The sequence below is a fragment of the Papilio xuthus genome, unplaced genomic scaffold, assembly GCF_000836235.2.
Source record: "Papilio xuthus unplaced genomic scaffold, Pxut_1.1 DF826961.1, whole genome shotgun sequence".
NCBI classification, from domain to species: domain Eukaryota; kingdom Metazoa; phylum Arthropoda; class Insecta; order Lepidoptera; family Papilionidae; genus Papilio; species Papilio xuthus.
This window is the reverse complement of record NW_013531688.1, coordinates 3,175,236-3,227,650: the sequence shown is the minus strand read 5'-3', so window position 1 is coordinate 3,227,650 and position 52,415 is coordinate 3,175,236. Positions and strand designations below refer to the sequence as shown.

The window sequence follows — 52,415 nt, the reverse complement described above, 5'->3', positions numbered from 1 at the left end:
GCTGGCCATATTTTCTATAACAAACCACTTATTCCTCCAAGTTTTTGGTTTTACCGTTCATTATGCGTACGAAATTTTTTCACAAAGATGTAAAGTTTTTCGTTCAGTCTTAAGACCTTTGAAAGTCGACCGCAAGATTCTTCAAATTTTAATGAACATTAAGAATCTCATTAACAACCCTTTAGATCACAATCTCAATATTTTTCTTACATAGAAGTTTTTGTAAATATTAAATTCCGTAATAAATCCCTTTATTAATAACAGTAATATTTTTTCAAGTACGGTTTTTAAAAATTATGATAGTATGAGTTGAATCACTAATACAAATAAAGTTCGAATGTTGACCAAAGACTCTGTAGAGACATGGGACTAATTAGACAGAGTTGAAACTAATCTTCTCTACATCCACAACACACGGAAAACTATTCTCTCTACTTGACAACTTGAGTATACTCGTATATTTATTCTAGCAACTTTTGAAATAATGGTACAATCTACTTAAAACAATGATATTATTCCAATCTTTTCATTCTAGGTATGCGAGGTGCACACATATGCATTTGTAAAAGAATGTTTAATGCACAAGACAACAAACTGACAAGGTATTTATCGTTAAGTAATTTCAGTCTTAATAAGTTGAACTAAACAGCCGAATACTTTAATAATCTCACTAATATTATAAATGCGAAAGTTTAAATGGATGGATGGATGTTTGTTGGAAGGTATCTCAGGAGCAGCTTTACGAATCTTGATGAAATTTGGCGCAAATGTAGAACATAGTCTGGAAGAAGACATACTTGTTAAGATTTTTTTTAATTCTGCGCGAACGGAGTCACGGGCGAAAGTTTGTTGAAAGTAAAATTGTATTTTATAAAATTTGTTAGCATCAAGTTTTGCTTAGTAAAAATCTTTCTACATTTATGTTTGCACAATATTTCACAATGTAATGCCACAGTACATAATTTTTAAATACTCACTTAAACTTTTCTTATTTACAGCTCAAGTTCTACCATTAAAGTCACCCAAGTTGTTGGCGCAACTCAAAATATGAGTAAGTACCCGGACTCGGTGGTTAATACTGAAAAATTCCTACTGAAATAAATATTAATTTTGCTACAGCGAAATGAGTCTAGTTACTTATGTGTAAGAGTTAAATTTGGATGCACAAATAAAGGAGTTGTTTTACAATGTTAGGTTTGCAGGAATTACTGGAAGCAGGTGGCATAAAGTAGAGTTCCAGTCAATAATATTTTTACATTACTAGCGTCAGGGCTTTTACTTACTTTCTTAATGTCCCCGTAGTATTGCAGGGGTCGCCACTAGCGTACTGAGACTTGGCCTCTGTGTTAACATGAAGTATACGGCAAGATCACTTATGACCACATGCTTTAAAGTTACAGTTATGTTCGTAAAACACTAATGTAATCCGTAAGTTTAAACATCGCGTTAAATGACTACTTAAACTTTAAAACATACATTTAGTAGGTATTCATAAGAGAAAGAAAAATTACAAAGTAATATATTTGAAGTATTGCGTTGTTTATTTTAAAACACTTTTTTTGTGTTGATAAAAATGTTGAACAACATTTTAAATAGCTAACGATTACGAACAAAATGGAACACGTGTAACAAACACCGAAATCTCATTATTTTTTTCGCACGCGGAATAACGAAAAATGTAAAGAAGTAATATGTTTGGGTAGAATAAATAACCATTGTTATTTGTACGTAAGGGGAAAATAACAGTGTAGCATTTATCTCTGTGGAAAAATACGACAAATTACCAGCCTAATTCGTTCCATTAGGCGGTAATGTGGGCTAATAAAACATTCTGTTTGTCCGGCATCAAATACAATGGTGGGCGTCGAAGGTTGGGAGGCAACAATTTAGCGTCACTTAGTCTCCATTGCCCGCTCCCCTGGTTATGGAGAAAATGCCAGATGAAAACCGAGACGTTTGCACGTTTTCTATTGTTCAACTCGCTGATAAATCGCGGTTGCTTTAGTTGGGAAGGCAGTTTATAGAACGACATGATGATTTATGTAAAAACATCTTACTAATATTATAAATACGAATGTTTAGATGGATGAATGGATGGTTGTTTGAAGGTATCTCTAGAATAGCCGAACGGATCTCGATGAAATTTGGCATACTTATAGAACATAGGCTGGAAGAACACATAGGCTATTAATTATGTTTTATTTTAATTCCGTGCAAACGGAGTCGCGGGCGATAGCTAATATTTACTAAATGGCGATGGAACAGACAAATACAAGTATTTAGATATCCAGCATGTATAAGTTAAAAGCCAGGCTAGTTGCTAATATTATAAAAATAAATTCCAGTTTGATACCTTCACGCGTTTTTAAGAAAAAGGGTCTTGACAGACGGACGGACTGACAACAATGTGATCCTATAAGGGTTCCGGTTTTTTCCTATGAGGTACGGAGCCCTAAAAATGTGTTGGTTTTACTAAACACATTTTTGTATCTTATGAAGTCTCAAGAATAGAACTTTCTTCTCCTTTAACCAGTTTAAGTATTACTGATGTATTTGTTATTTAGACAGTATTATTTTGCGTGCGCGAAACAATTTTGTTATTATTATCACATCCGTATTTCGCAAAAGAACAAACCTTTCATTTCCATCCCGTTTATGAGTTTCTCCAGCTGTCAAAGGCGAACATATTGCTCTCTCGAGCCCGTATTTGAGGCACAAGAGTGTAATTCCCGTAGGTTTTGTCTTGCGGCAACACTAGCAGAATGGAAAGACGACCGCATTCAAAGAGTTCTGTCTGCATTTTTAAAATATTCACGTACACACTGTACCGAATTGTAAAGGCTAAAGTTATGCTGTTTGACCGACGGAAGTGAATTTTATTAAAAATTTCGTTGCATTCCATTGTTTTAAATTTTAAAAAAATCGTCTATACTGTTTTACCGATAGAACAGAGTTATAGTTTTTTATCTTTTTAAGTTGATAAAAATCCGGATAGTAAGAGAATGTAAAGAGGTGCCAAGTATTCAGATCACGTGGTCCTTACACTGATTCCGCTGCGAGCGTGTGTTAAAGCTAACGTTTTCACAACGATTAAGTTTAATTTTACCTCAGAGACTATATCAATGTGGAAGAAATTTGAACTCGCTATTGTTAGGAAGAAAATCCGACACTGTGCTGGTGTACTGTCGCAACACTAGTCTTACTAAAATGTCGACGTTTATATCCCCTCACTAATCCTTTTGACATGTGATTTTATAACGAAAACGCGCCATTCGCGCCAAAGGTTTGTAACTAATGTCTAAAACTATTTAGTCTATTTTTTTTAACTTTTTCCATCACTTTTTTATGTTGAATAATAATAATGTTACAGTTGCATTATACTTTGTTAACCTGCCATGCTTCATAAAGCTCGCTTTTTAAACATCATATCAACCTTGTCTTGAACAAGCGTACGTTCCTAGTCTCTCCAGTTGTGTTGTCGAGAACAGAGAGAGCACAAAGTCGCATTGCTCGGCATTGCAATGCTTTGAGGGGACGAGACATTGCGATTCATTCTCGCATTTAAAAGGAAGACTGTAATTTTACAGCGCTTTGTCTACACCCCGCGCGGGACGACGGCTCGCAGCGAAATATGCGCATTCAGAAAAATCCTTTTTTATTTTTTTTAAATGCTACGATTAAACTGCGACTGCGGAACGTATGCGTGAATAGACGATAAAACCACAATATGAAGTTGAAGTGGATACGAAGTGATATATTATAAAAGTGAGCGTTCCAAAATAGTACGTGAAATTCTAGAAACTTCGAAATACTTTCGTATGCATTGATGATGATTAAGTTAGAAAGTTAATGTTAGGATCCTCCAGTAACTTAACGTACAAGCGGGGTTAAACAAAGTGCATTCACCATGAAGCGATTCCATATCGAACTTCAAAAATGTATAGTCCTGACAATAACTATCGATAAGTGACGTGATTGTCGCGCGTCAGTTCTATACAATTTTGAAGTTCGATATGGAATCGCTTCATGGTGAATGCACTTTGTCTAACCCTTTTATAAACAATGGCAAAAAGTGGATAGAAACAATTTCATTTATTGTAATAATTTTACTTACAAAACCGTATTTTTATAAAATTGTAGTTCATGGATATAATATTCTGTTCCAAATCATCGGTTTTTATTGTCGGCAGTATTGTAACAAACGGGCGGTTTTTATTTCGCAGCGCGAATTGTTTAAATATCGTATGGCCTTATTCGTACAGTGCGGGAGTGGGTCAGTGCACTGCTGGAAAGTTCACAGTATTGATTTTATTGCGCACGCCCAAAAATATAAATGCTATCTATCCAGCGCCAAAATGATGCTTCGTTTGAGGCACGCGTCAAAAATTTACGCTACTAAATTAAATTGCGCAACGCAAATGCGTTTATTACATTCTATAGTTTTTATCTGTAGGCTTAATATTTTTAAAGTAACTACAAGTACAATTTATACATGGAAAAGTGACAGTAACTGTCAGTAAAGTTAGAAGCGTCGAGCGTGGAGCGACGTGCGTAGAGCGTCCGTGGCTCAGGGGTTAAAGCACATGACTTGTAATCTGCAGGCCCTGGGTTCGAATCCTGCCATGTACATATGTACATTTATCCGACAATTTTACGGTGAAGAAGAACATCGTGATGCAACCTACACATATCTGCGAATAAATTCAAAGATATGTGTGAAATCAACCATCACTGTGCCAGCGCGGTTGAATATAGCTTATTCGCCCCTAGCTTAGGGTAGGCTCCGAGGCCCTCAGTGGGGATACATTAGATTAGCTGATTATAATGAAAGTTGGGAAACGAATGCTTTAAAGGCTCCGAGACGTTGTAAGAATGAAGTTAAGATGGAAAATGAAACAAAATTATTTCACTAAAGTGAGTGGCTCTACTAGGTTGCCATAAACGATGTCTTAGACCTTATTGTAAGAAATGCAGCATTATGAATACATATGTATAAAAAACTTGAAGTAACTTCTCAGCTCAGACTTGGTAACATATTTTCTAAAGTACTTCTTTCTTTTTAGGTCTTATCACACAGAAGTCCAAGCGAAAAGGAATCGCTTTGAAAAACATTCCAATAGAAAAGTCGTTCCAGTTAAACGGAGGGTAAGTTAAGCATTACTCACAGTTTCCTGTTCCTAGAGTTAAATAAAGTTTTACTAAGTTCAAGTAAACGTATTTTTAACTGTCACAAAAATTTTCTTTTCGTTTAGCTATCTTAATATTACTATATATGTTTAGATTCGAATGTTTAGATGGGTGGATGTTTGATTCAAGGTATCTCCAAAACGGCTGAACGGATATCGATGAAATACGGCATACATGTAGAACATAGTCTGGAAAAATACATAGGCTACTAATTTTGTTTTTTTTTTTGTAATTCCGCGCAGACGGAGTCGCGACCGACAGCTAGTAGAATATAAATATGAGTATAAAGTTTCTTTGAATTTAATATTTAAGCTTAAGCATCGTATCTATAAACTCTTAGACTGTATATAAACTCTATCAGACGGATTTCAAGTGCTTTATTTCGTTAATAATGATTAATTATCTTAACATGAGGATCTTATTAGCTATTTATCCTCATCAAAATACTGTTAGTCTTTAGATTGGTATTGAGTAAACTTTTGACAGTTCCGAATGAGTTGGATATAGTTTGTATGATATCGTAGGTCACAATATGCGGTTTATGAGGGGCGCAGACGACCCCGTTACGTAATTACTTTAGACTCGACGCCGGCGGGGCGACGACCCCGGCTCGACTTTGACCCACTTCTTAGTTTAATTTCGCCTCTCACCCTGTAGATGTTACGTATAGCTACTGCCTGAAAGGCACCTGTTGTATACTGACATTTCATTTTAACAACACGATTATGAATGAAGTTTAGATTTGATGACGTCAATAGTTTTGTGATATAAATTAGTTTTTGTAGTTACTCTACCACACTCAGAAATTTCAAGTGGTTACACTGGTCATAATAATCTGCACTTAACGACTATGAGGAAGATAGTTGAAAAGTAAAAATCATATGATTTTATTTCATCATGTAATGTAAAATAGTCCAACCTTGTGATTCAATGTTCAGTCAGCGTCATATAGATCGTCACAGACAAGATATGCAAATATATAGGTACATCAAAAGTAATCAATTATATCGGTACAACAAAAGTCCTCAAAATAATAGATACATTCACCCTGCTCAAAAACATCGGTACATACACAGCGTCAAATATATGAGTACATGCAAGATGCTCATAAATATCGTAGCAGCCACAGCGTCATAAGTAACGAAGCAGTCAAGGTGCGCAAAAATATCGGTACATTTGACAAAATTGAACTCTATCTCTGTATACTTGTGATACAATTTGGAATAAACTACTTCTGTTACATTCATTTGACACTTTGTATTAACATTATAGGTTGTCCGGAAAGTTCGTTCCGATTTTCGATAGGAAGCTTAAAATAGACTGTAGCTGAAGTGGATTCATTTTCGGATTTCCACCATTATCAAACGTAACAAAAATTTCTATGTTGTGAATAATTTCATTTCATTGGTTGAGATAAAAACTAATTTTTAAAATTTTAGCCAAAAATTTATTTATTTATTTATTTATTTATTTATTTATTAAAAATGTATACACATTAACAATTAAACAAACAGGTTGAGCGTTGGAGTCTGTCATAGTATGAACTGTGTGACAGACACCGGCGCCTTTCCTTTACAAATTACATAGTTAACAAATTAGTGCTTGTGCGTGTGTATGTGTGCGTGTGTGTACGTGTGTGTGTGTGTGTGTGTGTGTGTTACCGCGTGTCTTTGGCAATTAAATTTGTGTTCGTTTCGTGTTTTTTCTAATTGTAGGGCCAAAGTAACTTTTCAGTTTCATCGTAATTTAAGTTTAGTAAAAATGTTATTACAGCTCTTTTACATTTCTTAAAGGAAAGGGGGTAAATGCTGATAGCCTTATTAATAGTGTTGTAAAGACGAGGTCCTATGACTGCATAGTGGTGATCAGCAACGGTAGTTCGGTATTTAATGCATTTAAATACGACATCCTTTCTTCGTTTGTCAGTCACAGTATTTAAATACGGAACTGCTCTGTGATGACGTAACACAGTTTGTAACACAAATAATTTCCTTACAGTTAGTAAATTCCAGGTTTTATATAAGGTTGAGCTTGAATAAGTAAAGGGTTTGCCCAGCATAATTTTGAGTATAGCCCTCTGTGCCCTCTCTAACGGAAGCAGGTTAGTTCTGTGTGCACCACCCCATACTGAGACACAATAGTTCATCAGAGACTGGGCTAAGGCAAAGTAAACGGTTTTTAGTAGTTTTGGTTCAACAGAAGATCTCAGCCTTTTAAAAGGGTACATGAGCTTTCTGATACGAGCAGCAGTCAGGGAGATGTGTTTTCGCCAGTTTAATGTACTATCGACTACAAGACCTAAATATGTCGTGTCCGAGCATCTTTGAATAGGTTGGCATTGACAATTTAGACTCGGAGACGTTCGACAGGTATGCACAACAAGTTTGTAACTATCACTATGTGGTTGAGATGATAAACGGGAACTGAAGGTAATGTACTTTGTCTTAGCCAAGTTCAATGTCAGAAGATTAGAAGAAAGCCATTTCATAACGGTAGAAAGAGCATTTTCGGCATACAGATGTACAGATTCCCATGAATTACCGTGAACAATTATAGCCGTATCATCTGCATAAGAAAATATTTTCGAATTCGGTAGATTTAGTAAGCACAGACTATTTACATAGATCAGGAATAGTGTAGGACCTAGTACACTTCCTTGAGGTACCCCAAAAGTGAGGTTCGCTTCATTACTGATCAGATCGTCTAATTTGACACATTGTGATCTGTTTGTTAAATAGTCCTTAAATATGTCCAAAGCTAGGCCCCTTATCCCAATGCTTTCCATCTTTGACAAGAGAATCGGGATTGAGACTGAATCAAAGGCCTTAGACAGGTCTAAGAATATACCCACAGTTTTGTTTCTATTATCAATATTTTTAACTATTGTGTTAATTAGTTCAAGTGCAGCATCCTCTGTTGATTTATTATTCCGAAAACCAAATTGATTATGAGCTAATATATTAAATTTATTTAAAAAATGGACTAATCTCTTATTAAGGATTTTTTCTAATATTTTAGACAAAATTGTAAGAACAGAAATCGGCCTGTAGTTGTTAACCGAGCTTACTTCTCCACTCTTATAAATAGGACGGACTATTGCTTTTTTGAAAGCGGTCGGAAAGACCCCTTTAGAGATGCTGAGATTACATACATGTGTAATTGGAGATATGAGAACATGTCTAGCAGATTTAATCACTGATGAAGGGATATTATCCCAACCAACAGCACAGTTATCACGAAGACCCATAATTATGTCATTAACCTCAAGTTCATCAGCCTCAGTCAAATATAAGGAATTTAGTTGTGTATCAGGATTGGTGATTAAAGAACTTTCATAAGATACTTCATTATTTATGGACATCGCTAGATTTTTTCCAATATTTGCAAAAAACTCATTGACGGAGTTTACTGTATTCATGGTACCTGGGAGGTTTAGTAATTCACATGAATTGTTAGTATGTTTGTTCATTCCCATAATGGACTTAATTATATCCCAAGTTGCTTTAGGGTTGCTTTTAGCTTGTAGAAGTTTATTTGTTTCATACTCGCATTTTAGTTTTTTTAATAGGTTGTTGCAGAAGTTGCGATATCTAGTATAAGTAATTTTTTTGATCATATTGTCAGGATCTTTTTTGAACTTGGAACGCAATTTGTCTCGATTTCTTATACATCGGAGAAGGCCCGGTGTAATCCAAGGTTTAAGTATTCTTTTCCTTTGTGGTACTTTAATATTCTTAGAATGCGAATTTAGAATTTTTGAAATAATTGAGATCAGAATGTCAGCTGCTTTGTTGGGATCATTGGGAATTAAGACTGGGGTAAAGTTTGTGTTGAGTAGATCACTTATTACATTCGGAAAGTCAATACGCCGGATGAAACGACTAGACTGTTTTAACTTTGTTTTCAAATCAACACAAAGTATAATAGGGGCGTGATCAGTTATGAAGGAATCCAGAACCAGGGACGTCGCATTATTAGTAGTTTTCAGAAATATGTGGTCGAGGCAGCTACTATCTCTGGTTGGAAATAGATGGGCTGGTAATAAACCGTGAAATGAAGTCATATTAAGGTAGGTATCAGAATTATGATCTGGGATATTTGATAAAATATTGATATTCATGTCCCCAATCATAGCAACAGTATTAATATGTGCAAGAGATGTTAGAACAAAATTTAGACTGTCTAAGAATTTATCGAGATTCCTAAACGAGGGAGACCTATATATGGCAACAATGGCAATTTCAGTCTCGAGTTGTAGAATAAGACAGTTAGCATCACTAAAGGTCGGCTCTGAGACAGTTAATTTTAAATAACTGCGATAGTATATAACAATGCCATCGTTTTGATTAAGGGATTTCGAAGTAACAGAATTATATCCTTCAATTGTGGGAATGTAAGTAGTCCTTCTTAACCAGCACTCTGTTAATATAAGTATTTCACAGGAAATATCAAGCCTAGTTAGTAAAGTAGTTAGACCATCAAAGTTGCAATTAATACTTCTAATATTTACGTGAAAAACACCTAAAGTACTACAGGTTTTACTAATATGACGTAAACAAGTTTCCGGTGTACAAGTGAAAGACTTAGATACCTCATGGGATTCAATTATGTTAAGAACTTCGTTAAAATCACCCATAATCCGATTTTAGATGAGTTTGTGAGTCAAATAAGTGGTTGTGAAGAGCTAAATATTCGATAATTAACTGAAAATGTTTGTTGGACACACGTTGGAGATTGACTTTGGCACGTGTATAATTGTGTATTATAATTCTAATATTGAAATAAAATGAAGTGTGACTTGAAAAAATTATGTTGTAAAGAATTAATGAGTAAAGTGCGGTTAATGCTAGTCACTTATTTGTAGGTAAGTTACGGATATCAAACTCTTTTTCTATACGTATTGCAGGAGATCCTTCCTTTTTTCTTAAATAGATTCTTCCATTCGTAGTCCAACAGAAGGCATAGTTGTTGGTCTTCGCGAAATCGCGGGCAAGATAGAAGAGACGTTTTGATTTAAACGTTAAATGTTCCGAAATATATATTAGTTTCTTTGGACCTTCCATTTGTAGATGAGTCGTGGAAAGTTTATTATTTCCATTTGAAATATTAAATTTTTTAGCATATCTAATTATGTTTTCCTTTTGTATAACAGACACCAGGTCCACAATTAAGGTTTTATTCTGTCCTGATTTTGCTTTACTGCGGTAAAGATCCCGAATATCCGAACATTTTATTTCCATATTTATAGCTCTTCCCGTGTTTATCACCGTATTTATTAAGTCTTCTTTAGTTTCCGAGGGTTTCTCTGGTAAATTTCGGATTTCTAAAATCGAGCATTTCTTCTCTCTTTCCAATCTGTCCACTCTTTCTTCTAGAATTTGTATGTAAGCAAGATTATTATTTTGTTCACTTATTATTTTGTCTAACTTGTTCTTCTGTTCCTCATATTGTTTTGAAACAAAGTCTGCACTTGCCCTTATATCACCCAGATCCTTCTTAATTTCATTAATACTATTCAGTAAAAGTGATTCTTTACTTTCATACTGATTTTTGAATTCTTTAAATAATTGCTTCATTTCACTCATAAATGAGTTCAGTTCATCTACTTGTTCAAATTTTCGTTTTTGTCTTCTGGTTGTACCTTCCCGAGCTGGAGGTTGCGTACAAAGGTCTGGTTCAGAGTCGCAACGAGGAGATGACATCGTTGATGACGGAGGTGTTCGTTTGAGGGGCATGTTGGACAATTGTTATGCTGTTTTTTGTAATAAAACTGGGAAGTCAGAGGAACTTCACTCGAATAAAACGTAAAAGAGAAGAGAGAAAAAAGATGAAAAAAAAAAAAAAAAATGTGAATCGCTGGTGAGACGCGAACTATCGACTTTTTCGTGCAGATCTGTAAGTGTACTACGCTATAATATTACACTACGCTCGGTGCGTTGGAACGTTTGAAATATTCAGTCTTGTTCGTAGCACATAGTTTGTAGCGAGATGCGTTAATTTTAGCGTAGCTTTGTCCGATTATGCGTTTCAGTCTCGCTCACCGTTGATCAATGTCCGCAGGTAGTTTCTTTCTTTATTGCGCGTATGCCACTGCAGTGTTTGAAACCGGTTATCACATTTGTTAATAGCAATTTTGCGAGTGAATACAATTTACACAACACAAAACACGTCAACTCTCGAGCGTCGCTCGAATGGAAGGGCAAAAAATAAAAGACGTTTTAGGTATAGAGTCGTACCAATATAATTTAAAAACATTTCCAAAAATTTAAGAGAACAGGGTTTCAATTTTCCTTATAAAGCGGTACGAATTTACTGGGCAACCCAATATTTTTCTTCTCCTGTCATAACGCTTAAATATATTATAAAAGTTTGTCACGCCGAATATGACAGATACGTAATAACTAATATCAAATTTTGCCTTGTCACAATATATACTAGTTTGGCGCAGTATTCTAGTATGTTTGCCGTAATATGTTTAATAAGTTTACCGGTTCGAATCTCAGGCTTCTTTTTTTATCATTTTATCAATCACGGGGTTATTTTTTCATAACTAGAATAATTATATATTTCATAATGAAAAATTTGGTAATGTAAAATTTTGCTCGACAATTTTTTTTTATAATTTTCGCTGTCGGGTAGAAAGAAATTTAAATAAAGTTAACAACAATTAGGTTAGACCATCGCGGGTGAAGTGAGTGGGCGGAGCGTGGATTGTTTTTGCGGGTTTTAAGAATGGTATGCGCGGAAACTATACGTACAAGTGTTATCTACATATGTGTGCGCGCCCACGCACACTGGAATGTTTATTGCAATCGACCAAAAATTTGATGTAGTTTGGATATTGACATTCAGTTTTTTTTCTTTGTTTCTTAAATATAATCAGTATCAGTAAAGGGTAAAAGTAAAAGTGTTATTTTTACCGGTACAAGTTTAACAAACATGAGTAATAAACAAATTACATGCCAATAGCATCGCTTTATCTCCTTCATTTTTGTTTGAAATAGAAAAGTACATTAACGGTCAAACTCATTAGTCCAAGGCAATATCAAAAAGTACCTAATAACTACGGCGATAGAGTTTAATTACATGTGCTTCGATATTAAAATTAAAAAGTTTAAATATCAAAAAAAAATAGTGGCTTGGGATTTGAACCGCTGACCTTACGTACCAACGGCGGCGAACGGTAAGGCCACGAGACCAAACTAGCATATATGATGACAAACTTAAATTTGATGTTGGTTTTATCTACCTAATATCTGTCATACGCGTCGAACACTTTTAGTAAATTTTGAAAAATGGTTTGATGCAAAGTGTCAAATGAATGTAACAGAAGTAGTTTATTCCAAATTGTATCACAAGTATATAGAGATAGAGTTCAATTTTGTCAAATGTACCGATATTTTTGCGCACCTTGACTGCTTCGTTACTTATGACGCTGTGGCTGCTACGATATTTATGAGCATCTTGCATGTACTCATATATTTGACGCTGTGTATGTACCGATGTATTTGAGCAGGGTGAATGTATCTATTATTTTGAGGACTTTTGTTGTACCGATATAATTGATTACTTTTGATGTACCTATATATTTGCATATCTTGTCTGTTACGATCTATATGACGCTGACTGTTCATATTAGTTTTTAGGGTATTTCAATAATCTTGCTAACATTATAAACATGAATGTTAAATATTCTAGAAAACACAAAGTTTACTTGCTAAGCTTTTTTTTATTTAATTCCGTGAGGAAGGAGTCGCGGGCAAAAGCTAGTTTCCAAATATATTTTAATTTAAACAACGATCCCCAATTTCTAGTATTAAAACATCACTTAAGAGCGTACAGACTTGCCATTAAAAATACCGAGTCTTTCCTTTGCCCGCTTCTGTTGATTTATTCAACCCTTTGCGCACGTTTCGAATCATACAGTAATGGAAGAAAAACATTAAAAGTAGCAAATGTGTGCATACTTTTAGTGCAGATCAAAGAAAGGTAAATATAAATATTTCAACGAACCGCCTTTTAATATAATGATTTATTTATAATGTTTGGACAAAATAAAAGATAAGCGATTTCATACAAACTTTGGGTCTATCACTAATATTTGTGGCAATCGCATTTGTATCATCATCGACAATTATGTCAAAAATAGTATACATTTTTTATTGCTCTTTACGTGTGATAGGGGCACAAACTAATACAAACAACAAACTCACGCCCTAACCCAGAATAGTAGGCAGAGACCACGGACCTCGATTTGGACCTAACACACCTCTTTCGTTTTTATTACATACAGATACAAATTACTTTAATACGAATTTTGTCGATTACGACTATATCATGAATATTACACTAATATTCATGATAGCCCCATTGAGCAATATGTATTTATTATAGACAACGATTTATTTATGCAAAAAAAAGCTTACAGCTTACATCACTAAAGCTAATAGGTGAGAAAACTAAAGATTCAAATCAATCAATGGATTTAACGCTATTCTAATTGAATTGGTAAATATCAAAGAAATTATAAAAACAATCAAGAATTTATATCTATGTTAGCTAAAAAGTGTTTTTATGACGTCATTAGTAAAATATCGTCACCTCAAATTTATAAGACGTTAAAAGTTCAACCTCGCTTCCGTCGCCTGTATCTACATCTCAAAAGTTCGCGATGTTTAAGTGTACCGACGCCGAACTTTTCACATTAACAAACAGCTTACGTCTGTTATTTCACTTAATCTGAGACTTTGTTTTATTTACTAGACATTTTCGCTCATACGACTAATTTATTGCTATTCAACTTGTTTTCGGAAGAGATAACACTGGTAATTAAGATTTTTACTTACGTTTTTCTAAGATGTTGCATATTCTATTTTATTTATCTTTATATTTGAAGATAACATATTATATCTTGTATCCTTAGAGTAAAAAAAGAGATTGGCCAATTTTGTACGGGCATCCAAAGTGTAAGACATTTAAGTTACGTTTCTTGCTTAATTTATAAATGATTACCCCTAGCATCAATAACTTAACGTAAAAATTTACTCGTCTTTTTTTTAAATACAAGCCCGAATGGATGTAAATTGCATTGAAAATGTTATTATACATTTTCCATCCAGGAATAACTCTGCAATTTGTTCTATTTTTAAATCAAAACATTTTATTATTCATCGCGAAGGTATACTTTACAAGTGGACCCCGATGTAAAAGAAGTTTGAAGAATGCGCGATTATAAAAAAAACTGAAGCGTGACTTGCGCTAGTAGAGCGCCCCCTATTGAAAATTCTGAAACTATATGAAATATTTTTATTCAAACTTTCCTGGATAGCGAAGCTTATAAAAGCTGACCTTTTATTAAGTCGAGTAACGTAACGTTGGTAGATAGTTGGTAAAGTATGTAGCTATCGAGTCCGAGACTGCATAATATGTTAAATGAACATTACTTGCAGCTGACTGTACATTGCTTTAACAGTGAGCACTTTACCATACAACAGACCACATGAAAGCAAGCATCAGCCAATTTTTTTTAAATAACGATCCATTATTATTTATGTAGACATCGTTTTCAATTATGAAGATCTAGATCTAGACTTTTATTAGTTTTAGTTTTTAGTTCCAAATAAGCATTTTACGATATACTTACTAACAAAAATGCCTGAACAAATAAATATGTTATTTTCGGTTTTGTCTAAGAGAATGAAAAGAAAACCCACGCTTATTTTTAACTGAGAATACCTAACTAACTAACGTCTAATTTGATTTTTTTCCATAAATTATTTTAACAATTAAGGTTAAATTCATCAGTAAATGTATTAAACATGAAAATACGTTCGAGATAAATGAAACAACTTTGTTATTACACCCCTGAGGGGTGTAATTGTTAGGCCTTTTTCCCGAGTTACAGCTATTAAATTTGTAGAACATCAAAATAAATGCTTTTAAATTACATCTCTTTATTTTTAACCTAAAATATTTTTACCTCGCTTAAGGTGTGTTTCCATTAACTTAAAGATACAATAAATTTATTAAAAATGTGTTAATAATAAAATTATTCCTTCTTTCTTAAAAGATAAATATGTCTTTGATATAAGGAATAAAATTTCACATTTTATTAATTAATAAAACTAATTAATTAAACTACCAAAATAATACTATAAACTATATGCTAAAACTAAACCAAACTAAAAATAAAACTAAATAATATAAAAAATCGACCCCAAATCGCTGCCGTCGCACGGTAGGGTTCCCAAGAGGCTGGCGGCATTTCCCCGTTGGATGGCCAGGCTCAACCTTTGGCCGAAATGCGCGCCAGCCCTTGGATCCCCTGAGGCGTCGAATTTCTTTTTATTAATTAATTAAAATTGGTGAGTATGTGTAGGTAAAATACCAGTTTGAGGTGTAGTTGTATTGAAACATGATTTCAAATCTTGTCAACTTCTTCTGTCACAATTCATCAGTGGAAGCGCACCTTTAGATATACCTATCAAGTATTACTGTCGCTTCGAATAAAACGTAATTTTGTTCGACAGGTCGTACGACTGCTTTCTGTTCCGAGCCGATGATTCCGATTGTTCCGCTCAAAGTGACAAAGGTATGTATACATCCAATACTCTACTTCAGTCTCTATACAATATCGCTTTGAAGTAACTCCGAGACATCATTATATTTAATGTTACCATTATTAAAAAAAATCGTACATATACAATTTTATAAAAATTAATTAAAAGAAGTTTCATAAATTGTAATAAAATGCATACATTTATAAAGCTTCAGTATTTTGTATACTCATTCGGTATAAAAAAAGCGTATTAAGCCGACCGTGAACAGATATAATTGACAGATACGTGCGTACATATTTAAGTAACCGAAGTTGTATACAAATGTCTGGAGCTTTGTAAATGTATACATATTAATGCAGTTGACTGTACTAAAACCTAGTCGTCCTATACTTACGCTTTGAAAAAAAACAGAGAAATCAAGATGTTTTATGGTAACTAACTTCTTGAGTTCAGATTATTTTTATTACTTACTACGGATTTTAATTAAAACGAAATAAAAACCGTTAATAAATATCCTGCAGCGCAAACCCTCAACATAAAGAGTAATAAACGTTCCGTGTAAAAAGGTTCTCGCGTAAAACCGTTAAAAATATGAATCGTTAAAAACTGCAAACAGCCCAACGAGTCTGCACTCTGAAAAATATCTTGAAGTTCATAACGGGAAGGATAATAAATATAATGGTTAGTTATTCCGTACAGGAAAGCCGCGCTTAAGAAACGGCAACTATATTTCATAACTCTCAATTTGCCTTCATAATTTTCTAGCAGAACTTAATCTGTCTGGTGGATTTCGAGTACTCATATTTTATCCATCCTATTGCTAATACAATTCGTAGCTTTCCATAAAAAAGACTTTTTTTATCTACATTATTCTAGAAACATTGAAGTAAACGAAAGATTAAAAAAAATCACAAAGAGCATTGACTTAAGGGTATACAGGTGTACATGATATGTTCCATCTAACAAATTTTATCAACCCTAATCGTATAACATAGTTTACGTAAAAACAATGAAAGACATCACAATATATACCAATATAAAGTAATAAAAGACAATATACACGGAAAAATTCAATTCGAGGTTATTACGATCATCTGGAGCGGAATAATACAAAGACGGGCACCATTACGACCGCCAGATAAGCGAACACATGTCCGTACAACACGTAACCTTCCCACCTTCCAATATTAATATTACACTTATTTCTACATACAATATTAGTATATCGCACAAATGGCCAAAATGTTCTTGCCCACGAAGGAACAAATATATTGCGATTTGCTCCTTCATTTTCTCACAAGGTATTTTATTGCTTTGGGTTCGCTCATAAATTCCGTACTCACTCAGAGAGAAAAATAAAGCCTTCGTTCTGCTAGCGAATTGTAGCGAGAAATTTCTTTTTAGTCTTTCTTAGCGCAAACTGAATTGTGTTCGTTTTGGTTTAATATTTAAAGGGTTTGTTAGCTATAACTGGTAATAAACAGTTCTTGAGATAAAACGTTTAAATAGGAAGATGTTAACGCATAGCTTTTGTTTAACAAAAAAGAACTGAACTATAAGTTAAGCTTAACAAAAACTCATGTATTTCGTTGCTGTGATAACTAAATCCTTATATAAAAATTAATAAGTACGGTTTACAAAGTAAAGTCGTATATACATATGTTCACTACTAAATAAAAACAGACCCGAATCTGCTAGAAGGTTGTAAAACTTGTCAAAGCAAAGCAATGTTCAAATGATATGCCATCAACAAAAACAGCTACGAATACGGTATATTCGTTTATTTCTATAGTAAATATCCTCGTTAAACGAACAGCGAATAGTTGACTTCGATACATTTTTCTTTGTCTGTGTTTCTCGCTACGAACAGTCTATAGACTGGCTCTTAAAGTTCGAAACAGGGGCAATCAATTGGCCGCAGATCTTTGATACGGCAGTTCTCGACCCGTTTTGTACAGTGGAACTTTTCACAGCGATCCGGAATTTCTAATTAAAGCCGCAGACTGTCCGGACTTCGCAGATACTAATAGAAGTGGTGAGCCTTAATCAAAACCTACGGAAGTGGATGAAAAAATCAGAGTCTTTGAGTTTGAAGTCGGTTGCGGACGAGACTCGTTATCAAAGTTTTGTATTATTCAAGAAGCGTTACAACATTTTACGACTTCAAATTTGTTTTGATTGTACACTCTTGAAGTAACTTTCGAGTTGTTAGCGTCACTTTGTGTACAATTAATGATTTAACAGCCGAAACTTACGTTCGAAAGTAAGGCAAACTTTTTTTTTTAATTTTATTTCTTAGGTAAAAGATAATGCCATGCTTCCCAGATTTAAGTATCATGTTTCAAAAATCTTATATTTAAAATTCTAGTGTCGCAATATTAGTTAACATAGTCCTCCGAAACGTGTTAACCAATTTTTATGAAACTTTATTTGCATATTCAGTAGGTGTGGGAATCGGTTACTATATTTTAATCCCGCGCGGACGGAGTCGCGGGCCCCAGCTATCTATATCTATATATATGAAAGAAAGTCGAGTTAGTTACACTATTTATAACTCAAGAACGACTTTACCAAAATGTTTGAAAATTGGTGAGGAGATAGCTTAGAGCCAGGAGACGGACATAGGATAAAATTTTTCTTTTTTTTCGAATTTATGTCTTGAAGAGGTGCTTTTTATTTAACTTATGTATATATTAAGTTTTTTATATATCCACGCGGACAGAGTCTCGGGCGACAGCTAGTATTTTATATAATTGAGTAAATTAATTTTATTAAATAATGATTTGTTCTTACATAGAATCTTAAGTTGGTAGGGTCGTACCATTTCATTTATAAATCATGGGTCCCTTCCAACCCGCTTTACTGAACTTTCTATAATTGAAAGACATTAATTATATTGATTGAAAATCAATGAATTCATTTAGAAACTCCTTAATTAAAATTAGCCTATTAATTTATAAACGAATCACGAAAATATATTATTAGACTGAACAGAATATTTCCTAGTGTAAAGCTGCAATTGCGACGTCAAAAAACTAAGGTTTTATGTTATTGTGTACGCTGAATGTGTCTTTTAATTTTCCTTTATAATCAAACCATAAATAAACATACTATCTGTTTCTTTGCGAATGTTTGGATGGATATTTGTTAGAAGGTATCTCAAGAACGACTGCATGTAGCTTAATGAAATTTGGCAAAGATATAGAAGCATAATTTTTTAAATACTGTGCAGACGAAGTTGCGGGCTACAGTTAGTTTTAAATATATCTGCAACAACTATAAAACACGAAGTAGAGGTTAAAGCAATATAAAAAAGTCATTCGAGCAAAACTCGCAATAAAAGCATCCTTTGAACGATCATATTAAATTTATTGAAGCTGCTTTTACGAACAATAAATCCAACACAACAAAACATATTAACATCGAACTTGTCGCAATATTGTTTCAATTATTTAACATGATAATATAATAATACACACGATATAAATAAATTATATATATGTTATCAAAATATTAGCAGATTTTTTTTGGTAAACTTACTAATATTTCTTTTACCATTCCAACTAAGCTCTTGGCTTGTGCTAGGATATGGTTTACGACAATAGTCGAATGGCGGGATTCGAACCCCCGACCTCGTGATCGGAAATCCGTAATCTTAACCAGTAGGCTATTGACGCTTAAAAATATATTATAAATACATTTTGAGGTCTAACTTCTTTCCCGTGGATTTCAAATTAAATGAATATAAATAATGTTAATTAACTTATACTCTTTCTTTTATTTTATATCATGTACAAACATCAATGTCCGCGATCGAATCGGAGCTTTGATCTAAATGAAACGAAAAAATATAATAAATATGTCTCCCTCCCCTCCGGCCGCGGAGAGCGAGCCTCCACAAAGATGGATGCCGGAGCGGGAAATATCCGGTGAACTATTCCAATTTAGAAAGTTTCCTTTTGGTGAAGTAACTACTCCAGCTTGTTCCGAAATCGCCTCGAAAAATTGGCCACTGATACGACTGAACTGTATAAAATAGAAATAATTGCAAATTTTGTTCTGTATCTTGCATAAATATAGGATTTTTTATACCAAAATATTTGCATTTAAATATGCTGTCTGCCATCTTCTTACACGGAAAGGTTATAACGCGAATTAATTTAATGAGACAATAAAAAATGTAGTTGTAGATTGTGCTTCGTATAAATATAACAAGATAGTTTCGTCGTGTTCTAAATGTATCATGTTATTGTACACGCGTTGTCTCGTTAGTAAGGCTGTTCCTGGCCACTTTTAACTACGATGACATTTTTTAAAAACAAAAACAGTTCCTTTGTTTATAACCACAAAGGTTTCTCTGGCATTCTCTTTTGAATGTTAGCAAGATATTGTGGGAAATATTAAAGTTGTTATTTCCTTTACATTTAAATTTTGCAGTTATGTGGTGCTCATTAGTGAAGAAAGCTGCCGGCTTTAAGTCCCTGAAGCGAAAACGCTTAAAGCGGTCTTCGGGTGAGAAAACCTACTTTGATTTATTAAAGCAATTTATATTTTTCTTACGCTAACGTTCCATTCCTTTGTACAGATTCGCGACCCGAATTAGTTTACACCTTTATTGAGCAGGCCGTTCAGCCAGGAGCTCAGGTTGCTTTAAAATGTTCAGCTGTTGGTGAACCACCTCCTAGGTTTAGATGGACTCTAGATGGTCAACTCATACCTCCTCATCATGGGTACGTTCATTATTGTTTTCTAAAAAATTAACTACACTATGACGCCTTTAATAGTGCCACATACGAATCACTGGGAATACCTTTTGTGCATTGAATATGAAAAAAAATACATTTTTATTTATTTACCAACAGTGCTGCGATCACGGAAGGTCATGAGAATGGTCCAACTGGTATCGGTTCCAGCAACAACTACATTCTATCCACGCTGTCACTCAGCAGCGCAAGGGTTGAGCATGGGGGACGATATGAGTGTAGAGCAACCAATTCTCATGGCTCCGTCGCACATGCGGCAAGACTCAATGTATATGGTAAGATAAATTGATACTAACGTAAATTTACCTCTAAAGGTTGGAAATGTGGAAAGAAAGAGATTTGTAATTTGATTGGAAAGGAGGAGAGTGACATGCAAAAGAAGATAAAACTAATATTTCCCTGCAATAAATCGCTGGACGATAACAATAAAATCACTTTATCTTACAAAACAGTATTCTTGGAAAGGTGGGTGATGGGAGAGCTAGCTCGCATGGAGTGTAGAGTTGTGAGAAGTGAAGTACTACTTTAACCGAAGGTGCACTAAGCAGAACAAGATAGCAAAGGGCCTATCTTTATTATGATTTTTAATAGATCACAACATACATTGTCACTATCGCTATCTGAAAATAATTTTTACACATGTTTTTTCATCTGAATATTATTATATTCATAAACACGGGTTATAGGACAAAAGGTGTTAAACCACACGAAAAGTTAGAGATTTTTTTTCGTATATTTTGCTTATAAGAAATCTTGTTCGCTGTTTTTCTATTAAAAAAGGTAAATGACTTCATTCAGGGCCTCCGTATATACGCGCCATGAATCCCGTTAAGGCTGTTGCGGGTTCAGACATAACTATTTGGTGCCCGTATTATGGATTCCCAATAGAGTAAGTACGCTGTTACGATACTTATTTATTTAAATGTTTTTTTCCAGCTTACAAATATTTTTGGTGTATTTTTGGTACAAAATATTTATAAACTGTTATGTAACATGATAAGTAAGTGATACTTTTAGGTTACGTTATTAAATGTGTAATTTATGCCGTATAAAGCTAAATTACTTTCGTATTGGCTTACATATAACTAGCGGACCCGACAGACGTTGTCTGACAATTTGACACTGCGATGGTAGCGCCGTCTGTCGGATCCAATGTAAAACATTCCAAAATCAACAACTACTAAAAAATAAAAAATAATTAAAAAAACATTGTCCAGCGGACAAAATTGTGAATCTAACCCATTTCCAGATCCCCTTGAACACACACAAAAAATTTCATCTAAATTGGTCCATTCGTTTGAGAGAAGTTCAGTGACATACACACTCACAGAAGAATTACATATATAAAGATAAGCTAACTTTATAAGAAGTTTCTTCAAAAGAAATATATCTTGTGAATGAGTTATCCAGTTTCGAACTACTGACCTTCTTAGCACAGCTCGTAGTATCAATAAAGTTTTATTAAAAAATAAACTCATAACGAATATCCAACAGTAGTATATTTGTTTTAGTTCAGTAAAATGGGAAGGTGGTGCAGGAGCAGATCCTAGATATCATCAGGTGGACGGTCAGCTGACGATCACAAATGTAGACCGGAATCGAGACAAAGGCGGGTGGATTTGCTCTGTCTTGACACCAGGCGGAGAGTTAGCCAGGCGGGAGGTTTGATGTTTTCATTATTTTGTAATTAAGAAAGATAAAGGTAACATAGTGTTAGTCAGGCGACTGAAATACTCTATAGACTAAGGTAAGTATAAGATTAATGTCACACAAGCTATGCAATAGCGACGACGCAGACAAACGTCCATGTTTTATTAATTGAGTATACATCGTACAAGACATTGTTGAAATTAAAACACTAAGATACATATTATACAATGTGTTTAGGTGCAAGTGTCAGTGGTATCGCCGCCGGTGCTGTCGCCCATCGTGTTTCCGCCAGGCTTGAGGTCGGGCGATCGCTCGCAGCTCACCTGCACCGTCACATCGGGCGACATGCCCGTATATTTCTCATGGCTCAAGGATCAAATGCCCATTTCAAGCGCGCTACAGGTGAACATAATACAACGACCGAAATAACTATTCTATTCTTGAGATCCATACAAAAATTATAATAATGTCTTTGTAAACACGAAGTACAAACTTAATATATTGTCTTCAAACAACAGGTTAAATTTTCCTATTGCTATTGCAAACTTTAGATCAGTTAAATTTGAGCCAAATGGATTAATATATAAATATTGAAAACGTTTTTTTTATTTTGACAAATGAAATGAAAACTTCTTATTCCTGATATTTTGTTTTAGGTTGACGAGCGTGGCGCTGAATTTTACAGTATGCTTTTATTCAAAAGTTTGACAGCAGCTCACAGCGGTATTTACACTTGTGTAGTCACCAACACCGCTGGCAAGGCAAACACTTCCGCAGAATTGGCGATTAAAGGTATATTTGTGTTTATTGATTTTAGCTACACTAGTTCAGTGTGTGTGCATTATGTGCAGTGTACTAATGTTAGATATTTTAATTGTAATTAACGACTAATTAAACTTTAAATAATACCTAATTGTAATAAAATAAATAATATTTGCACTTTGCTTTTAAATTTTCTTTAACAACTAGCTGTCGCTAAGTAGTGGCGTTTGTGGTCTTCCTGACTATGTTCTACTATCTATGCCATATTTCAGCAAGATCCTTCAAACAATAGCAAAACATCCATTCATCCATCTAAACATTCACATTTATGATATAAGTAAGATAGCTCGATTTATTATATTTCGTACAAACGTTACTCATGTTATTTGGTTATTATTAATATAGTTCCTCCGTACTGGCAAATGGAGCCATCTGATGCTGCAGTGTTACTTAATGGATCACTTACTATCAGTTGTGAAGCCAGAGGACATCCCTCTCCTATTATATATTGGACTAAGTTTTCTGGTAAGATAACAAGAATTGCATTACAAATTACACAATTATTATTAATAATTGCCAAATTCTGAAAAGTTTCATATATTATTGATAATAATCAGTATATTAACATACATCTGTAGATTTTGTACTAGTCACAATTATTTTTTTTCCCAGTGATAATATGCTCTATAAGTAGAAATTCAATATAGATTTAACTCTAATATTTTTTTTTGTTAAAATATTAGCAGATTTCCCTTAATTTACTTATATTTCTTGTACCATTCCAACTAAGCTCTATGCTTGGGCTAGGATATGGTTTACGACAATAGTCGAATGGCGGGATTCGAACCCCCGACCTCTAATCGGTAATCCGTACCCTTAACCATTAGGCTATAGGCGTTTTACCATATTATTAAACTATTATAATAATAATTATTAAATCAACTATAAGGGACTGTCTGGATATGTGATTAATTCTGGGTGTGGCAGTATTCAAATAATTTTTATTGATGATGTATTCATTACTTCACTGTAGTCACTTACAAGATTTCTTAATACTGTTGTTTATTTATAAGGTAGTACAGAAACCTCACTCGGTGGAGTATCAGATCCGGTTGTGCTTAATAATGGTTCATTAAGATTAGAATCTGCGAGAGCCGAACATTCGGGAAAATATCGTTGTAGAGCGGATAATGGGGTTGCTCCGCCGCTATCGAAAACCCTCACCATACATGTAAACGGTAAGAACTTTGATATAATTGTTAACTAAACTTGTAGACATATCTTAAAAAAAAGGTTTAAAGTTCACTCCACTAATAAGTACGGAAAGAGAATTCGTAGAAAGTCGTAGGTCTTAATAAACATCTACGACGTAGACCTACGACTACTTTATACGTACTACGGCGTAGATCAAGATGTTGAGTTAATGAGAAGTTATGTTTTTAGAACCAGCACGATTCGAAACTCCGTCAGTAAATGTGACAGCTAAACTCGGAGATACGGTGAGGTTGGCGTGCGTGGCGCGAGGAGACAACCCACTATCTATGACTTGGAGTACTTCAGGACGGGCACTTCCTAACTCTGATTACAGGTAGAAATAGAATACAGGTTTCTATTGTTTTTTTTATTCATACGTTGAATTTTTGTGTGGATTTAAATTTAGCTAAATACAAGTGAGAAATTTGCCAATAAAACTTTTGGACGGCGTAAAGTCAACTATTTTGATATAAAGTTTGTAACAAACAAACTTTGAATATTACACTTTTATTTCATTTTAGGATGAGTATCTCGGAAACACGCAGTGCTGAAGGCTTGAGAAGTGAATTGGTGTTAGAGAGAGCTGACAGACGAGATTCTGGTGTTTATCGATGTCAGGCTTCAAATCCTTATGGCCGGTCTGACCATTTCGTACATCTTGGTGTTCAAGGTACGAACTGATCGATCATAGTAGTACTTAATTGGAAAAAGTTTGCAAAAGTAAAGCTAAATAGCAATAGTAATATTCGTTTACCGGGTAAATATTTAAATTCCATTATTTTTTTAATAAATAAATTTTATTTAATTGGCTTTTTTTACAGAACCTCCAGAACCTCCTGCAAATTTCCGTGTACTAGAAACGACGTCTCGTTCTGTCCGTCTACAATGGCGTAGACCGTACGACGGTAATTCGCCCGTTCTGGGCTATGTCGTGCAGTATAGGAAGCACGATTCTACAAGTGCCGATTCTTGGAGAGACGCCGATACACATAACGTATCTGTTTCTGCTCATTCGGTAGACACTTATACAGAGTAAGTCAGTTCAATCTTGATCTTAAACTTAGTTAATCTATTCACTCTTCTTTTAATGGTAATAACTAGAATTCAATATCAGAAGCTTGGCGTCCTTGTTCAGTTTCGTTTATTTCAATTGGTAGGTTGGAAGGTGCTACTATATCAGGGCTAGAGCCTGCCACAGCTTATCTGGTTCGAGCTAGGACTGTAACAGCTCAGTTCGCATCAAGTCATACGAGGGCGCTACTTGCGTTGACGCTGCACGAGCCGCCTGCGCGTGCGCCGATCAGTCTCCGTGCGTCTGCACCGAGACCAGCTACTGTTGAACTAGCATGGCAGGTACTCTATAGTTTTTAAAAACGTACTAGTATATACAAGATAAGATTTTATATAGATTGTTGTACTAGTTGGATTTAATCTTGTAAATGCAAAATTCATTTCTAAAATATTTTTTTTTTATTTTATAATCTAATACAATATCGTCATGTATATATGACATATAAATTACATTCCTTGTAGTAGGAAATAATTGTGTTTAGGCGCCTCCCACATCAGCATGGAATGGCGAACTCCTCGGCTACACGGTGTGGTGGTGGCCATCAGCAGATGGCTCTCTGTCTAGTGGCGCTAATGTTGGAATGGAATTTGCGACGGTCCGCGGTCAAATCAATAAATATACTATTGAAGGTTTAGAACACTACACGAGGTGAGTAACAAGCTCTTTGGACAACATTTTAAGTATTAAATGTAATGAGATGAAAAAAACATTCGTTCAAAAATCATCCTAATTTAATAATTTGCTTTTAAATGTCAGTAAAAAAGTGTAGGTCTGAAATAAAGTAAAATTTATTTTTCTCAAATCTAACTTAGAAGTTCGAGTAAAATTAAATGACGATCAAAAAGGCTCAATAATGAGAATCGATATTATTTGCCTTAAGTTTGTTTTCAAAACTCGATAACTTCTTAAACGAAATGATTTTTAAGATTATTAAAACCAAAATTTGTGATATTATTCAGTCTTATTTTTTAATAGATACTCCATAAGCGTTAGAGCATTCAACAGTGCGGGCGCCGGACCTGCAACTGCTCCTGTTAACACTTTGACACAAGAGAGTGGTAAGTTTATACAAATACAACCCACACCATAACTCAAGCTCTATATACAACACACATAGTCGATAGTTACTCATTAAATGTTCACGACGCGACTATAATAATCTTTATTCAATACTAAAATAATAACCAATTATATGTTAGACGCATAGAAAGACTAAAATAGAAGAATAAAATATTAATCAGAGTATCTCAGTTATTTCTACGTGTATGAAAGGGATGACAGGACATTTCTCGGAGTCCTCCTGGTCTGAAAAACTCACGAAGATAATTGTTAGCTATGTTTCAACTAGTGTTGACGATAACATATAACAGATTATGTTTAACTTTAGTTACTGAAATTTACTAAAATATATTCTTTTGACCTCAAGTGCCTACGGAGGGTCCGCGTGCAGTACGCTGCCGTGCTGTGTCGCCTCAAAGCTTGAAAGTGGAGTGGTCGCCACCGCCGGCGCACGCGCACCACGGCGCACTGCTCGGGTACAAGTTACTATATCGACCTGAACATAGTGAGTTTATTTCATTTTATTATCAAAATCAAATTAATCAACGACTTTGCTGTTCGCAGTAATGAGGGTTTTAATCACACCAAAGCACACGCGTACGAAAATATTATTGTCTATATCTCAAAGAGAGAAAAAGCCTTAACGATTTGACTAATTTTTTTCACTCATAATTAATCTTAATCCATTCTAATACATTCTGATGTTTTAAGTCAGAAGATTAAGGAAAATAAAAGAAATTATCGTATTTTCGAACGACTGAAAATGCAACGAAAGCTTTGATAAATCTACGAAAACGAAGGTAATTCACTAATAAACAGAATTGTTTTCGAAGAAAGCAATCTCGATGTGTTCGTAGTAAGTTGTTAGTATATTCTAAGCTGAGTGATGGCAGTTGTTTGTCGGCAGCGGCAGATTGGCTGGAATGGGAGGTGCGCGGCGGCGGTGGTCCAAGTGCAGTGGCGGGGGCGGAAGTCAAGCGTGTAGCGGGCGTTGAAACTTTACTGCTCGCGTTGAGACCGCATATGAACTACACGATACAAGCGTTAGCGTATACCGCAGCAGGTGACGGTGTACCCGCTCATCCTATACATTGTACCACACACCAAGATGGTTAGTCTAGCTACAACAATTTATTTAAAGAGATATTATAAAATAAAATTTACTTTTCTCCCTAGAGAAGATAATAAAGAGAAAATTAGTGATTGTGAATAAAACTACCCACTTTTCTTTTAGTACCTGGTCCTCCAGCCGCTGTTAAAGTAGTAGCAACGTCCGTGTCATCTCTAGCAGTTAGTTGGTTACCTCCGAGTCGACCCAACGGACCAATATTATATTACACAGTGTTTTACCGAGAACTTGGCAGGTACTTAAATATTGATCTAATATTTTTATCATAGTTCTTTATGTTTTAACTTTTTATAACGAAATTAACACTTAAAGTGGTTCTGTAGAGAACGACCTCCACAAACTACAACCGTTCAACCAGAAGAAGGAGAATCATCAGTTGGTTTAGGTGGATCAACTGAATTGAGATCATTGTCTGAAGGAGCTACATACGAAGCTTGGGTAGCAGCCCATTCAGTGGCTGGTGAAGGTGAGCCATCTGCTCCTCAGCCAGCTACGACTACATCTAGAGGTAAGTTTGTAGATACATAGGTCTCTTGAGAAACTTATACCTTCCGTAATGCGTTTGAATCATCACGATGATCGTTTTTTTTGTATGGAATATTTTTCGCTACGTGACCTGAAACTGTTGGAACTAAACTACATGAAATAATTGAGAAAGTTTTGCAATTTAAAATTTTCTTCGACCAATTACAAAAAGTTTTACGATAAAAAGGGAAGGTTGATAAGGTTGATTAAATTACAAAATATTCAAATGCTAAAAATTATTGAGAGCACTGAACCATAATTGCAAAGTTGATTACATCATTGCAACTTTGGTTATTATTTTTATGAATAAGTTAATAATCATTTAGTTACTTTAGCAACAGTGAGACTACTGTCGTTCGGTGTATGGGCGAGAGTAAAATGCGGCAATTCATTAAAACTGGCGTGTGCTTGGCGTGGTGAGCCCGCACCACGCGCTCGGTGGCTGCGTGGTGACAGGCCAGTTACACATGATCCTAGGACACATCTCACACCGCACGGACACCTATCAATACACGGTATACATTTTAACATGATCCTATTAGAATTGTATCTGTGAAAATATTTATTTTATCCTCATTTATTAAACTAGAGTATTGTAAATTTTCTCAATAAATAAAAATTGAACTTCATTATTTCTACATTGATTTTAATATAGATAAAAAAGAATCTTACTTTGTACTTTAGAGAGGTGGAATTTAATATAGAGAACTCATATTTTAACAGAAGTAGATGCATCTACAAGTGGTAACTACACGTGCGCGGCTCGCAACGCGTTCGGTTCGGAGGAGGTGACGTATCGTATAGAGTGCGCGTCGCCACCGTCCGCGCCCACACTTGCCTTGGACCACGCCGCGCACAAGGAGGCCAAACTTACTTGGCGCACCACTCATCATCCTGCCGCGCCGCCACATGGTATCTTTTAAGAGATTTTGTTACATTGTTTTTTGTAGTTACTTAAGAAATAACATTTTTCTGCATAAAATTATACAAATACGAAGGATTGATTTCTTTTAACCAATTTGTGATTACCCTACTAATTTTGTGTTGACGATTTGTCTTACTTGAATACACGTATTTTAATTAAGAATTAATCTCAGAAATAATAGGTCTGTGAAGAGATTGTTTTTAATTTTGATTTGAGGACAAATATCTTACTTTTTTTCATGAAGGTTTTACAATATGGTGGATGCGAGTCCGAGATGAGTCGGGAGATGGTATGGAGTCTGTTAGCTTGCGGGGCGGGGTAGAGGAGGAGCGGCGGCTGGAAGCGGGCGGTGAGGCTGCTGGCGCGGTATTACGCGCCCTGGCCTGCGGGGCCACATACTCTGTGCGAGCGGTCGCTCACTCCAGGGCCGGTCCTTCGCCTTCCTCCTCACCACTACTAGTCCGGACGAAACCTCCAGGTAAATATCTAATATAAAATATTCTAACAATCAAGAAACAAATGACGAACATATATATGTATATAATAAGTAAATACTTATTGAGGCACAAGAGTCAACAAATAGCGATTGTGCAGAGAGAAGGGTCAAAAGAATAATTTTCAATATTCCCTGTACATTTCAATATTTGTCGGTTTAATAATTTGAAAATATTGTAGTACTAGTCTGGGAAGGTGGAGGAGAAGTGAAAGAGGAGAGTGAGCAAGGCGCGGAGGCAGCTGTGTGGAGCAACAGCAGTTCTCTGGCGCTGGACGCTAGACGGGCGGTCCGGTGCGGCGCGCGCCTCGTTCGCTTGCAGTGGCGACGTGCAGACGCCACCAACACCGCCATCTGGAGGGACGCGGATTTAACATCTTTACATCACCATCGTGAAGTAAGCACAACGAATAAATTTCAAGTTATACATTCTTCATAAGACAGAAGTCTTCTCTGCGTCGGTGGGATAAGGCCAAGGAGATGATGATGATCCATTCTTATAGGTATATCACCGTTATTTACCGTAGAAGGTGAAAAACAAAAGTTAACTGATATAAACTGAAAGAATATAAGGGATAAGGGAATTACCTATGTTTTACTTGTTCTGTAAATAGCTATGTATTTAAGTACTTGATTATAATTAGGTGGTGATCAATGAACTAGCCACAGGGACATGGTATGCGCTACGTTTGTGGACGGCTACAGAGTCTGCACGGCACCAAGCTATAATATACGCGGCGACTACAACGCACTCTGGTGGTGAGTGGTTATGTTTACTTATTTTTATTATCTAAATCGACTTTATTTTTGGATGCAATGATTTTATGGTTATTTTCCGAATAATTTTTAGCTATTTTTACTGCTATATAGCGGTAAATAATACAACTATTACAATTATTTCAAAAATATCTTGGTTTCTTGAATGTATTAAATTTAATTACCAAAACAGTTCGGAAATAAAATTTTGAATTTTGTTCAAAGATCGTAGAATTTTGTTTCAATTTTGAAACGTAATAATTCTTTCTACTGTCAGAGTGAATAACTTTTCTGAAACAAAGAAATCTTTTCTAGATATTATATCGTTTGTTCTTCGCAAAAGCTCGAGTGAAGGAAAAACGTCTTGTTTTATTTTTTGTGTATGAATTTATTTGTTCAAACAATAGAACGGAAATTGGAATGAAGTCCCAAGAATTTTATTGTACTCTACATTGAAATATGTACTTCGTGTTAAAATTTATAAACACATTGATAAAATTTAAATTCACCGTTTTACTTTGTCTCTTAGGAAAGTCTTTACATACATTTTTGTATCATAGTTTATGACTCGACGTCGTCAGTTTATATATGCCCACACTGAGATTTTAGGACCCTACCCAAGTTAGGGGTGACAAGGCCATAGTCAACCATGCTGGCCCAGTGCGGGTTGATTAACCGCACATTTTTGAATTTGTGATATGTGCAGGATGCATCACGATGTTTTCCTTCATTGTAACAATATAGTAAATGTAGATATAAAATTCTAAAATAGAAAAACACATTGTTACATAGCGCGGACCGAACCTGGACATGTAGTTTTCGGACCGGCCACCCACCACCAACGCTCTTACTCGACTCAAATATTAGTAAATGTAAAATGACTTTCTCTATTCGATTCCATTACACTGTTTAGGGATCTAATAATGAAGCTTTTATATCATCTAATAGGCACTAATGGGGTCGTCTTAAGATAATTGACATCTTATGCAATAAAGACGACAGCTTTTAACCAATTACTTAACATCATGCTATCTTTAACATTGTTAAAAGTTCTTCATTGAACCATGATTAGCTATTTTTCTGCCTTGTTTAGTGTTAAAAGTACGAAAGCTAACTGTAGTCATAAATGTCATTGCGGTTGGATGGCCTAGGAGATAAACGAGTGGGCAGGGATGTATTCGCTCCTGAAAAATTGTGTATGAAGCAGCCTGGCTCTCGTTTAAAATTGCGAGCCGCCGTAAAGTTGGATTAGCACTATGCCTACGAGTAGCTATTTATAATTCTAATAGAGTTCTATTATATAATAATACTCTGTGTTTAGAGAGGTTACGTCGTCCTGTGGCGTTTCAATCTGAAGGTGGGTCGGTGCCAGCGGCGGGCGGCGCGGCGGACACGGAGCGGGTTCTGGGCGCTGTGTCGTTAGCCTTTGCCGCACTCGCAGCGCTTGCGGTCGCCGCTTTGCTGCTAGTATTGTTAGCTAAACGAAAGTGAGCATATTCCCGCAGTATCTCTTAAATCAAACCAGCAGCGCATCTGAAATTCCTCTAGTTTTGTAAATGTTCATGCTCGGTTTCCATCTTATTTTATAAAAACACTTGTTACATTTTAAGCGGCAATGGGATATAATTTAAATCAACTTTCACAACACTTAAGTAAATTAACGTAATGGATTGTTAAGCGCTTGATGGATGTTCCAGATTAAGGAGCAGTGACTTATCCACAAAATTTTTTAATGTTGAAGTAAAGAAACCGAAGTTTTTACTAAAAAATAACTAACCTAATCAGGCAGAAATAACAGAATTACAATTTTTTATACATAAGTCAGATGCTATGATGACTATAGCGTGATATTGTTTATTAAGTACTCTGTGGCCGTGCGGCGGGCCCGTAGACGAGGAGGTGCGGCGCTGCAGTCACTCTGTGGCCAGCACCGACAAGTCTGTCTGCCCAGAGCAGCAGAATATCAGGAACTGCCAGCACGACTACAAACACGATAAACTATCACCGGCCTCAGGTATGATTATTGAACCTTTCAAATGTTTTACTCAAATTAATTATTTGAATATGAACGTAAGTTTATATTTTCAGGCTTTGATTTACCTGTCACCTTGTTCAAATATATAATTTGTTATCAGATGTGTATGAGATAAGTCCGTACGCGACGTTCGCGGTAGGGGGAGAGGCAACTGCTGCGACTTTGGACCATACGCTGCAGTTCCGTACGTTCGGTCACCGCGACAATGACGCGCCGCCGCACCGTCCATGCAGGAAACACCCACAGCGACACCGAGATAGGGAAGGTAAATCAATCCTTTAACACGTTCAATGCCGCTGCGATCTTCCTATTTGTACCCGGGACATGGAACAATCTAAATTAAATGAACATTACACAACAGTCAAACTTAAACAGGACAAAATATGCCATTTCTTTGTCTTCATCCTTCTTTTGATTCCACTTTTTCTTTGCGTTTAAAATTAAAAAGTGGAAACAATAAATAATATTGGTTTAAAATACTTAGAATAGTTTATAATTTTTTTCTCTTTGTAATGTTAGAGTAGTAAACTATGTCAGTTATAAATACAAAGTGAGTAAAATTTTCCAAACAGATAGTAACTAACTGCGGATTCCTCGTGAAATTTGCATATTTTCATTTAGTTGATGCATTAATCTTGAATATGATAATATGAAAAGTTTCAGCATTTAAAGAAATCAGCGCGAAAAGAGCGACTCATAAAGAACTTTATAATTATTTTATCACAACAATTTTCCTAAATATGGCCGACAAAATAATTTGTAATTTAGACAATGACTTAAAAATGACAAAACGATAAATTACCAAATATTTTTGTAATATTATATTTTTAAACCGAGGATAAGTTAAATTTTAATTTATAAAATTTACAAGTTTTGGATACGACTGATGACCAAGGTATTATCACCTTCCTACTTTGAAATGTTTGTATTTATAAATTTATGTCGAACTGTCATCACCCAGAGTTATATAACAGTAATTTATATAGTCATTTCTACAGTATTCTGAGTGTGGCAGTTACGTAAATGGTATTTGCAGTAGAGAAGCATCATTCGGATTGTGAGCTGCAGCAGCTGAGCCGCTACGAGAAGGTGCGCCCGAGGCATTGCGCTGGCACATCCTACTGCGTGCCTCTACCTCATCACGGTATCTACAGACCTATTAATATTGATATATATGAACAATATAAAGTGATTAATCCGTCAATCCTTGCTTAATATAAATGCAAAGTCTGTCATGTCGCGCTTTCACGCCAAAACTACAAAACCAATTCAAATGAAATTTGGTACACGGATAGTTTAGAGACTGAGAAATGATTTAGGCTACTTTTTAATTTGTAAAAATAGGGTGTCAGCGGTTGATTATTGTTTTTTATCTAACGGCATTTTACAGCCATGGTTCGTATACCATAGGGAATTTAATGTTTGAATTCTTCATCATTTTGAATCTTTATACAGGATTATTTTGCATGCATCCTCATTTAAATAAAATAAATTGTAAAAGCAATTTCATTTATATTCAAAGAAATGTACGTTACCTGCCAGTTAATGGGTTTAATTTAAAAGACTTAAGCCTCGAATAGAATTAACATTTAAGAATGAATGACTCACTTAAAATTAATGGTCATCTTAAATGAAATGCGGCGTTCCTGCGAATTCAAATATCATAACTTACCGTAATTTTTCTTTCGCAATTAAAAAATATTAGCAGTATGCTCTACTTTAAATAGTTTGCTTATTATTAATTAAAACCGCTAAACATAACTAATATAAATCTTAAGACTTAATACTACTACATATTTAAATTTGTATCATCTCTAAGTGTGACATATGCCTGTTGACAGATGAACTAAAAATAAAAAAAAACATAAGTCGTCGTCGTGCGTCAATGTTGCTGTCTCAATATTTCTCTATCGTATGCTGTCTTAAACTATTTTGCCACATCTAGTCGGCATTGTTACATTTACAGTCAGCGTCATATAGATCGTAACAGACAAGATATGCAAATATATAGGTACACCGAAAGTAATCAATTATATCGGTACAACAAAAGTCCTCAAATTAATAGATACACTCACCCTGCTCAAAAACATCGGTACATACACAGCGTCAAATATATGAGTACATGCAAGGTGCCCATAAATATCGTAGCAGCCACAGCGTCATAAGTAACGAAGCAGTCAAGATGCGCAAAAAGATCGTAACATTTGACAAAATTGAACTCTATCTCTATACACTTGTAGTACAATTTTGAATAAACTACTTCTGTTACATTCATTTGACAATTTGTATTAACATTATAGGTTGTCCGGAAAGTTCGTTCTGATTTTCGATAGGAAGCTTACGATAGACTGTAGCTGAAGTGGATTCATTTTCGGATTTCCACCATTATCAAAGGTTACAAAAATTTCTATATTGTGAATAATTTCATTTCATTGGTTGAGATAAAAACTAATTTTTAAAATTTTAGCCAAAAATAAAAGATGTTTTAGGTATAGAGTCGTACCAATATAATTTAAAAACATTTCCAAAAATTTAAGAGAACAGGGTTTCAATTTTCCTTATAAAGCGGCACGAACTTACTGGGCAACCCAATATTTTTCTTCTCCTGTCATAACGCTTAAATATAAAAGTTGTCACGCCGAATATGACAGATACGTTTTTTAACTAATATCAAATTTTGCCTTGTCACAGTATATACTCGTTTGGCTCAGTATTCTAGTATCTATATGATCTATATGACGCTGACTGTACATCTTGAATAATGTCACAATAAAGTGCAAATAATAATTAAATGTTTAATATTATAGCAAACACAGGAGGCAGTGCGGGCGGCGGGGGCAGCGGTGGAGGATTCTCGGAGGTGTACGCGGGAGACTCGAGCGTGGAGTCCGGACCTGGCTCGCTGTCTCCGCGCACTCATCATGAGCACAGCTAGCGCCAGAACAACGATACCATATCTAGTAGATAGTCTAGAAACTATACGTAAGAGTCTAAAATAGTAGTAGTAGAGAAAATCAACTGAACCCAAACAAAGATTTTTTATTTGAAATTTCAAGTCTTTAGATTTCGAAAAAAAAAGAAATCTTAGTTTCACTGAAATCTAAGATTCCACAATGCTTATATAAAAAACTCAAAGATTTGTATGTTTATTTAGATAAGAGTGAATCTTTAAAACAGATTTTTTATATACGTTTTCAAATGCAATTGTAGTTATGTACTATCTTTGAAATTGTAATATTTGAATTTTGTATATTGCTCAAAGTTTATGTTGAGATTTTACAATTTTTAGTACGCATTTATACTTAAATTTAATATACTGCCAAAAAAGTTAGTTATAATAATTTATAATTGCTCAATATTATTTTGTATTCATTTAGTTTGCTAAAATATTTTTTAAAAAACTATTTATAAAAGTTGCCAGCAAATATAACCTTGAGGTATCGATGTGCCAAAAATTATGTCAATTTAAACTATAACAAAATCACTAAATTATCCAAAAGAATGGTGTAGCATTCGTTGCGTTATATTTGGCTCGTTCACGTACCGACACGTGTTACCGGTCCAAAGGTCGACTGATGCTCACTCTCTCCGGCATGTAGTTATGACGTGTACGCTCGAGACAAACACTACGTTTATGTTTACACTACACTTGGGTACTTGTATTCATTATAATCTGTCTACTTAAACTATGATAAACCTAAGATTTGACTATGTTTAACTGCCATTTTGCAATAGTAAAGTAGTATCTTTTTTTGTACACACCGTAAAAGTAAATTAAAACATTGACGTATAACTTATTCATTAAATACTCTATTTGTAGTCGATTCAATGGAAATAAGAAAATTATATTATATCTATACATTCAACTGGCTGATAATTTAAATGTCTGTGGATTTATGTTGAAAAGTATCAGTGTTAAAACGACCCAAACATGGGTTTCTGAGCCTAAAATCTATGTAGAAAAGATGTCATCATCATCCCTGTCTTTTCAACTTCGACAAAACAGAGATAATATGTTTTAAATGGTGATGTTGGTCTCAGAAACATACTGTTACGAGATAAAATTGTTTAGATAGCTTTTAATTATTCATTTCTATTGAATTCGACTATTCCTACCTTTTAAACTTTGTCGTATTACATGTCAATAGTTGTTTAGCAAAGTATCCAATATGTAAGTAGAAATCAAAATTATCCTCGTGTTTGAGTCGTTAGTTGATTAAATTGTAAATAAGTATCTAGTCAGACTGACATCATCTACTTATATGTATATTATAAGAGCTTATGTAAATAAGTCTGTAGATACCAACATTGGTGTAGTCAATTTTTATTGAATGTTTCAAGACAATATAATTGTAATGTTGTAAATAATTGTTCTATGTGATGAATTTGTTTATTAAAATATAATAATTATCCGATATCGTTGTTTTATTTAGAACATAATCCATTATTAATAAAGATAAAAGAATTCTTGCACAAGCAACATGACCAACATCTACCGAAATACGGGAGTTTCCAATTGGACCTATTGAATCGGCACAATCGGAAAAAAAATGTCATTGAGCCGATTGAGCGATAGGCCCACAATAGCAGTAAAATATTGCTATCCTTCTCATCCTTCTATAAATAAAAGAGACACCATGTATTCGTTTAGGTGTTTTAACAAAGTACATGTGACAATTACCATTAATTTGGTGAAAAGTAACTTAAAACCATCTGAAAAAATTAATCCCAACCACATGAGACACATTTTTTCTTATAGATTCAGACTTTAACCAGCACTATCATTAATGTTTGTACAAATCGTTACTTATCTTACTTATATTATAAATGCAAAAGTAACTCTGTCTGTCTGTCTTTGAAAAGGGGGTTTGAAATCGAAGTATCGTCATTTTTACAGATACAAGTTTGAAACTTATTTTTTTATCTCTTTTTCTCTTCTCTTCTATTACGCCTTGTCTCTTTTTTTCTATGACGCGCGAGCACAGCTATTAAATAATATTGAAATGTGTGTACGTAGCTAGTTCTAATTAAACGTGACGAATTAATTTCGTTATTTCACATTACATGATCTACTTTAGCATCGCCCTTCACGTAATAATTAATTAATTAACATTTAACGACAATTTTAATCTAATTAATAAAACATATCACCTATAGCTACTTAATGGATTAATTATACTTAGTTAATAAATAGTTATGTGAATTAATAACTAGATACGTGCTAACTTAATTAAATGAATTCATCCGTAACAAGAATTGTTACGTTTTATATTGCTTTTATTAAATGATAAAATTTATTTTCTATTACCCTGTAACCTTGAATTTTCATTTCTTTACCTTTCTTGTAATATATTTTTAGTTAAAGTAAAAGTCTTTTTGTTCACTATGTTTCAATTTAATGGCATTTAAATAATCGAATTATATAAAAACTACGATTATAATTGCTGTCGCCCACCACTCTGGCCGCACTAAATAAAAAAAAACCTAAAAAGTAGCCTATGTGTTCTACCAGACTATGTTCTACATCTGTGCCAAACTTTATTAAGGTCCGTTGAACCGTGCCGAAGATATCTTGTAACAAACATCCGAAGGGTCGCATTTATAGTATTAGTAAGAAGTAAGATTGAAAGCGTATTCTAATTAATAACTGAATAAAAAAATGTTGTATTTTGAAGAGTATCGTACTTCATAATTATAGCCTCCATCACTTGTAGTAGAAGCTATAGTGCTTGGAATATTTCAATCGGTTCGCAAACACTCGTAATATTAGGTCAGTCACTTTACGCTCTATCAATTTATCAATTTAGATTTATTTACATTTCAGTATTTTTATTTAATAAATCGGTAGCTCGGGGTTTAAGCACTTGACTTATGATCTGCAGGTCTTGGGTTCAAATCCCGCCAAGTACCAATGCTTTTTTGGATTTACATATATACATTTATACGACGTTCTTACGGTGAAGGAAAACATCGTGATGCAACCTGCACATGTCTGAGAAGTGATTCTAAGGTATGTGTGAAGTCAACCAACCCGCACTGAGCCAGCGTGGTTGACTATGGCCTAGTCACCCCTAACTAAGGGTAGACTCCGAATCTCTCAGGGGGACGTGTAGTGACCTGATGATGACCACTTTATGTTAATGTTACATTAAATCCATTTCTAAAACAAATCGCTGTGATATATGTTTTTCTAAGCATAGACCGTTTAACTTGTCAGTCTTTTTCAAAAAAAACATTAATCATATCGTTTGACGTTACTAGAAAAGCTATATACGACGCGCTTTGAATCACAGATTTGGGGCAGCGTAAAAGTTTCGCGAGCTTTGTATTCCTAGCTTTAGTTATAAGAAACATAACAAGAATTCAAATAGATTGTTGCATGAATAATATATTAACATTTCTTAATTCAGAATATATTTCTAGTAGAATATATGTCGGAGGAAGCAATTGTGATTATATTTAAAGTAGGAAGTTATTAAGTAGCCATTGTCAACTGAATTACTGTTTAACGCATTGTGTGCAATGTTTAATGTTTATTGATATTGTAAAAGCGTCTAATAACTTTTAATTTGATCTTACTTTATAAGTTACGTTTTTCCTAGACTAAATAACATTATTATCGTTTTTTTAAGTAACAACCAATCAGAGCAGAGCACCTGGCTTGAGAGGGGTCGAGGCACACTCTTTATATAAGGCGTTTGGACAGTTGTTACGAAGATAGTCGTGAAGTGGAGACAGATCGAGTTGGGTCATTGTGTTTTGCGCTTGCACTTTACCCTAAATGACGCCCACCAAGTCCTCAACCATTATAGATGTTGAGAAAAGTGTTGGCACAAAATGAAAATCTACGGACACCTGCAGAAAACGGATGGCGCGCATTGTTTGAGGCGCAGCAAACCAGCATGCGGCTGCTCGTGGAGGCGCTATCCAACCCACCGAGAACGGAGGACAAGACCATCACGCTGCCTAAATTTGAACCGGAAGTAGCTAGATCGTTAAATTTGGTACCAGCAGACGAGCATGAGATTGAGATAGATGTGAAAGAGGTTAGAGAACAAACGCACGACTTGACAAAGCATGTTTTAATAAAAACAAGGCAAAAGTCCTATCGTTTTCTGTGGGAGATTACGTTTTAATAGAAAATCACGAACGGAATCAAACAAAATTAGATGCTAAATATAGAGGGCCCTTTGAGGTAATTAAAATACTGGATGGTGACAGGTATCATCTCAAAAGTTTAAGTTGTAATCGCACTTGCAAATACGCGCGAGACCGCTTACGCCCACTTCCCCATTCTTGTGTCCCAATCGAACTGGAACCGTGTTTCTCAGATGACTGATGGTAAGATTTTCGTATATTACCTTCTGTTCGAATGACTGATTATAAGTGTACTATCGTGTGATAAAAGCGAAGTAATTTTTTCTAAGGTATTTTAGTACTAAATAGATGGTTAAAGTTTGGCATAGTTTTGTTAGAGGCGTGGTGGCCATTGAAAGTGAAACTAGTTAAGGGCGAGGTGGCCATTGAAAGTGAAACTAGTTAAGGGCGAGGTGGCCATTGAAGGTAAACTAGTGGATATAAAGGCGAGGTGGCCATTGAAAGAAATAAGTTTTTCAAAAGGCGAGGTGGCCATATGGATGTTATTGTTATTATTAATTAATAGTGTGATTAAACTACGCACTTGAAGTAATGTGTAGCACTGAGGTTATTAAGGTTCTAATATTTTCTTAGTAAGGAGTGGCCGAACTACACCAAAATAATTTCAGATAATTATGATGCGCGGCCTTCAACATCACACGAGGGCGTGTGATTTGTCAGGACGGCCGTGTCTGAGGAAGCCATTGTGATTATATTTAAAGTAGGAAGTTATTAAGTAGCCATTGTCAACTGAATTACTGTTTAACACATACTGTGCAATGTTTAATGTTTATTGGTATTGTTAAAGCGTCTAATAACTTTTAATTTGATCTTACTTTATAAGTTACGTTTTTCCTAGACTAAATAACATTATTATCGTTTTTTTAGTAACAACCAATCGGAGCAGAGCACCTGGGGTGAGAGGGGTCGAGGCACCATCTTTATATAAGGCGTTTAGACAGTTGTTACGAAGATAGTCGTAAAGTGGAGACAGATCGAGTTGGGTCATCGTGTTTTGTGCGTGCACTTTACCCTAAATGACGCCCACCAAGTCCTCAACCATTATAGATGTCGTTGAGAAAAGTGTTTCTCCGACATATATATAATTATAATAAACAAAAGTGCTATTACATGGTTCCTTAGTTTAGTGAATACAAAGTTTAGTAAATTCGTGAACGCGGCTACTAGATTTGACACAGAAAGATGGAATTTATTAATATGCATTTTTTGCATGCTTTAATTACGCCATTGAATAACAGAATTTAAAACTTCCTAGCTGTCGCCCGCGAATCCGTCCGCGAGGGAATAAAAAAAATTGCTTATGTGTTCTTCCAAACTATGTTCTACATGTATGCCAAATTTCATCAAGATCCGTTCAGCCGTGGAGAAACCTTCAAACAAAAATCCATCCATCTATTTAAACATTTATAATATTAGTAAGATCTACAAATCTGAGTCGAGCGATTGAAATAGTTGATACGATATTTGTTACAGAAGTCGAGTGGAAAGCTGTTCAAACAAGGCAAAGTATCCAGGTCACCTTTTAGGTCAACTATTGGATGAAGCAAAGCGCTATCCGCATTCCCATTGATGTCAATGATGGATATTCCGCTATTTGAATTTGTACGCTGACTAATACAAATTGTTTAATTTACCGTTGGTTTCAGATACCAAAATTTCTATATAAAATAGATGGCAATCCCTGCCATCTTTGAGGAAACAGAAATAAAAATATGTCTTAAACAGGTATTATGATACACGTTAGTTAAATATTGTTATAGTTTTACACGTTAAAAATAATGATTTAATTATATATGCCAGCTTTTTCTACATTTCTTCGACCAAAGTACCGAATCTAAAAAAATACCAGAACAAAACATCAAGAACAATTCAGTGATTTCAAAAGATAAGAAAGGTTCTTTCGTATTGAATGGTAACATTCACAACATTTTCTGAACATTTGTGGGAAAATTCCTTTTACGATACTAAAGGTACAGATTCCAATATAAGAAATCGTAAGAATGCGTCCTTTGACTTAAAGGTCGTACAAATCTTATTAATGGTCTTGGATTTCTTAGAATTTTAAATAGAACGGTATCTGTCTATAGATGAATTCAATGGAAATGAGAAATTATTTGAACCCCTCAGCGGCTGACTTTTATTGACTACTAGCGATCGCTCGCGACTCCGTCCACGCAGAATAAAAAATCATAATTAGTCGCCTTTGTGTTCTTCCAGACTACGTTCTATAGCTATGCCAAATTTCAGCAAGATCCAGGCAGCCGTTCTGGAGATACCTTCAAATAAACCATCCATCCATCCACCTAAGCTTTCGGATGTACAATATTAGTAAGATGGATTTTATTACAAATTTCATAAAATATAAATGAAGAAACATATTTTTCTTAATAATACTAAATACCCGAGTTTACATTTCTAAAACATTAACATGAAAATATGTTGGAATTGAAATTTTAGTATTTAAAGAACAACAAATTAATTTTTTAACGTTTAATTATTATTATTATAGAAAACTAAAAATGTTTTATGAAAATATAAAAACAATGCAAACTCAAACACACAACAGACATGTGTAAACTCAAGGTGATATATGTCAAACAAACTTGACCATAATAAATTACAGCTCGGGCACACCTTTGCGTAGCGTGTTAGCGTCGCATTATGGGATTGTTTATCGAACAGAGGTGATAATTTTTCTGCTTATAGATTTGCAATGAAAATAATAAACATTAGTTAATACAAGGACTTTATAAAGAATACATAATACTACAATCCCGAGTTACTAATAGTGGATAGTCGCATTCTTCAGTGTTCAAAATTCACTATTTTGTTATATAATTCCAACATACTATTCTGAACGGACGTCCCAGAGTATACGGTAGTAAATATCCACCGCAGGGTAAACCAAACTGCATACCACATTCATCGTCATCAGCTCACTATAGTCCCTACCGAGGGGCTCGGAGCCTACCCTAAGTCACGGATGACAAGGCCATAGTCAACCACGCTGCCCCAGTGCGGCTTGATTTTTTTTTGCCGTCTCCATATCTTCCTTGCGTGGCAAGGATTTGTTTAATATTCTATTAACCATTTCCGATTTTTAGTGTATTCAATTTTCTTTCGGCTTAACCGTTTTGTTATTTACTTTTTACATTTTATATATAAAAGACTATCTCTGACCGACGGCATATCCGGGTTGTACTTAATAATTTGGGTTAGTTTAATTTTGAATTAATTTATAATAATTTGGTTAAGTTAATTTAGTCTAATTTAGTTTAGTTTAATTTGGTTTAGTTTAATTTAATTTATTACTCTAGTTCCATTTCTAATTTTAGCAATTTTTAGTACCGCGAGGCAGAATCGCTCCAGGTGCGGCCTGGAGTTCTTGTTTGACATTAAGTCCGAAATAGATGTTTCATTTATAATAGTTTTACTCCTGTGCTTACTTCCAGGTCGCATCTGTCGCGATCGTGTCTCGGGCATTCTAATAATAGATGTTGTATTGTTTCAGGTGTCTCCTGGTCGCACGCACACGCTGAGTCGTCCCTTAATTTATATTTGTGGAGATATGCGGCGAATCCTCCATGGCCGGCAAGTATCTGTGCCCATGCGGGCCCCCCTCTAAACCTTTAATAATTTTATAAGCGCCGATCACTACCGGGAAAAACAACTTAGTGACCGACGCTGTGGCCCCGTTAATGTATCGGTTGTTCCATTTCTGGAACACCCCCTCCCTTATCCGCCTTCTGGCATATGATAGTGGGCATATATCATATGCCGGGGCAACCCTAGTTTGTGCCGCCGCTAGTCTGGCCAATTCGTCGGTTCACTCGTTGCCCGGGATTCCGACGTGGGCTTTGACCCAGAAGAGCAGGAGGGTCTTACCACTCCCCTCTAACTCCCTAATATTCTTGCGAATATGGGTAGCGAGGGGGTGGCGCGTGTCCGGGTTCCGGACCAAGTCGAGCGAGGATCGCGAGTCGCTGAACACGGCCGTGCAGTCGAAGCCGCGCTAGACAGCCAGGTCCGTAGCCCTGGCTATCGCGAGCAGCTCCGCCTGGAAGACCGTGCACATCGGCTCGAGTCTCTTCCGCTTGTTTCGGATCTCGGACCCATCCCGCCAGTAAGTGTATGCAGCCTCCACCCCGTCAGCAGATTTACTCCCGTCCGTATAAATCTGGTGCACGGGGAGCTGCAGTTCTATGACAGTTTCGGGGTGCATATCCTCCAGACAGGTGTACTTGACATCTGGCTCACTGGCGGGATGTGGTGCATTCACGAATGCTCCACGCTCCTCCAGCTCGCGGGCATCAAGCTCCTCAATGGGTCGGCCCCTTTTACACTCGAACAGCCGGGCCGCCTCCCAGATTCGAAGATCGAGTGGGAGAAGGCCCGACAGAAGGAGTGCTGCATTGAGCGACACCGTCCGATGTGTTTTGGCAATCTTTTGCGCAAAGCCCATCTGGACGGTTGCGAGGGTCCTTTGCACAGAGATTTTCTCGGCGGCCTTCGCCCAGGCGCTCGCACCATACAATATCGTAGGCTCGACTACGGCAACATAGATCGCCCTGATAATCCCCGGGCACAGGCCCCACTCCACACGGGCCATCGTCGAAAATTTCCTATACAGGTTAGCGGCCTTACGGCACACATAGGCAACGTGGTTGTTAAAAGTGAGTTTATTGTCGACGATGACCCCGAGGATCTTAAGCTCGGTCACCATCGGAACGTCGACGTCGCCCATCTGCACGACCGGTGTGTCGAATTTAAGCTTCCGCGTAACAACCATCGCTTGCGATTTTTCAGCGGAGGATTTATAAATCCATCCTGACCCGGTGCCTTCTTAGGATTAAAGCTGCCCATTGCCCGGACCAGCTCCGCCCTGGTGATCGGGGGGTTGTCTGTATCATCGGAAAGACGCGTGCCTACCAGGTCCGCCCTGCCTCTAATGATGGTGTGAATTTCAGAATCCGCACCAACATCATCATCAGCGAAGAACGTCCTGACTAGCAACGCGACTGACTGATCCGGGCTCTGGACCACTCCATCCTCCACGAGAAGCTGGTCTTCGTGGTTACCAGACGCCGCTCTCATAACACGGTAAATGCCATCTGTCTGTGCGCTGGTGGCCCTTCTCTCGTACTCCGCTTTTGCTTCTAGGTACTCGTCCACGACGTGTTGTCTACGGCGCGGCGCGGCACAGCGGACCCTGCGGCGCTTCGTGTTAACGTCCCGTCGCAGGCGTTCGAGTTCGCCGTTCCACCAAGGTAAGCGCTTTTTTATTTTGGGTGGTTTGCGGGGTGGCATAGTCTCCTCACACGCTTCGCTTATACATTTTATATACTCTGAGACCTCTTGTTCTAATTCGATCTTTTCTGTTATTGTATTAATTCGTTCCAAAGTAAGTCCCCGAGTAGTTAACCCCGCGCATTACCTCGGTGAAACTGCCCCATTCCGCCTTTTTTGTGTTGAAGCGACGAGTGGTCCTTCGGGTTGTCCCTTCTGGTGGCGCTCTGAGACCCAGAACTACACGTATCGCTCGATGATCGGAGCTGGTGACGGAGTCGTCCACCCTCCATTCTCAGACGCTTCTCAACAAACCGTGGGTGCAGACGGTGACGTCGAGTGCGGCTTGGTTGACTTAACACATATTATTGAATTTATTCTCAGATATATGCAGGTTGCATCACGATGTTTTCCTTCACCGTAAGAACGACGGCTAAATGTACATATGTAAATCGGAAATCGAAAAACACATTCGTACAAGGCGGGATTCGAACGCTTGACCTGCAGATCGCTAGTCAAGTCCCTGAGTCACCGACACCTGAGTATACCCCATTGATACCGTCAAATTAACGTGGTACATGGCTATAATTCAATTTGTAGAAGGCCAAGGGCTAGTTTAAACGTGCTAATCAGACGTGACATCTTGTGCCTTAAAGGGTCTTGCTCTACTGACATACTGCACTCATTGTATTTAAATCTCTTTATTAAGTCGCTTCTAATAAGTAACTTACTATCAGGTAAATGACCGCGTATTTCGTAGTTACCTACGCTCTACAAATAAAGGAAAATAACTTTACAAACATAAAAAAACGATATTCCGAGTAGGAATTGCAACTCACTTTACGTCTTTCGTATTCGGTCACTGGAACAAAGGAACTGAAGAGTAATCGCAATTCACGAGCTCCCAGACACTCAACGTCATTCCATTCATCTATAAAGCACCGCTGCACTTTTTCGTTCACTCTTCGTTCGTTCCTTTTTTAAGCTACAACTGTATTTTGTACGCCGTAAATAGAATGCAAGCGCTTTTTCATAAAATTTGCATAATTGAAGAACATTTAGTCCTGCCTCTTGAAGCAATCGTAAATTAACTACAACGAAAAGGCTTGTTGCCGTTAATTTTCTGAGTATTTACACTTAATTTCATAGAAGCTTTTTAAATTAGTTTGCATGGATCCATGTGTAAGAGTTATGGGCAGGACTCAGTTAAATAAAGATTCAACATAATTATTCTCAAAGCCAACAGTTTATAATCAGATGAAAAATTGTGCGCTCTATTAGAAAAAATTCGCGAAATTAGAAAAAACACCGTTTTCATTATATAACTCAACATTATACTGCGCTTATTTTTTTATTGAAAACTTTTCACCGGCAAAGAAAAACTATATTCTGTCGGCGATAACATTTCCCTATTTTTAAACGGTATATTTCATTACCCCCGCAGGCAGTGGTCAGGGACGGGTAGGAATTGGGAGGTAGTGAGGGGGTAACCCCCTCGTACATCAGTTCATTTCACCTCCCCCAACGCAAGCGCGAAAATGAACGCCACTATCGTATACGCTTGTTTTGAAAAAGGGGGGAAAAATTCGAAGCACAACACCCGGTTATATCCGAAAATTAATTATAGTTTTGAATGGATCGCGTTATACTTTTTTCGGTGGAGGAGAGACTTTTTTATCCGCTTTTGTTACAAACGCGATGTGGATACATATGTATGTTCACATGATTACTTTTTAACGATTACGTTGGCTGAACGACATACAAAGTTTGTTAAATGTACTAAAATATATCTCAATAATAATTAGACCTATTAAAGAAAAGACAAGTTGAAATTATCAACACAAAAGGTAAAACTATCACTTGTATATTAAATGTATTTTTTTTATAATTTAAAATCAACATACCTAAAGAGCGCTACTGTTTCGTCTACTTTGATTAATTCAGCTATCATTAATGATATGACCTAACCATTTGACCTAAATCATACCAAAAAATAAACAACGGTCCAGCTAATTTATATTTTACTACAGCTCAAAAGAAATATTTGTTATAAATTAACGTCTTCCAACAATTTAATATATTTTAAAACTCCCATTTCAACCGATTAAGTTAAGCTCCATCTTACGGATCAAATCTAAACTACTACTGATGAAATTTTGATAGTGTTAGTTCACGCAAATCGCTTCAATTTGGCAATCAAAGGGTTATATGGGTACATTTTATAACCGATATTTATCCAGTTAATTCAAAAAGTTTAAATTTAATTATTTTCTATTAATTCAATTTAAAACAAAGGTATATTTTTAAAACACTGCAGTTTTGGCAAAAAATTATTATTCTAAATCTAATTGAAGTATTGTTTGAAACTATTAGTTTTCTTATGATAAATATGGTAGGTATATAAATAAAATTTTGGAAATAATCAAAACCAAAATGTATTTGGCACAAACAAATAAAATTCATTTATGCCAAGTGTTCAAACCTACTTGAATTGTGTTATGAATGCAAATCAATCGGATTCCGAAAAAAAAATAGGAAAATTGAAACAGTAATTAAAGCCAAAAAATATTTTTTTATTTCAATAAACATCTCAAAACAATGTCTAACAATTTCGTCCTACATCCAAACGTAGTCTACAAGAAACGTGTCTTCAAAGCTCGCGTGTAAAGAAGCGTCGAGTGCATTCTATTGTGGCAGCGATGCGTCCTCCCGATCTCCTCACAAACTGACTACCTGCAGTACCCTTCTCCTTGTAGGAACAGGCGGAACGCTTCCGCTATTTTACTTGGCTGTTCCTCTAATACCATTCCGCAGTCTGAGATGCTTAGCCAAGACGTCTTGGCAGGATCAAGGCGGCCGTTAAACGTCACCGTGTCTTCGACGTGCGGGGATAGCGCACCAGTCACATTCAGAACGGGCACCTTAATAGAATTATTGTCTCTAGATATACCCAAGTCGCTGCGACGTAGGTACGCATCAATAAACATCGCCAGATTGATCGGATTCACGTGGGAGAAACATTCCTTGTAAACTTGGGCTAGATCGTGATTGCGGTCGTCAGTGCTTCGGCCAAAATGATGCCACATTAGATAATCAACAGCGCTCTGAGTCATCCCATTTGAGCGAAGTTGTCTCATGTTTATTTTCTGATAAAGCCATTCCGTCCATCCGGCTTGGGTGGAAGTACAATTTATCAGAACCAGAGCATCGACTCTTTGCGGGCTGTTAACGGCATATCGAGCGAGAATGTTCGCGCCAGCACCGACACCGAAGCCGATGAACGATCTTATACCAAAATGACCCAACACAAAATCAATTTGTGAGGCCAGTTCATCCATATTAGGATAAGTGTAATCTTCAGGCAACGAATGAGCCCCTTCCTCTTGTCCGGGAGCGTTTATATGGTAGATACAAAACTTATCCAGTATCGGCCTCATTTCGACAAAATTAAAGAATGCCTGAAAATTCGCGGCATAATTAAGTCCAAGGTCATGGTATGTTATTATGGCTCGTTTGCTACGGTCCCCGCGGACCGCCACCAGCACTTCGCCACGCGAAGTTCTCACCCTCTCCTCCACGCATGCGCCGTCACTCTGCAATCGTCTATCCGATGGACTATGCAACTGCACACTCTTCAAATCATCCTCTAGATTATCAGAAGACATCATATTGAGTAGGGCGATGTTTTCTTGTATCGTTGTTGGCATTGTACTAATCGAAATTTACTCTTACCGGCTCTTAATGTTTTCTTGCTCGCCGAAACGTATCTCCCGTTTGATAATGTTAATTCTATTTTCACTGAGACTGTGTATTCATATATTACAGTCGCATCGATCAATTAACACTAATTATGATATTAGTAATATGTAGTGCTCTCACAGGCATTCATTACCATTGTTTTCGTTGATAAAATCGTTGTTAACTGTCACTTTAAACTCGTTTTAAATGTCACAATACATAACGTTTCGAGTGAGTAAGGTACGCGATATTCTTTTGTGAGGATATTGTAGGAAATGGTCAATAGCGTGTTGACCGTACGAACGTGTGCCCCGTCTTAGCGTCGGCTCGGCACTGCTCGGTAGTTTCCGCAGCCGGTCGTCGAGCGGAGCGGGGCGGGGCGAGAGCCGCGCATCGCTCTGGGCTCTGGGGGACTCGGTGACGTCGAGCGTGACTCGCTGCGCGTAGGCGTGGTGTTGGTAGACGATGAGTCGATTTCAGTTTCCTTGACATTTGTTTATGACTACCTCTGGCTGATATAACATCTAGATTATTTTTGGTAACTGCAGTTATATGATGAAACAAATAAACTTTAAATCAAATAATTAACTAGCCCAGGAAATACTAATTCAGTCAATCGTTTTCTAATCACTTCTACCGGCAGCGGTATTACTTGGTCAGCTTGACAGATAGAAAACGTTTATACTTTTACTTAATCTAATGAATGAGCCGCACTATATTCGAGAAAGAATTTCCCGGCAAAAACACTGGTCGCGTCGCGTGGCCTTTATATATGACGATAACACGTTCCTTACCTAGGTGTACCCCTTAACGTCATAAAACATAATCAAAGTTTGAGCCTTATAGGTATATAATAATATATATTGAAAATATTACGTTTACACAATAGTATATTTCAAAGATAACAATCAATTTGATATATAATATAATTCAAATGCGATGGTATAAACACTAGTTATTTCCGCTGTGCGTCCGTGAAGCAGGAACCGGGTCAAGGATTATAATACGCGTACTACCTACTATATTATTGGCTCAAGGCTTCCAAACGTATTGCAAAATCGTTACAATTTTTTCCCACTCATAATTTTAAACGGAAATAACCGATTCATAATATTTCAGAAAGTCTAAAAGATAATCAAAATCTAATCTAAATTAATTGTATAAAATAACTTTTTCTATAACTTTTTTAAGGATTTGCTTAAAATGGAGTGAATTCAACATTCATAACAAACTGATTCTATAAGGGTTCCGTTGTTTTCCTTTCGTGGTACGAAACCCTAATGAATCTACTATCGTTTATTTTCCTCACGCAATCGGGTAAAATGGCGCCGAAATAAAACGGCATAAAAAATATATGATACTCTTGTAATTGCCGTCAACATTGGAACTATGTCAAGCATAGATGAAGTGCAATTTACTCGCTTTATTTTACACTGTAAAAGTAAAACGCGACAAAAGTAGTGTAAAAATGGAAGCTTCCATACGAGTGCTTGTTAGCAGCAAAAGTGTGTTCCTGCAAAACATTATTATTGTCTGTGGTACAAGTCATGAACGCAAATAAAATAAGTATAACCACCATCATGACTATACACTGATTTAATTTGCATCGAATTAGTTTTCGCAAATCAAACCCAGAACCCTAAAATAATAAAACTACTTTTAATGTAAGACCCATTAATTACTGCTATATTTTACCGTGGGTCCCAACTACCGAAATATCAGAAAATTTTAAAATTATTCTTATTAGTATTCCGAAACCCTTGGCCTTTTATTTCAATATTTCTTACAAAAAACTTTATATAAAAACGCGATCTTAAACAACGCTATCATTTGCTAATAAAAATGCTAAGCTAGTGGACGGTGAGTGGACAGGTAGTGTTAGGAAGAAAATCCGACACTGTGTCGGTGTACTGGCGCAACACTAGCCTTACTAAAATGTTGACGTCTATGTCCCCTCACTAATCATTCTGACACTTGACGTGGTAACGAAAGCGCGCCATTTGCGCCAAAGGATTCTAACTAATAAATGTATTAATGTAGTAACTAAAACTATATGTAGCCTACAAGGGTCAAATGTCTGTACGATGAGTTAAATTGCTAAAAGACTTTACGATTTACAGTAACGCTCAACCGCAGTCGCTTATGAATTGTAACTACAAGTTTAGTCTTTACTTCGATATATGTATTGGAAGACGTCGTCGCCCTGTCGCCTTAACGAACAGTGTCTCGTAGGAAACAAGTGCCTCATTGATTTGTTCCACGCTTATTTACACACATACGACCTATTTCTTTGTCGCAGAGATCTTAATGAGAAAGCTCTTACTATATATAGGAACATTGCGGAATTACTTTTACGAAGGAAAAGCTATTCCTTGACGATGTCTACAATAAACAATGAAATATCTATAATATTTCGTACTATGTGACGAGGAATAAATAAGATAACAAGTTAATAAATGCTGGACAGCAAAAAAATGGAGTCAGATCTAGATTGACGAAAAACCTCAATTAATTACTAGGTAACGAATACAGGTACAATTTTGTTTTTTTTGTTAACGCGGGGAATGCGTTTATGCACTTCACCGTCCGTGCTGCGGGGGCAGCCCCGGCCTGGGAACAAGACCGGACTACCCACTAAACCCCGCGTTGTTCTCCTACGCCCAACCGAACCGTGGCATCTACGTAAGTTTATCCACGGCCCTACTCGAATCGAGCCCCTTGGAAGGGGCTCGATTCGAGTAGGGAGGGGTCATATCTTAGACCCCTCCCATCACCCTATGATGAAACCCTTCTCAGAACACGAGCGGAGGGCCATCCGCCACAATCGGCGCGACAGGTCCCCCGACCCGTTGCGCGTGGCTCTTTTCAGCTGGTCTGTAGGGCCGCGGACGAGAGCGAAAGCGTGCCCGTGGTCCCGTCCCGATGCGTTGGAGGAACAGAGGGGTTTAGTGGGTATGCCTCCGCTATGGAGGAGAATCCCACATAACTACCGCGTCCCCCCCGGGGCGCGGAGTATGCATAAAGCATTCCCCTCTGAAAAAAAAAATAACGAAAAGGGCCGCGGCGTACCTCGCACGCCGGCGGCCCATCACTGGAGCCCTGCGGGGCGGCAGCGTCCCGTTGGCGCGTTCGCGCTCTCGCAGGGCCTCTCTTTTGGCCGCCATCACCTCACGTGCGAAGGAGGCGACGGCGGCTCAACTCTGTTCGCTGTATGACGGCCGGCAGCGACAGATCTCGCCCTATTGCGCCAGTGAGCGTGGCGCGTTGCGCGTCCCAGCCCGTGCACACGGCGAGCCTGTGCTCTGCCGTTTCCACGTCACCGGACATGCAATGGTGGCACTCGGGACCCGACTCAATCCCCACAACTTCACACAGGTAACGGCCGAAACAGCCGTGCCCTGTGACAAGCTGCGTCAGGAAGTAAGTCAGTTCCCGGTGCCTCGCCTCCACCCACTGGCGCAGGACGGGGCGGACAGCCTCGATGAGCGATGTGGCGAGCACGCCCGCGTCCCGAAACGTTGGGCCCGACGCGGTGACCAGGGTGTCGTCGGCGTGACAAAGTACGCCGACACCCCGGAGATAAAAGATGGCCCGGTCAACGAAGTAGTCCGCCAGGACTCGCCTGAGGTACCCCGGGACGCGGTGGTACCTCAGCACCTTCGCGATTGTCGTCCAGGGGATCGTGTTGAAGGCGTTGGCGATGTCCAGTGACACCGCCAACAACACTCCCCCCTGGCCGACAACCTCCTCGACCCTGTCCCTGAGTCGGGTGATGGCGTCGACGGTGGACCGCCCGCGACGGAAACCGAACTGGCCGCTGCACTCGTTCGGGTCGGGCCCGAGCACTCGCTCAAACAGCTTGCACTCCTCGTCGAGCAGTACGATGGGGCGGTAGGCCGACGGCAAGTCGACCGGGCGCCCGTGCTTCCTGAGAAGCACGAGCTTGCCCGTCTTCCACCGTCGCGGGACCCTCCCGGACGCCAAGCACTCCGACAGCAGGGACAGCGTCTCCTCCTTGAGTACCGGCACGCCCAGCGACGCCGTCCGGGCCCGGGGCGCGGTTG

General features: G+C 36.8%; 3 protein-coding genes across 3 annotated transcripts; 2 read left to right on the top strand and 1 right to left on the bottom strand.

Moving 5' to 3' along the window:
- Window positions 1–541: 541 nt before the first annotated feature.
- Window positions 542–22,588, top strand: LOC106119916 (Down syndrome cell adhesion molecule-like protein Dscam2). Its single transcript, XM_013315042.1, has 10 exons — window positions 542–602; window positions 999–1,051; window positions 5,064–5,145; window positions 15,717–15,778; window positions 20,184–20,258; window positions 20,332–20,476; window positions 20,609–20,784; window positions 21,308–21,398; window positions 22,021–22,171; window positions 22,397–22,588. Exons 1-10 carry the CDS (start codon window positions 571–573, stop codon window positions 22,586–22,588), a joined length of 1,059 nt encoding a protein of 352 aa, XP_013170496.1. The 5' UTR covers window positions 542–570.
- Window positions 22,589–22,824: 236 nt separating this feature from the next.
- Window positions 22,825–35,193, top strand: LOC106120019 (Down syndrome cell adhesion molecule-like protein 1). Its single transcript, XM_013315176.1, has 23 exons — window positions 22,825–22,951; window positions 23,327–23,446; window positions 23,995–24,159; window positions 24,365–24,509; window positions 24,697–24,845; window positions 24,997–25,207; window positions 25,333–25,528; window positions 25,729–25,895; window positions 26,223–26,305; window positions 26,674–26,811; window positions 27,214–27,417; window positions 27,541–27,670; window positions 27,759–27,943; window positions 28,296–28,475; window positions 28,684–28,872; window positions 29,130–29,363; window positions 29,561–29,775; window positions 30,023–30,137; window positions 31,456–31,621; window positions 31,997–32,148; window positions 32,270–32,434; window positions 33,206–33,313; window positions 34,977–35,193. Exons 1-23 carry the CDS (start codon window positions 22,846–22,848, stop codon window positions 35,102–35,104), a joined length of 3,651 nt encoding a protein of 1,216 aa, XP_013170630.1. The 5' UTR covers window positions 22,825–22,845; the 3' UTR covers window positions 35,105–35,193.
- Window positions 35,194–47,165: 11,972 nt separating this feature from the next.
- LOC106119939 (protein NDRG3) lies at window positions 47,166–48,830 on the bottom strand. Its single transcript, XM_013315065.1, has one exon. The coding sequence runs from the start codon at window positions 48,318–48,320 to the stop codon at window positions 47,343–47,345; it is 978 nt and encodes a 325-aa protein (XP_013170519.1). The 5' UTR covers window positions 48,321–48,830; the 3' UTR covers window positions 47,166–47,342.
- Window positions 48,831–52,415: the final 3,585 nt, after the last annotated feature.

Coding starts and splice junctions, on each gene's coding strand:
- LOC106119916 (XM_013315042.1), top strand. CDS start 571: ATGTTTAATGCACAAGACAACAAACTGACAAG. Junction 5,146..15,716: donor TCGTTCCAGTTAAACGGAGG/GTAAGTTAAGCA, acceptor TTTGTTCGACAG/GTCGTACGACTGCTTTCTGT. Junction 20,785..21,307: donor GGCAAGACTCAATGTATATG/GTAAGATAAATT, acceptor GACTTCATTCAG/GGCCTCCGTATATACGCGCC.
- LOC106120019 (XM_013315176.1), top strand. CDS start 22,846: ATGCTTTTATTCAAAAGTTTGACAGCAGCTCACAGCGGTATTTACACT. Junction 25,208..25,332: donor TCGGTAGACACTTATACAGA/GTAAGTCAGTTC, acceptor TTCAATTGGTAG/GTTGGAAGGTGCTACTATAT. Junction 32,435..33,205: donor GCGACACCGAGATAGGGAAG/GTAAATCAATCC, acceptor TGGTATTTGCAG/TAGAGAAGCATCATTCGGAT.
- LOC106119939 (XM_013315065.1), bottom strand. CDS start 48,320: ATGCCAACAACGATACAAGAAAACATCGCCCTACTCAATATGATGTCT.